This window comes from Echiichthys vipera, assembly GCF_963691815.1.
Source record: "Echiichthys vipera genome assembly, chromosome: 22".
In the NCBI taxonomy this organism is placed as follows: Eukaryota; Metazoa; Chordata; class Actinopteri; order Perciformes; family Trachinidae; genus Echiichthys; species Echiichthys vipera.
In genome coordinates this window covers 21,475,598-21,547,686 of record NC_139847.1, presented here as the reverse complement: position 1 = coordinate 21,547,686, position 72,089 = coordinate 21,475,598, and the positions used below count along the sequence as shown (strand labels likewise).

Here is a 72,089-nt window from a genome sequence, read left to right as displayed (position 1 = left end):
ATTGTGACAAATATGTCACATCAAAATTTCCAAGAATATTTTAAGCATAACACCCGATGTGACGTATATGTCACAGCGATATTTTCGTAACTTGTTCTACATTAATTTGTTCATGAAATATGGTCAAACTAAGTTAAATGTAATACAGGACACCTTATTAACGCATAACAATTGTTCAATTGGTTTTAACTCACCTTTAGTTACAAAAAAAATGATTTTTAAAATGAGCTAGGTCCTTCACTTGCATGCACATGTCAAAATGCAATTTTTGGGAAGTCACTTCCTGTCACAGTCACATGACTGTCACATTACGAGCACACCAGGACGTTGAGAATATGTCACTTAGGGACTTAATGAGTAAAAGTCAACAAAAAAGCTGTATAAGGAAGATTTTAGGACATTCAAAGTGTGTGTTACAAGGGTGTCACCATGGGTCACCATGGGTTATAGTGTCACCACTCTAAACTTTTGTGGGATTGGCCATGGTTCTTATGATAAAGGGTTTATAAAGGGGATAACAGAACCCCCAGACGCTCCGCCCAGTTCTGACACACGGAGGTGAGCATTACCGGGTCGGAGTCATTGAACCCCCGTATCACCAATTTACAAAGCTGCCCTTTCATCCCTTCCCAGAAGATTCAACAATTTGACCTCAAAGAACAGCTGTTCACAAAAACGACTCTGTCGTTATGACCCAATAGAGCACTAACAAAGTCGAAACCAACTTCCCACCAACGACTGTCACTTTAACGGCGGTCGTTGGCACTTGAAGCACAAAGGGTTCCAGTGATATCATCGGCCTAGTGCATGTCCTCACTAGAGGTTAAATACCTGGATCTCCACACCAGACCTTTGGACCAGTCCCAGCCTGGTCAGATGCGTACATGAACTGATGATACCTCTTTGAAGAGAGGTGAAACAATCCAGTATATAGCTTTTGACTTAAATTTCTTTGGGGATCAAAAATAATGTTGATCTGTCCAAATGGCCTCAGCTCAAGAATAAGAAGAATGGTCAGGTCCTTGTGGTTTTATTTGACCTTTAATTATATAAAATATGAAACAGCACTCTGAGTCATACATTAAAATACATAAATAGACAGGGATGACACAATAAAGCCCAATGGCTGATTCCCATTGCGGTCCCTATGGGGCAGGACAAGAGGGCAGAGTAGTGGCCGATCACACATCAGGCATTCAAATAATTTACATATTTACATAAAAGTCACACATAACATCATAAATATAAAATGCCTAAGATTGGCATCTAAGCCATTTTTTTCAAAGTCTGTTCAAAACTTGTTTTCTCCCTGACTTGAGTGAACCAGGTAACCTGTTCCAAAAGCTTGTTCCAGCAGAAAAGAAAAGACTCTTTGCCCAAATTCATCTTAAGTAAACTAAAATCAAGGGAAAGCATCTTTCAGTCATTATGCAACAAATAGCTGGAATAAACTTCCTGAAGATGTGAGACTTTCACCCACTCTGACCACTTTTAAAACTAGACTGAAAACTTTTATGTTCACCTAAGCTTTCTGCTAAATCTTCGCACTTTTTACGTCCGCACTATTTTGATTATTGTCTATGTTTTTATTCTCTTTATCTTTCTGTAATGCATTTTAATTCATGACATGTTGTGCTGTGAAGCACTTTGAGTCTGCCTTGTGTATGAAAAGTGCTATACAAATAAAGCTGCCTTCCCTTGCCTTGCCTTCACATCAACATCTGTTGAGCTACCCCTAGTGGAATACCTGTGAACTTCATTTTCTCTATTGAAATCATTTCTGAGATAATTGGGCACTTCCCCATAAACAATGCTATGTACCATGCACAGCTGCATCAGAGATACACAATCCTCTAACTTTAACCATCCAACCCTCTCAAAGACCCATTTTGCACCAACCCAAACCTAGTTCTAGTGCTGGGCTGGTGCTGGTGCTGGTTAACCATTGGTTCAACTTGCAAACCTTCTCAGAACCTTTATTCCACAGGCTAGAGAGCCCAGAGAACCACATCAGTATGTCACTGTATACGTCTGAGGTTTTCCCAGAAGAAGTGAGATGATTCAGATCGGTTCTCATGGGGAGGTCCAAAATCAGCCTAATTCAATTATTTTGAGAGATCTGAAGTCTGTTTCTAATTCATTGTGACACCATTGTACCATGAGCCACATGTGTAATCAGCAGCAACAACTAGCTTCTTAATCTGCAGTCCAGGGTTCAGTTTCCACCAAGAGTTAATTTATCATGCTTACATAATCTTTATTGTCTATGAATCAGATGTATTCACTTTAAATGCTGCCATATTGGTTGACAACCAACATAGCCTATTTTTCAACTGTTGTTTTTGGTTTGTTATAGAAGCCTAGTACATCTATTGAAACTCAGTAGTATTAAAACTATAGAAATACATTGATTTCTAATATTAAAACTCTGATACCAACGTTTTTATATTTGTATAATTATATGATTAGTAGCTCTGTTAGTTAATTAGACTGGATTTGTTGTTTTGTTTATTTAATAGATATTACATTGTTTTAACTATTTCTACAATCTTTAAAAATGTATTTAAAGGTATGAGACAGAGAGACACTGTATATACAAACACAGGCAACTCTCTCACTAAATCTGCTGACTTTCCAAATCCTCTTTGAGACTTTTTTGTCAAAAGCGACTGGAGACAAATCTAGTGACAGTTACTGTTGTTATTGGAGACTTTGGTGGTGTTTTGGAGACTCCGACGTGAAGCATCGATCACTCTGCAGTTAATGTCACACTTTTCAGACCTTCTTAGCAACTTTATTCATAAAAAACAACTACCGACCAATTTAGGTACCAATCACAGGACAGTAGGCTGTCCAAACTTGAAGGAGGTTTTTCTCAAATATCAGTCAGTTACATGGACCCAGCAGCTGCCAACTGTATCACAACACACAGTGCTAAAGTGAAAAGTCAACATGTCTGAAGCTAATGTTCATTTAAGCTCAAGTTGATGGAATGGTACCATTAGATAGCTAACTGTCTTCAAAGCCAGCTCAAAGGTGATGTTGACACCCACAATTTCCATCATGCCTAAGCCTCCAGATTATTTGCAGTTGGTTTGTTAAGTGTGCTGATTCATCTTTCAAAAGGCTTTTCAAAATTACTTTGGGTTTTAATCAGTGGAAGACTGCAAGGGAAGCTCAGCTCCACCTTAAATGTCACCAAAGAAAAAATAAAGTGGTGAAATATGTACTGCTGTGTGTACATTTCATTGACTAAATACGCGCTAGAAATCCTTCATCTTTTGTTCAGAATCAGCTCCTTATCACAGGTAACCGACCCAACCTCCTTCTCCTTCATCCCCACAGATCCACAGCACTTTACACAGTCGGAGGCTCAGCTTCTACTGACTTCAATGGGGAAGCGTAGAGCGGGTTGCTCCACTGCAGCAAAACTAGACGTTCATTGGATAAATGCTGGGCTTTGTCCCGCCCATTGGACGCTCAGCGTCTCTGGGGGTCTATGGGACAGTGGGCTGGCCCAGACGCTCGGCTTCTGCATGATGATTGGATGAGCTGTCTGAGGTGGAATTCTTTTTTGATTGACAGCTAAATGAGCAAATCAGCAATCTTGCCCAACGAGCAGCGGCATCTGCGGAGCTTCTCCCCCCACCACGATCACTCACAGGCGGCCACACTTCACAGTAGCCTGTGTGATGGATTGATTTTATGTAAAAAAGAAAAAGTTGTTTAAAAAGCAATGAATACAGTCACATGCATGTTAAGAAGTTGAATTAAGAGTTAAAAACTAATGGCATAAGAATACTTACCTGTCAAAAGTTGAATTAACCTGTGATCATCCGTTGATCCTTTTGATTCCCTGTGCTCGATTAGTTATGCCTGCAGAGGTCCAAAGGGGGGGGGGGGGGGGGGGGGCTCTCGGCCACGATGCCTCATTCTGAAAGAAGCTGCCAAAAGAGAAGTATCGTGTCGGAGAGTTTCATTCATTCACTCCCCTTTTCAGGTAGAGGATGTATAGAGTGGTTATGGAGTTGATGTTATTGGAATGGTAAAATAATATGTTTGAGATGTTGTTCTGCTGATGAGCCGACTGAGTTTGGTGTTTTGGGTATTAATGTTCGGGTTCTGGAGTGGCGCTAACCGAGACGCTAACTAGCAGCTAGCTAAACTCCGTCGCGCCGTCCCAGGCACAGAGCGTCACGTGACCGCAGGCACAGCGCATATTGTGTGCATAACTGACTGTTTATGTGTATATTTAGTAATGAATGTTGTTGTTTATAGTGTGAATTAACTGGCTAAAAGACTAAATTGCTTACTATTGAATATTATTTGGTTCATTGCAATTATAGATAATATTAATATTTGAAATGTTGGTTATTGATTATCTGAACGTTTTATGTTTTTCTACCCTGATGCTATTTGTGAATATAATTGTGTAAACAATTCATTCTGAATGAAGCTGCCAGAAGAGAAGTATCGTGTCCGAGAGTTTCATTCATTCACTCCCCTTTTCAGGGCGTAACATCTTGGAGGCACCGCTGGGATGAATGTGACGAGGGCTAGCTGTCCCAGATAGAGGTCCCTGATCATCATTCAACCCTCCACATCTACATCCGAGGTGGACAAAGAGTGTGTGGTGGTTCATCAACTGCGGAGAGAGACTTGCATGCAATCTGAGGTCAACCACGGGTACCAGGAGAGCTGCTTTGTCTAATCTGTAAGGAGAGGATTCTTCATCACACAGAGGTCCACGGGTCAGAGACTGGAAATGGATTCTTCGGAGCTAGAAGACTTAGAACTAGAAATTGGTGGAGCTCTGTATACACTCACAAGAGACACGTTGATTGAACTTTGTGATTTTCTAACGATTGCTGGTCCCACCTTTGAAAGGGTATCAGGTAAAAGTTGCTCCTCTCTCATCTCACATCTCACAAGCCATTTGGAGAGAGAAGAGCTAAAAGAACTTGAGGACCAGGGGATGGCAGAACTACTGCTACTGAGAGATAAAATTGTCGAGTTTCAACAGGTTGCTCAAAATAGTGCAACAGAACATGCAGCCTCAAATGAAAAACCGACGGACCTGGTGGAAGAGCAGGTTGTTCAGCCTTCAGAAACCGAACAGTTAAAAAAAGAGATCGAGACACTACAAATAGCACTAGCATTGTCCCTACAAGAGAAACAAAGTCAAGTCAGTGGGGGAGCTAGCAGTGCTAAACAAGAACATGCCCCTGCCCAACTGACCCCTCCACCTCGTCTCTCACTCCAGTGGAACAAAGAATTCAAAATAGCAGGTCAGATTGGTGAGCCAGGACAAAGAGACAAGCTTTCCTTCTCCAGTTTAGCACATCAAATTGAGCAAGGCATTAGCAAGGGATTTCCTGAAATGGAAATCGTTGATGCAGTGATCAGAGCAATAGCGCCACGCTTACAACTACGCAGCTATCTTGAGGGAAAAAACAATCTTACCTTACCTTACCTACCTTGAGAAGAATTCTCAGATCTCATTACCAAGAAAAGGGGGCAACAGAACTGTACAAGCAACTTACCTCAGAGGTCCAAAGTAATAAGGAAACCCCACAAAACTTTCTGATCCGTGCCCTGGACTTGAGGCAAAAAATCCTGTTTGCTTCACAGGAAGCAGAATCTGGTCTCAGATATGATCCTGTCCTTGTACAGAGCATGTTTCTCCATACCGTTCTGACAGGCCTGCAGAATGACAGCATCAGGAGCGACCTCCAGCCATACCTGCAACAAACAGCAACAAGTGATGAGCGGCTCCTTGAGAAACTCAACATTGCTTGTGCAAATGAAGCAGAGAGACAAAATAAAAAGAAATTACTTATCCAACACCGGCCAACCACTGTGCACTCAGCTCAGTCTAATGACACACCTGAAGATAAAAAAATTTAAAATCCAAATTTGGAACACACCAGCAAACTTCAGCCAGATGTACTAAATGAACTGAAAGAAATGCGTACTGAAATGGCACAACTGAAAAATCTTGGCGCTGAAGTTGCACAAATCAGAGAGTCAATTCAACAGCCTAACCCAGCACAGAAACAGTATCTTGCCACAACTGTAGCACAGGAATACAGCCCGCCCCCACAGTTCCAGCACTCTCCACAAAACTGTTGGCCTCCCCCAGGGCCAGGGCGAAGAGGAGATACAGCTCAATACCAACAGAGATTTGCCCCACAGCGGCAGTACCCTGCCCCAAATCACGCACACCTGAGGAAATGCTTTGGCTGTCAGCGGAGTGGGAGTGAGTATTGCACCCATTGCTACAGATGTGGCAGCAGCGAGCACTTCCTCATAGGTTGCAGGATGAGAGGAGCCAGACAAGACAAAGATGGTCCTTTAAACGAAAGAGGGTTACCCCCACAGGACAGGGAGTAACCAGCAACAGTGCAAAGTCCCAACTGTATTGTTCTCACTATGGTGTCTCCGGAAAGGAACAAAGATTGAAAAGATGTGCATCCTGTAAAAAAGACACTTACTGCTCTAAAACTTGTCAAGCTGAACATTGGCCAAAACGCAGAAAACTGTGCAACCAACACCCTCACTCGCAAGTAAATCAGTGCTTTCACCCAAGTACAAATGCCTCTAACAACAAGAAAGAAGATAGCCATTCCCATCTCGTTGATCTAGTAGGGAAACGATGTATGGTTGAGTGTTATATACAAGGCCACAAAACTCGAGCATTATGGGATACTGGCTCTCAAGTCTGCATTGTTGATCAAAAGTGGAAAAGGAGACATTTACCACATGAGAAGTTAAGAGATGTCTCTGAGTTACTTGATGCACCCAACAATTTGCAAATCACGGCTGCTGATGGACAGAACATGCCGTATGAGGGCTTCATTGAAGTCACTTTTGGATTAGCTGCAGATGGAGCCGACTCCAAAGAACTTGTTGTCCCCATGCTAGTCATGAAAGGTGGAAGCCTTTCACAGCCCATCCTAGGCTTTAATGTCATTGAGCATATAATAAAGACTAACACCATAGGAGAACCAGATGTTATGAGAAGAGAGCAGTTGCATGAGGCATTGAGGACAGCTTTCCCTTGCCTTCAGAAAGAAAATGTTACAGCCTTCATTGATCTGGTGACTGTGGAACAGACATGTGACTATATTGTGAAAACAACTAGAGAGAAAGTCATTGTACCCAAACACACCCCTGTTCGAATAGACTGTAAGGTACAGACACAGCCACTGAAAAAAGACTCTACACTTCTCTTTGAGCCTGACACAAATCCTCAGTGGGCTGAAGGCTTAGAGTTTAGTGAGACATTGTGTTTCGACACGACGTGGTGTTTCACCATACATTGTTGTTGATGTGCAAAATCCCACTGACCATGATATTGAACTGTCAGGAAGAACTTCTGTGGGCACTGTGCAGCAAGTTCAGGCCGTGTATCCAGCTACAGTGTTCGAGAGACCCAATCATCCTCCTCCAGTGTCGGTGAGTCACCTGAATGCAGAACGTGAGCAAAGTACTGACATTCCATGGAATCCACCAATTAACTTGACTCATCTAAGTGAACCTGAAAGAGTAATAGCACAGAACATGCTCCGAGAAGAGTGCTCCTCCTTTTCTAAATCAGAGGATGACATTGGATGTATTGAAAAGCTGAAGTTGAGCATATCATTGAAGGACATGGATCCTGTAGCACGCACTTACCTGCCAGTACCAAAGCCACTATATAAAGAGATGAAGGACTATTTGCACAATCTTATTGCACAAGGATGGGTGAAGAAATCCAACTCACCGTATGCCTCACCCGTCGTTTGTGTAAGAAAAAAAGATGGCAGCCTACGTCTTTGTATAGATTACAGAGAGTTAAACAAAAAGACTCACCCGGACAGACAGCCAATCCCTCGAGTGCAGGACATCCTCGACAGCCTTGGTGGCCACTCATGGTTTTCACTGTTAGACCAAGGAAAGGCCTACCATCAGGGCTTCGTGGATAAAGACAGCAGGCCTTTGACTGCATTCGTGACGCCATGGGATCTGTATGAATGGATAAGGATTCCATTCGGGCTGATGAATGCACCCGCAGCCTTTCAACGCTGCATGGAAGAGTGTCTGGAAGAGGTGCGAGACAACATCTGTATCCCCTACTTGGATGACACCCTTGTGTACAGTCAGTCATTTGAGGACCATGTGAATCATGTCAGAAAGGTGCTCCAGCTGTTGAGAAAACATGGGATCAAGTTAAAACCCACTAAGTGTGAATTATTCAAACATGAAGTTCGATATTTGGGAAGGATTGTTTCAGCAGAAGGTAGCAAAATTGATCCAGCCGACACTATTGCTGTGAGAGCTTTGAAAGACAAGAGACTGAACAATGTAGGAGAGCTACGAGCCATAATGGGCTTGCTAAGCTATTACAGACAATACATACAGAATTTCTCTCGCATCGCAGGACCACTGTATTACTTGCTAAAAGGAACAGAAGACAACAATGTGCCACAACACAGAACTTGCATAAGACAAGTTACAGGCAAAAATAAAGGAGTGCCATCACACAAACCAATAATGTGGACTGAAGAACACCAGCGCATATTGGAGCAACTTATAGACTGTCTGGTCGAGCCACCTGTCCTTGGATTCCCAGATTTCTCAAAGCCATTTGTGCTCCACACAGATGCCTCAAATCAAGGCCTTGGAGCAGTCCTGTATCAGCTGCAGGATGAGAAACTTCGTGTGATAGCCTACGGTTCCCGGACACTAACTGCATCTGAACGAAACTATCATCTCCACTCAGGGAAATTGGAATTCCTTGCATTGAAGTGGGCAGTTACAGAAAAATTTAGAGACTACCTGTACTATGCTCCCACTTTTACTGTGTTTAGTGATAATAATCCACTCACTTATGTCCTGTCAAGTGCAAAGCTCAATGCAACTGGATGCAGATGGGTAGCAGAGCTTGCAGACTTTCACTTCACTATCAGGTACCGTCCAGGTAAAGAAAATGTGGATGCCGACAGTCTGTCAAGAATGCCTGTAAATATTGAAGAAATGATGACACAGTGTACTGAAGAGTTGGCATCAGATTGTGTGGCAGCGACAACTCAAGCTGTTGAGTCGCAAGACACCGGGTCGCCAGGTGTCTGCCCAGTACAGTGTACAGCAGTAAATGAAGCGACACACAAAACATTCACAGCTGCTGAGATTCGACAAGTACAGCAGGATGACAAGAACATTGGTCCAGTGATGCAGTTTAAACTGACAAACAACAAGCCATCAGGACATGAACTTAGTGCCATCAGTATGCAAAGTAAGTGTCTGCTGCGTGAATGGGAAAGACTTCATATTGATGAAGATGGCATTCTTCGAAGGAAGACCGCAAACAAGACACAGCTTGTATTACCTGAGAAGTATAAGACCATTGTACTGAAAGATTTGCATGATGAAATGGGCCATCAAGGCATTGATCGTACGACATCACTGATCAGAGACAGATTCTTCTGGCCGTACATGCAAAAGGAGATTGAACATTATGTGTCCAGAATGTGTACAAAAAACACCATGCAGAGAAACACGGGCTCCTCTCACCAGCATTGTTACCACACAGCCATTTGAACTAGTGTCAATAGATTTTCTCCACTTGGACAAGTGCAAAGATGGATACGAGTATATCTTGATAATAGTTGACCACTTCACTCGTTTTGCACAGGCTTATGCTACGACCTCCAAGTCTGCCAAAACAGTTGCCGATCGCATATTCAACGACTATGCCCTGAAGTTTGGACTGCCAACACGGATTCACCATGATCAAGGTGGCGAATTTGAGAACCAGCTTTTTGCCCAGCTGAAAAAGAACTGTGGTGTGTTGGGGTCGCGGACGACACCATATCACCCACAAGGGAATGGCCAAGTCAAGCGTTTTAATCGAACACTGTTACAAATGCTAAAGACACTCACAGACAAACAGAAGACTAACTGGAAAGAATCCTTGAACAAGTTGATCTATGCATATAACTGCACACGATGTGAGGTAACAGGTTTCTCCCCTTTTTATCTTCTATTTGGAAGGTCCCCGAGGTTACCTATTGATCTCCTGTTCGGACTCACCTCAGAGACAGGAAAAACAGACCATCGAGCATACATGGAGAAATGGAAGCGAGAAATGCAGGAAGCATATGGAATAGTACAACAAAATGCAAATAAGTCAACCGAGAGAAGCAAAAGACATTATGATGTAAAAGTGAGAAGCTCAGTGTTGTGTCCAGGTGACCGCGTCCTTGTTAGAAATCTGACTCCTAGGGGAGACACTGGAAAACTACGTAATCACTGGGAAGAGAACATTCATGTTGTAACACGCCAGGTTGGGGAAAACATCCCAGTCTATGAAGTTAAACCTGAGCAGGGAAGAGGAAGGTCAAGAGTCATACATCGCAATCTGTTGCTACCGTGTGATCACTTACCCTTCGAGATCCAGACAAAAGAGTCATCAAAGCAAAAGAAGAGGTTGACAAAGACAGCCACAGAAAATGCAAATCTGGAAGAGAAAGAAGAAGATGATGAATGTGAGTACTATTACAAGCCAGTAATACAGTCTCAAGGCCCAAGCGCTGAAACAACCATGGAACTTGACGTCACACAAGGGGATTACCAAGAAACACCAGTATTGAGCACTGCTGAGCCAGTGTTTGAAGAAAGACTCCAATCGAACACAAATGAGCCTAATATACAGCAGGAGAATGTGCTGCAAGAAGATGATGATCGGAGTGAGGATCTACAACCAGTGGGACAGGATGAGATTCCAGAATCCCTGTGTCCAGATTTGGGTGAGAATGACAGAGAACAAAGACATGACTTGCAGAGGAGAGAAAGAAGAGCTCCGAAAATCTTCACCTACGACGGACTCGGGACTCCAGCGTGTTACAGTGCAGCACATGCAAATGAGATGCTTTACCAGTATCAGCCTGCATTATATAGAGGAGTTCAGCCAATGTGGACAAATCGATATCACTTTTACCAACCGGTACTGATGCAGAGTTACTAGGCATAAAACAGATGTGGACTGGTCAGTACTGAAAAAGACTGTTTGGCTGAAGAGAAAACATCACCAAATTGAGTAGGGTCATGTATAAGCAGTACATCCATACTTATCCTTTTGTTGAGAACTCTTGGTTCATGAATATTGAGATGTCGGGACGACATCTAATTTAGCAGGGGAGTGTGTGATGGATTGATTTTATGTAAAAAAGAAAAAGTTGTTTAAAAAGCAATGAATACAGTCACATGCATGTTAAGAAGTTGAATTAAGAGTTAAAAACTAATGGCATAAGAATACTTACCTGTCAAAAGTTGAATTAACCTGTGATCATCCGTTGATCCTTTTGATTCCCTGTGCTCGATTAGTTATGCCTGCAGAGGTCCAAAGGGGGGGGGGGCTCTCGGCCACGATGCCTCATTCTGAATGAAGCTGCCAGAAGAGAAGTATCGTGTCCGAGAGTTTCATTCATTCACCCCCCTTTTCAGGGCGTAACACCTGCCACATCATGGCAGCTAATATGAATGTTGTCGATTTTGGCGAAGCCATTTGATAGTCTTCCTTACAAAGAGAAAATTAGAGTTAAATAGTAGGGCAAGTCAATTCCTTAGATTGATTTAGTGCAAAAGGTGTTTTCAGGTGTCCTGGTATGACAAGGTGACCTGGCTGACTGGAAGTGCTGTCACAAATAAAATGTACTGTTGGCCATGCCTCTTGATGAAACCATCTCAGGGATGCGTTGTCTGGTGAAAAGTGGGTTTTGGGGATCTATCTGACTTTGACAGGGCATTCAAAAGGCATGAAAAAAGGGATGAACGTGTGAGTGCATGTGCAAGGTTAAGTTGCCTTGGCAGAGTCAGTGTTGAACATGCAATAAATGAAGGTGCTCGCATTCAAGTAGCAAAACATAACGCCTTATTGATGCAACTTCCTTGCTTGGCCATCAGGAGCTGTCATTTAGGGGGCATGATGAGAGTGGTGAATCATCCAACAAGGGGAATTACAGGGAGTTTACAGAAGCATTAGCAAAATATGATTCTGTCCTGGCCACACAATTCCAGTCATCAACTGTGTTTTCGTGATGTCCCATTCAATCCAAAATGACTTGATCACTGCTCTTTAATCCACTGCTCCCTTTTTTGCATGGCAGGTGGATGAGACAACTGATATAGCTTGCTGTGCCCAACTCATTGTTCGCTATGTGGATATTGAAGGTAAAATTCAGGAGCCCTTTTTTATTGGATTGTTTTTATGTTTCTGGGGTAAGAGATGCTCAGTCTGTTTTTGAAGTCTTGAATGAACATGCAGGGCTATAATTTCAGGGAGAAACTTGTGGCACAAGCCTATGATAGGGCTTCTGTCATGGCTTCAGCTCTCAATGGTTTGCAGGCCAAAGTTAAAGCAATACCCCCCAGTGCAATGTATGTGCATTGCTCTGCACAAAGATTTAATCTGGTGCTGTCTCAGGGGGCTAAATGCTTCTCTGAGTGCAGAATTTTTTTGCATCTCTCTCTGGGTTTGCCACATTTTTCTTAAAATCCACAAAAAAGAAGGTCTTTTCTTAAGTCTGCAGGCTGCCCAAGGTTGCCCAGAACGCTCCCACTACGTGGAACTTTACATCACGGGTAGTGAGCACTGTGGCAAACAATTATAATGCCCTCCTGGAGACTTTTGAGAAGATCATTGCAGATAAGACCATGGATGATGACACATTAGTTTGTGCCAAAGGCTTTCCGATTAAACTGGGGGATTTTGAGTTTGCATTCATGTTGTACACATATGAACAAATCTTCTCTGAGACTGATGTGGTGTTTGACATTGTCCAGCAGAGACCTATGGATGTTCTTTACTGTAAGAAAAGAATTGAGTCTCTTCTTGCTTATGTCAAAGAGAAGAGGTCGGAGGGGGCTTTCCATGCTGTCTATGCCAAAGCAACACATTTCACATCAGACTCGCAAACTGAGCCCCTGAGAAAGCACCATCTGTCACAACTGTAGACAGGTATCTCAGCGTTTTGCAAATTTGGAAAGCATGCGCTTCTTCGAATAACTCGATCAGGTACATTTGATGAGATGAGACAAGTGTTTCCAGAGGAGGCGTTTCAGAGTGTCCTGAAAAGTTATGGCCAGTTCTTTGATTCAGGGAGACTGAGGTCTAAACTTCAGGTCTTTTATTCAAACCAGGACTTGCAGGGCAACAGAGGAAAGCTGTATAATTTCTTGCTGTTTCTAAAAGACATGAAGTTGGACAGTGCAATGCCTCAGCTGTACAAACTGTTGTTATCAGTAGCAACAGTTGGAGCTACATCTGCAGGTGTAGGTGTAGCTTCTCCTGTTTAAAGCGGCTCAAGTCTTACACCATCAAAACAATGGGCCAAGGCCGTTTAAGCAGCCTAGCCCTCCTGCCATTGAGAGGACACTGGTCAAGTCCCTGGAAAAAATGCCTAGTTGGTACATCAAGGTCACAGATCATTTTCTTGAAAAGGAACGAAGGGTAGAATTTACAGAAAAATAAACAAACACATTTACGGCCGGAAAAATGAGCTTCCCCTTCTTGAAAGACCAGCAGCCGCCACTGGTTTTAATGTACCTGTTATGAGCATGGCAGTTTATGTCGGTAATTGTCATGTTTGTTCTTTTTTACAGTTCTACCATCAGTGAGCTGGCCTTTATGGTTCTTGACTCAAGCTCTATTTTACTTCAATGTAATCGGTGTACCCTGTGATGTATAGCATTGTGTCTGGTCCATTTTCAGAGCTAACACATTTATTTTGTTTCTGTGAGAATTCAAACATACTGAGGGTACGTCCGTATGATCAGCCATTAGTTTTTCACATTCAACCTGGAAAACTGTGCAACCAATAATACTTGTTGTAGTATACCGTGCTCCTGGCCCATACTCTGAATTCTCAGAGTTTCTGTCAAATATAGTCCTTTAATCTGATAAAGTAATCATTGTAGGAGATTTTAATATTCACGTGGACATTGATAACAATAACCTTAGTATTGCTTTTATCTCTCTATTAGATTCGTTTGGTTTTAGTGAGAGTGTACATAAATCTACTCACTGTTTTAATCACACCCTCAACCTTGTTTTGGCTTATGGTATCGAAATTAATGACTTAATAGTCTTTCCACAGAATCCTATTTTATCAGACCATTATTTAATAACTTTTGAATTCATATTACAGGACTACTCACCTCTGGGCAAAAGTTTCTACACTAGATATTTATCTGATAGTGCTGTAACAAGATTTAAGGAATCGATTCCATCTGCATTTATTTTAATGCCTTTTCCTAATATTCAAGATTCCTGCACTAACGTTAGTCTCTCTGAAATTGATCACTTTGTTGACAGTGTTGCAGGCTCACTATGAACAACATTTGACTCTGTTGCTCCGTTAAAAAAGAAGATAATGAAACAGAGGAAGTTAGCTCCATGGTATAACTCACAAACCCGTGAATTAAAGCAAATATCGCGAAAATTGGAAAGTAAATGGCGCTCAACTAAACTGGAGGAATCTCGCTTAGTTTGGCATGAAAGTCTAAAAACATATAGGAAGGCCCTCCGTATTGCCAGAGCAGCCTATTACTCATCTTTAATAGAGGAGAATAAGAAAAATCCTAGATTTCTTTTCAGCACTGTAGCCAGGCTGACAGAGAGCCACAGCTCTATTGAGCCATGTATTCCTATATCCCTCAGTAGTAACGACCTTATGACTTTTTTTAATGACAAAATGATAACTATTAGAGACAAAATCAACTCGCTTGGCACCAATATTTCTTCAAACCCCGGAACCTTAGAAACAACTGCACAACCTGATATATTCTTAGATAGATAGATAACTTTATTTATCCCAGAGGGGAAATTAGGTTATACTTATACTTATACTGCTTTTCTACAGTTGACCTTAACAAATTAACCTCTACTATTTCAACATCAAAGCCTTCTACTTGTCTCCTAGACTCTATTTAGGTTATAAAAGAGGTTATTAAAAGAAGTGTTACCTTTAGTTAGCACTCCTGTATTAGATATGATTAACATGTCTTCATCAGCAGGTTATGTACCACAGTCTCTTAAAGTAGCTGTAATTAAACCTCTTCTTGAAAAGCCCAGTCTTGAGCCAGAGGTACTAGCCAACTATAGACCCATATTTAACCTTCTTTTTCTCCCTAATATCCTCGAGAAATTAGTCCCCGATCAGCTGTGTGACGTTTTACATAATAATGAGTTATTTGAGGACTTCCAGTCAGGATTAAGTGTGAATCATAGCACTGACACACCACTTGTAAAAATTAATAATAACGTACTAATAGCTTCAGACAAAGGACTTGTCTTTGTACTTGTTTTACTAGATCTTAGTGGTGCCTTCGACACTATTGACCATCACATCCTGTTACAGAGACTGGAGCATTAAATTGGCATTAAAGGAATTGCATTCAGCTGGCTTAAGTCTTATTTATCAAATAGATCTCAGTTTGTACATGTTAATGACAAATCCTCCATGCACACTAAAGTCAGTCACGGAGTCCCACCGGGTTCTGTCCTTGGACCGATTCTTTTCACCTTATATATGCTTCCCTTAGGAAATCTTATAAGGAAGCACTCCATAAATTTTCGTTGTTATGCTGATGATACACAATTATAATTGTCGATCAAACCAGAGGAGACCGATCAGTTAGCTAAACATCAAAGGTTCATTAAGGAAATTAAAAGCTGGATAACCTGCAATTTTCTGATGTTAAACTCAGAAAAAAAAGAAGTTTTTATACATGGCCCCAAAGGCCTCCGAAACTCAATAGCTAAAGATATTGTTACTCTGGATGATGTTGTGTTGTCCTCCAGCACCACAGTAAGGAATCTGGGTGTTATTTTTTATCAGGATATGTCCTTCGATTTTCACATAAAACTTACGACGAGGATATTTGCATATTTTCACCAACGTAATATTGTGAAAATTAGGGATATTGTGTCTCAGGAAGATGCAGAAAAACTAGTCCATGCATTTGTTACTTCTAGGCTGGACTACTGCAACTCCTTATTATCAGCCTGCTCCAATAAGTCTGTTAAGAGTCTCCAGTTGGTCCAAAATGCTGCAGCTCGTGTACTAACTAAAACAAATTCGAAGAGAACATATTTCTCCTGTATTAGCTTCTTTGCACTTACTACCTGTAAAATCCACAACTTAATCTTTTGTCTTTTGAAAGCATCTTTCCAACCATGGGGAATTCTTGGAGTGGAATCCTCAAGGAAGAGCTGATTTTATTCTGATGTAATCAAAAACCCCACAGTCGATGTCAGTTGGAGGCCAATTAACTTGGTGTGTAACCTGGAAGGTGATTGGTTATACCTGCGAATGTGTGTTTGGAAGCTTTAAAATACAAATCGCACAGTAATATATGTGTAAGGTAGCCTAAATATGAACAATATGTGTTTCGATTCACCTCTCTATGGCATTTGGCCGATTCAAACATGAAATGTCATTTCCAGCCTTAACAAGCTGTAAAACACTTAAAAACGTAATTTTCAGCCTTTGCAAGGTCTGAAACGCCTAAAACCCCGTTTGCATGGAATAGACTGTAACTTCTGTTTGGAGGCTTTAAAATACAAATCTCACAGTAATATATGTGTAAGGTAACCTAAATATGAAGAATATGTGTTCGGAATCACTTCTCTATGGCATTTGGCCGAGCTGTCTTAACCGGTTAGAAAGAAAGGGAGAGAGAAAGAGAGAAAAAACGAACAGATGAATAGAGAGAGACAAGGACTGACACAAAGACTGAGAGTCAGACACACTTCCAGAGATGCAAGCAACCAGAGAGTAACAGTGTCTATAATAATATCTATAGTAATGTTAATACGACTTACATGTTATTGCTGTTAATACAGCAGAATAGTAGAAACAAGCACAACTAAGGTGATAGAATATGACAATGATAATAATTATGGTGGCAAACATGATCAATGATGAGTAGTGGTAATAACAGCTGTGTTTTAGTGAGACATACCACTGATGTTTTTTTTAGGGCTACAAATTTTACAATTTATAAGACTAATGATAGCATATATGAGTAATAGTGATAATAGCAGCAGGAAGCGTCATGCAGGACCACGGCAGCAGGCACCACCATGATCAGCAGAGACCTGCGAGACGACAAAGCACAAACAACTCCGGGGAAGGAGTTGAATTAGTAACATGCATTGATGAGACATGAATGATACAGACAGAGAGGAGAGAAACTCAGAGTATCAGGAAAAGTATTATCCCCCGGCAGAATAGGCCTATAGCAGCATCATTAAGCAGAATAAAATCATTTTAAAAATAACAACATTGCTAAGGGCTTGTAAGCCCTAGCTGTAACATTTATCAAAAAGGAACGTTTTAAGTTTACTCTTAATATGGGGACAGTGTCTGCCTCCCGAATAATACTTAGGAGTCCGTTCCATAGGAGAGGAGCTTGGTAGCTGAAGGCCCTGCCTCCCATTCTACTTTTTTCCCATAGACTCTAGGAACAACAAGTAGCCCTGCATTCTCAGAGCGCAGAGATCTAGTTAGGTGATACGGTACTATGAGCTCTTTAAGATATGATGGAGCCTGACCAATAAGAGCTTTGTAGGTAAGGAGAAGGATTTTAAATTCTATTCTAGATTTTACAGGTAGCCAGTGCAGAGAAGCTAATACAGGAGAAATATGTTCTCTTCGATTTGTTTTAGTTAGTACACGAGCTGCAGCATTTTGGACCAACTGGAGACTCTTAACAGACTTATTGGAGCAACCTGATAAGAGGAGTTGCAATAGTCCAGCCTAGAAGTAACAAATGCATGGACTAGTTTTTCTGCATCTTTCTGAGACACAATATCCCTAAATTTCGCAATATTACGCAAATCACACTGGAAAAATATATATTTTTTTATATATTATCATATCAGGCTGCAAAACAAAAATGTGACTATTTCAAAAGGGTATGATGACTTTCTATAGGCACTGTACATTGATGTTTCTGTTGTTACAGGTGACCCCTGGTCTCCCCTCAGCTCTTGCACTCTCATTGACTCTTAGAGTCTCCAACAACTCCAGATATTTAGTTAGCTAGATAGCAAAAGCTGTTGGTATACGCAAAATCAGGAAATCAGTAGAAACAATCGGACAATCAGAGTTTTCTCGGTGGGATTATAAACGAGCATGTCTTCCTCATAGCTATCCAGCTAGCAATTTAGCTTTATTCATGAAAAATACTGGTAGAAAATTATCGAAAAAGTCAGACTTACAGAAGTAACAACTCTTATATTAGCATATTTCTTTGATTGCCATGAAGCACTTTAACGGCTCAAAAGCAACTGCTACCCCAGCTACCGCCGACGGATGTCACTCGTTACTGGTGTCAGGCCCAGGCAGGAATGAGGACTCAGATGCGGAGGTTCGCGGATCAACACTGAATTTATTAACTTGACAGAAACGTGGCACAGAACAAAGTACAAAATAAAGACGCTCTGTCCAGGAGGAAAATACAAAAAGCAACGTGAACAAAATAATTAATTAAACAAGGACGCTCAAACCAGGAGGGGAAAAACAATGGAAACACGAGAATTCAAAAACGCTACACTTTCTTTGACAAAACAAGAAAGACTATCACCAGAACGTGGAAACAATAAACTCGATGGCATGAACAAGACTGTAGGAAAAACGCTGGATACATTCGACTCAAGGCACGAAATAATCTGGCAACGGGACAGGGGAAAAGACACGGACTTTATACACATGAGGGGAGGGGAACCACAGGTGAAAACAATCAAGACGCAGGGAATGACGTCAAACCGGTGACACAAGAGGACGGGCAAGTGACCTGGAACGAGAGGAGAGTTATCTATCAAAATAAAACAGGAAATTCACAAGACAAAAACCCAAAGACAGGACAGACCTCACCGCAGCGTGACAACTGGTGGTTAGCGGAAAAACACAGAAACGCAACACAACAAACACAAATCATCTTACTACACTTAAAATCTAACATTCTGACATAGATAAAGTTTACACATTACACAGAGGGTGGAGGAGCAGACACTCGCAAGATGACTTTCGTTCCGCCTTGCTTCTGTCTTGACTCGCCTAACTCCACTCAACCATCTGGATTCACTCCATCGGAAAGTGATTTCAGGGTCAGCTAAAAATGGTCGAGCCAATCAGGACCACCAGGCAGGGTTTTATGGATGTGTCTTTGCAGAGAAACGGCTATGTCTGCTCGCATCCAGGAATAAGACCTCAACATGGATGCTGCTGTTTCATCCGTGTTGTCCAATCTAGAGAATCTTTCTTCTTAAAGAGAACACCAGAGAACGGCTCTGAAGGCGGAAACCATGTCGGCTGTTCTGTGTGGTAATGGTAAATGGTATATTGACTTGTACTTATATAGCGCCTTTGTGGTCTTCTGACTACTCAAGGCGCTTTCAAACTACTTGTCACATTCACTCATTCACACAGATGGCAGTGGACATCTACATACCATCTAATCTAACCATTCACACCACATTCACACACCCATGCGCAGCACAGGGAGCAATTCGGGGTTCAATGTCTTGCTCAAGGACACTTCGACATGCGGACCGGGGTAGCTGGAGATCGAACTACCGATCTCTTGAATGGAGGATGACCACGCTCTACCACTGAGCCGCAGCCGCCGCTGCGTCACGGGTTGGTTTCGATGTGAGTGGTTGAAGTAGCGCGTCAATAAAGATGACAAGGACAAGTGGTTTGTCCAATCATATGCAAGGATTTTTGATAAGGTCCAGCCAGTTGAAATCACTCCCCAGTCGAGCGATCCCAGATGGATATGGGAAGCAAGGAGGAACGAAATTCATCTGGAGAGAGGTTAGCTCATTTTTGCCCCACAGAATAATCTTGGAATGAAAAGCTTGACTTGACTGACAGGTTTTATAATATGGGAACTAAACTAAACTATTATGTGAAAGTAGGTCAAATCTAACTGGTGATCAATCAATTCATTTGTCACAGGAATTCATATGAAAATGTAAAATTTTATCCCATCAGGTCTTCCAGTGTGTGCATTAAAATAGTGTAATAATAATAATGCATATATGTGTATGAAGTGTGGTGCTAGCAGCCTGAGGGTGGATGCTCCTCCTGAGCCTCTCATGCTGGCCTGATGTATCCAGTGCCTTCTTCAGGACCTTAGCAGGGAGAAAAGTCTGTTTTGTCCGGGATCTTTAATGATTCCCTCAGCCTTATTCTTGCAGAAGTGTAGAATATGGGATGGATCATCCAAGATTCTCTTCATCTGTTTCATTACACACCTTTCAAACAAAGACTGCTTATGATCTTTGACGCCAATAATTTTCAAAGCTGTTTGAACCAGGTGCAGTAGCTTTGATTAAGCTGAAACAGGGACGTTTTCAAACCAAACAGTCATACCATATCTGATAACACTCTCCACGACAGCCTAATAAAATAAAAACATATTTCTCTGCTGAACTCCATACAATCGGAGTCTGCCCACTTTTCTAGATGGATATACGAAGACAGAGGTGTTTCGTGAAGACTGTGGAGCAGTTCATCTCCTGTGACCAAGCATGATGTCTCCTGTGGCACAATACCCACTGCTGACCAGACGAGATCCGTAACCTCTGAGAACATTAGGACAATGTCGAGACTTTCTGTGAGTCTCAATCCATCTCGTCTGGAGTCCAGTGTGAGGTTTCATTTTTAGTTTCACCTCTCATCTGTGCATGTCTGCAGGGACAGTGAGGTGGTGCTGGTGTGACATCCTCCTCTATCTGAGTCAGAGTGTCTCATAATATCTTAGCCTGGTTTGCTGTCTGCTTATGTATTGTTGTTTTTCTTTTAATGTTTAGATAAATGGCCCAAATGTGAGATTTCTGTAAATCAAACCCTGAAAAAAAAAAACCATCAAAATGAGACATAGTCTAAGCTAGAATTATTAGAAGAGGATACATGCTGGTGAACATTTGTTTGTTTGATTGAACTGGACATACTGAGGCGATCATCCGGATGTCTCTGATGTCATAGTTACATCATCCCAGACCTGTCGGATTCCTTAAACCACACCCACACTCTTCAGTCAGCCAATCACAACATGCTGTCAGAACCAAGCCCCCTTATAAAGCCTTGGCTAGTGTGGCTAGGCTGTGTGTGTGTGTGTGTGCGTGTGCGTGTGCGTGTGCGTGTGCGTGTGCGTGTGCGTGTGTGTGTGTGTGTGTGTGTGCATTGGCAGTGGAAGCTGCCTGGCTGAATGGAAAATATCTCGCAGTCACGGGAACAGACTGAGCTGTCAGTCACTGTGTCACCTTCCTGCCTGGAGTGGCTCTAACATTGACATAAAGGAAAACAGTTTGAAGCATTCCCAAACACCCCCCCCACACACACACACACACACACACACACACGCACAGGGAATGTTGTAATACAATCTCTTTATAGCTTCCACACTACAAGCTGGACTACAAGCTGAATTGGAAACATCGATTAAGCTTTGTTCGGTGAAGAGACAGTTTACAGACACTAAATTAATAATAAGTAATAGTAAAAAGAATCTAGAACTCACTGATGTTTCAGCCCAGCCGAGTCCCAATGGACAAGTTGGCAATTCAGCTTTTAGATGATGATTTTGAAGCTACAAACCCCAACAAGAGTCTGCACTATACGGTTGGGATATACATTATATCTTATATGGTGAAAAATCCAATCAAAATGATGACGTTTTGTTCAATGTTCAGTTGTGTGCCTATATTCCTGAACAGAAATGAAGCCTAATTTACCAACATATATATTTTTTTAACTGAGCAATAAAGTTACACAGACTAGTAAAGTTAACCTATTAATGCATTGGTGCCACGTTGACATTCACTGGGTCAATTTTTAATCAATTTTTTTTTAATCAAATTTTTGGTGTGCAGCTATAACAAGCCAACTGCACTGGACATGCAAACACTTACACACCATATATTTCAATGGAGAGTACATGAAAAGTTGAAATGGTTCGCTAAAAGTGATGGATGAGTACAAACTCAACGGTTTCTTACCCCCAGTATCATTTGTCTTTTGGTCAAGAACAACGCCTTGTAACAACTTTAAATAATAAATAGTGTTTAGTTCTATTCAGTAAATAGCATGTTCAAACAAACACTTTATTCATGCTACCATTGTTCATATGAGTGGATAATCTTGTCTTTCATAGTTGTTTTGGAGTTATCTATTGCTGTCAGTTCAGTCTCTGTGAGCAAGACTACTGTGAAGATGCCTACAGTATACAGTCTAACTATACACTGCTGAACATGAACTGAAATCAGTTAAATCAGATTCAAACAGAAAATATGCATTACATGTGCACTCACTTTTGGCCTCCTCTCAGCAGCACCATCTGGTCAAAAGGTCAAACCTCTGACGCTCTTGGATGACCATCATGGTGGCGGAGCTGACAACAGCTGTGATGGCTTTGGCAGCAGCACCATCACCTGCTGGGCAATATGATGAACTGCACAGCCACATTCAGCATCCAAGGTCCAGCTCTATTCTATGTTAATGAACAATTTCAATAAACTCTCTGACAGAGATGATTCATCTGTAGTTTATGAAACTAAAGGAGGCTTAAAGCTCAAACACATGCTTATTGGTCCTGAAGATACAAAGCTTCATGTTAATCCTCCTTTCATATATTCTGACATTTATTCACACATATAACATGACACATATTCCTGGATTGATTAGACTGAAAAAGAACAACTTAGATTTGGTGGATGGATATGTGTGATATGGGATCTGATGATAATATGGTGACACAGGCAACTCAGAGAGGTCCCACAGTAAATCTAAGAGGTTCCACACGATGTAAAGGACAAGAAAGGCAAGAAAAAAAGATCTCTTCCATTTCTGAGCATTGTTGACCTACGTTACTGTGATCCCAGTGCTTTTCAACCACGGACATCATCAGCAACTCCACAGACAAGATGGGACAAACATCTCAGAGACACAGCAACACTATCACACACCTCAATTTATTGAAGGCTGTTCATGTTCAGGAACCTTTGAAAGTGTTAAATAAAATATAGTCTGTAGGTAGACCTCACAGTGTACGTACATTCTAAACTTGAAATTAGGTAAATCTAGTAAAGTTGATAGCTCCAGAAGGAAAAAAGAAGGGATGAGGCCAAATGTGATGTCCTTGTATTGCTTTGTATTGTTTTATACAAGTCTATTTGAATCGATCAATAACGCTGTGATTCCGGGCATCTGTCCTTCTGAAGGGGACAGTTATAACAGTAAACTGATAGATAGCTAGTTTGTAATAAATACAGCATTATTTTTGTGTGCATTAGTAACAATTTCTGGAGGTTAAAGCTGCAAACTGACAGTTCAAATATCATTTTTTTAAGTCAAATATGTTTGTTTATTGCACTCTATTCTGAGTTTGTAATTAAGATGAAATATGTTAAAAAGGACAGTTCATGATTGTAAATGACAATTCGTTTTCTGTAAAAGGTTAAAAACACACTATTTTGATATGGTTGAATATGCTATTACATAGATGGTATTATATATATATATATATATATATATATTTTTTTTTTTTTTTGTTTTTTTTCATTCCATAACTCTTACGGTGTGTTCAGAGTCTTCCAGGTGTCAAAAGATTTAATGGAGCAACGTTATCAAAAATAAACACTTGTGAAGCATCCGTTAAAGAGTATCCATCCGCCGGGGACACGACAGGCATTTCTTCAGCTCAAGATAGAGAGGGAAATTCAAGAAACACATGGAGCATAGATGAAATATCGCATGATTGTATTTCAGTCATCTATCAAGACTAACTTTTTTAAATGATTGAGTTCTATAAATAGTAGTTCCCAGTAGAAACGTTGCCTTTGATGTCCATAGAATTACATCGAGGCCGCAAAATGGTCATTATTTCCTTTTACAATGTAGATGTGTAGCCTTCTTCAACGTTGTTGTTGTTATTTAAGCCAGTGTTGCTTTTACTTTTATTCTGAAAGAAACTCTAAGCGGAAGTAGGCTTGCTGTTGCTGCTGGCAGCGGAACACAGCTGTGGTTAGCATGAGATTAGCCTGCTGACAGTGACACACGGCCGTGCTCTGCGGGATCCCCTCTGCTGCACACTGAAGTAAGTCACTTTTGTTCAGATCCGACCACATGAACTAACCCTCTTATAATGTTTGAGTTAACAATAGAACAACGCAGTGGAGTCCTGCTTCTACTGCCATGCAGAGTAGAGGAGCCGTAAGCTAAATTATAGCTAACTTGGGCTGTCTCATTCGCCGTTATTCATGTCATACAAATATTACATGTGGTAAAGCTACTAGTAATCGTTTTAAGACTGTCTCTTTCCTTTGTGTTTTCATGGAAACGTTCGTAAATGTTGAAGTGGGACCAGCTACTTTAGCCTCATGCGCACTTACGTCAGAGGGCCATTGGGAGCACGAGAAGGGAAATATGAATTAACTACTTATGCCAGGATTAACGTCAGGTTTCTCAACCGAAGTGACGTTAAACACCACATTTTATAGTAGTATTGATTCGATTAAGAATATTCACAGATTAAAAATAAATAAATATGTGCCCTGCGATAGACTGGCGTCCTGTCCAGGGTGTTCCTCGCCTCTCACCCGATGTCAGCTGGGATCGGCTCCAGCCCCCGATAAGGGACAAGCTGAAGATGAATGAAAAAATAAAGTGTTTTTATTTTCAATTCACAGGCTGGAAAGTTTGATACTTTTTGATACCTTAATGAAATAAATGTTAATGAACCTTAATGAAATAAATGTAAACATGTCTGGCATGTTAACAAAATACGTCGAAGTTCTCCCATGTTAAGTTATCTATCCATACAAGAACAGCTGCTGACAAAAGTCTGATTTAAGATCAGGAAGGATGTCAGAGAATATGTCAACGAGACTACAAGTGTGAACAGACATTCAGTCCCAGCTTTAGCTCAGCTCCAGTTCATCTCAGTTGTCTGTGTCCTGCACACAAAGTGCCCAACCCTCATGGCTTTCACATCATACATTACATTCCAAACACAGATTATTGTACAGCTCCATCTTTGAACAAAAAATTAATTCTTTTCCAGCCTTTACCATGAAATTTTGCTACAAAAAAGCTCCCCTTTTTAAAGCACAACTTCATTTTTTTTATATTCATCTAACCAAAATAAATTAGCATTACGGAAGACATTTTTAGTAAAAAAAAATACATTCCTCAAATCATCATAAACTGTACAGTAAAACATAAAATCAATACCAGCACAGTCATTATCAATTCAATTACAAATGCAATCACTCTTGCTATTTCGTATTGTCGTATCAGACACGTGTTTTCAAAGTCCAGCACTGGTGCTGGTTGCTCTGGATGTGTTACATCACTCAGTCATGTCAGTATCATAAACTGTCTTTGCACTTTGCAGCAGACCTTTAGCCTGCTATTCAACAAAGCAGCCAAATATGTGCACATTCAGGATGTGAAGGCCCAGTCAAGTGCTCTTTTTATCAGTTCACCTTTCACACGCATATCGGCTCTCAAGGAAACCAGTCGCAGTAGAACTGGTTTTCTTAAATCTTATTCAGTTTGTGTTCAAGCAAAACTTGCTGAACATTTACTTTGCACATTGCCATTAAAAGTTTGAGTTGTTTAAAGGTGTATCAGATTGCTAAATAGATTTAGTTATGTAAGAGTTGTAAAACATGGGCCAAGAGTTCACTAACCCCCAAGCTAATCTGTTTCCATACTGAATAGAAAGACCTCACATTTTGGAATTATAATTAGCCCTCTAATTACACTTCATCACTGTTTGATCAATTCAGTCTTCATGTGCAGTTAGCATGTTAGCATGTATAGTATGACTAATGCAAATATTTGTTTCATTCATCTTTGCTTCTGTTATTTATTGCACAATGTTAAAAGCCGGCTTATGTTCTTCATATTTCTGCTTTAGATTTGTTCTGACTACAGAGGAGGATGTCTGCGACTGTGAATAATCCTTTTCAACATATAGTTGAGCCTCTGGACCCCAAGGACCCAAAGCAGCAGTTTTTCAATCTTTCCAAACTTGGAGATCCAAGATATGGTAACAGCAATTCTTTACTGAATGCACATATGAAGCCTCTTTTCAGGCTAATAGTTTCAGTGATATACTGTTTATTCCACTTATTTATTCCATTTCACTGTTCATCTGTTTCTCAGACTGTCTGCCGTTCTCCATTCGAGTCCTCCTGGAGTCTGCTGTCAGAAACTGTGACGAGTTTCTAGTGAAGCGCTCAGATGTGGAGAGCATCCTCAACTGGAAGAAGACCCAGACCCAAACTGTGGAGGTACCATTCAGACCAGCTCGAGTCATCCTTCAGGACTTCACGTATGTGGACACTATTCATTTTCATTAGCATGTCAGTGAGTAGCTCCAATGGCTGGAACCCTTTTTCAAAGTACGACAACTTTATTTTCAGAGGGGAGTGAAATCAATTTTACACATATGGGTCACAGTCACGGGGAGTGGGCCTACTACTTATTCTGCAAAAACAGTTGGGTAATTCCTATGTGTCTTTTAAGGAACTTCAAGTCTGGGAAAATAACTCTCATGATCTAGGATCAGGATAATTTCGGTTTGGCCGTGGATTAGGGCTGAACAGCTAATTGTAATTTTATCAAAACGTCAGTATTGACAAGTGCAACATCCAACTTGGTGGTGCAATAGTTGTTCAAGACAAAATGTGTCAAACTGAAGTATATTATAGAGAACAAATTAAAGTCTATATATTTAAGAACACAGATCCTTGCAAAAAAAATAAATAAATCATACCATTACCATTTTAATATATTTTTCAATGAAAATGAGAATAATGATGAGAAAATGATCATTCCCTCCAATATTGTGAATCAGCAGTATCATTCAAATGAATCAGGTATTTTTTCCCCAAAATTCTTCAGGTGTTGGATATCACAAATTCATAACAAAAAGCCTTTAATTACTAACTACCAACTTAGAGTCACCTTGAGAACATGGTCATTTATTAGGCAGAGACTGTCTAATGAATAAATAATAATAATAAATCTGATATTGATAGGTGTATTATGGGAAATGTACTGTAGGATCCAATTTTTTTGCAGGTTGACCCATCTAAAAGGCAGCATATCTTGGCTTCTGCTGTTTCGATTTTGACTATTTTGTATGAAACGATACACAACTTACATTTGAAAGCTGGAAACTTTTCATGGAAATTTATGGGAATTTACAGGAATTGATGGTGTTAAACGGGTATGAACCTGGAGTTTACTAAATTGAATGTTGGCCTTTAACAGGGATTTTAAATACAGTTGGGGAAATATATTGAAGCATAGTTTGGACTAAAACCCACCAGATTTCTGCTTGAAAAGATCTATGCTATTCCTCAATCACATGCACATAGCACACTGCTTACCTTGGGGGGGATTGAGGCCACTCCCCCTGCACCGTGCATTCCTCCATTACTCCATCACATACATAGATGATTTCTACTGAATTTTTGGAAGGGTGGGGTTGGGGGGATGAGTAACATTTTACTCACCATTCATGTTTTATGTTCAATGAAATAATTGATTGTTCAATTAAATGATTCAAACTTGATAAAGTTCTACTTATAAATAAATCTGTTGAAATGTTTTTTTTTTAAATTGTATTATTTTGCATGGATGTCTGCCTATGAGAAAAACAAAATGTTTCTATTTATGTTTTGGATATGGTACAGTTTGTTTAAATTACAGTTAGTTACAATTATCATTCATTCATTCATTCATCTTCAGCCGCTTATCCCGGGGTCGGGGTCGCGGGGGGTGCTGGAGCCGATCCCAGCTGACATCGGGCGTGAGGCGGGGTACACCCTGGACAGGACGCCAGTCTATCGCAGGGCACATAGAGACGAACATAGACAGACAACCATTCACACCTATGGGCAATTTTAGAGTCATCAATTAACCTAACACAATTATTTCTAGTTAATTCCCATGAATTCCCATAATTCCCATGAACAGTTTCCAGTTTGGAATATTTCCCAAATTCCCCAGCTTAAATTACCATGGAATGTTTCCTGAAAATTTCCGGAAATTCCCCTCCCCCCCCCAAGATTTACATTTTTAGTGGTAACCAATGGGTTTGAATCTGAGAGGGTAGGGAAACAGAAAGTATTAAGAGATGACAAACTTTTTTTGTTTGTTTCATGAGCATTAGAAAAATAAAAAATATTTTCAGCCCACAATATCAAAAGTATTTGCATTAAATGACTAGATTTAGTGTAGTCATGCAAACATGGTGTCAAATGGACGCCTCAAAGGCTTATGAACAAACGCTTGTGTATGTAAACACGGTTTTATGAATGTAACCTGTAACCCCTTGTTGTCATTTGGTGGTGAAGGTTGGCACTGCCTTTCTTCCCACTGGGTAGAAAAGAGGGTGAGTGTGTGGGTGCGCAGCATACATATAGGGGTTGGGCTGCGCACGCACAGGTGCGATTCATTTGGTATAATGCTCCTGATCCGAGGGTAAATGTCACGTGGTTACAGGTTCACTGAAAGGAAATAAAACTACTGGATATATGACAAATGTAGTAATGAGTGTCCACTGTATTTTGACTATTTGAAATGGCATTGTTAATTGTGATACTGAATTTAGGTGATATCACCCAAACCTGATTTCCTAGATACATTAAGTGATGATCAACTAGCTCTAAAGATGATGATTTGAGTGACATGTTGTGTCTCTGAACTCTCCTTGCAGTGGTGTTCCTGCTGTGGTGGACTTTGCTGCCATGCGTGATGCAGTGATGAAACTAGGCGGTGATCCAGAGAAGATTAATCCTGTGTGCCCTGCTGACCTTGTCATCGATCATTCCATCCAAGTGGACTTTAACAGAAAGTAAGGCTCATCTTTCCACCATGGCACCATCACGTCATAGGCCCTGTTCCTGCCTAGTAAAAACATCTGCTCTGGTTGGTCTGATCACAAGTGTTCAGCTCTCAGTCTGTGTGTTCAGTGACCACTTGTGATCTGATTCCACCTTCCCGCTCTTTAATTTAAATCACCACTTACATCATTTCCATTGAGGATATCAATAACCTACATCATTGTTGCACCTAGGTATACAGCTTTGGGGAATCAGTCTAATTACTGAAATGGTTGTCCCTACAGCAACACAATGAACAGACCTAACCCACTGCATCCACTTAAGGAAAACAACATAACATCATAAAATAGTCACGTTATTGTGCTTCATGAATCCTGTCACGGTAACCTGCACTGCGATCATTGGCAGGAGAGTGTCAGCAAGATGCGCGTGTTGACAGGAAACGGAAATATGGCGCAATTTCACAACAAACTATTTGAGTAAAAGTCTCTGAACCCGAAGAAATCCCAACAGGCCTTCAAGAGGGGCGGGGGATATCGTTGGGAGGTTATATTTTACATAACCCCCCCCCCCCCATTGAATTCCAGTTGTTACTCTTATCTCACATAAATCATTATTGCAGAAACGATAGAGGACTCATGAAAGCGATTTCATACTTCCAACTTTTCTCTGTCATAAACAGTAGTGTAATATATTCAGCATTTTTTATGTATTTTATGAACATATAAATAGCAATGATAACCTGTGATTTGTGCAGGAGAGCAGAAAGAAAGGCATTTTTAAATCTCCATCTTCAGCTCACTGCTTTAGTTTACGTCAGGTTAAATTACTGCAGATGAAATCCCATCATTTCCTGATTTCACTGCTTCACAATAAAAGCATTTGAATTACAAAATAACCGGAGTCTTTTATTGTGAAGAGTTTATAGGAAATAAATCCATATCCATTTTATAGCTGCTCTGACTTGTCAATATCAATGGCAGACGAAAGTACAGGACTATTTGTAGCAATGTATCCACATACTTTGGGTACATTTTATTAACCGTAAAGCAAGGTTATGATCCACTAACGGGTTCTGGGACTGCCTTTTAAAGGCAACCGCAGACTGGTTTTTGACATCCGATCTCAATGCATCCTCAGTGCGTCCTGAGAGTGTTCTCACCTGTATTTAGAGCTGTCCACTTTTGTTTGGATCACTCAGACCACATCTTGATACCAGGTGGGAACAAGGTCATAGATACTATATCATACTCTACTGTATATGTAGATGCAGTGTGATCATCAGCTTACTTTGCTCAGGCTTTAACTACTGTGTAATACTATTTCTCTCTTTCTCTCCAATATGAACACACTATTTTTCCTTTAGGTCTGATAGCCTTCAGAAAAACCAGGACCTGGAGTTTGACCGCAACAGAGAGAGATTTCAGTTCTTAAAGGTATGAAAAGTGTCAGGTCTACATGTCCTTTATATAGGTAAGTATGAGGAGATGTTTTAACCTTTCAATATGTTTCCTGTCCTCCCCAGTGGGGCTCAAAAGCCTTCAGAAACATGCGAATCATTCCTCCTGGTTCAGGGATTGTTCACCAGGTCAACTTAGAGTACCTGGCTAGAGTGGTGTTTAACCAGGATGGGTACTTCTACCCTGATAGCCTGGTGGGCACCGACTCCCACACCACAATGATTGATGGACTGGGAGTCCTGGGCTGGGGTAAGACAATCTCTTCTTTATATTTGCATTTTATATTCAGTCGTGTGTTAGTGTGATCGTATAGGAAGAGGTTTCAAGGAAAAGTAGAATTCATGCAATCTTAAACGCAGCATATCCTGTGTTTCCATCCCATTGAGGCTATTTAGCAAGCAGACATTGGTATGTACTGTATAAAGAATATATAAGTAGATATAAGCCACTGTTTTCAATGGAAGACCCTTGTAACACCCAACGTCTGCTCTCATTTATTCATGCAGTGCTTTGGGTAAACTTCTAGCTAATGATTAGATACCAATGACCAAAACAACCTCACTTTGATTGATTATTGATGACGAAGTGCTAAATAAGATTTGTCATAAAACCCTAAGGTGTGGGTGGAATAGAGGCGGAGGCTGTTATGCTGGGTCAGCCAATCAGCATGGTGCTGCCTGAGGTGGTGGGATACAAGCTGTCCGGGATCCCAGACAAGTTCATTACCTCCACGGACATTGTTCTCACAGTGACTAAGGTAATTAGATCCAGTTCACACTTTTTCAATTCATCAATGTCTCGTTCAAAGACAAATAATAAATCATAGGTATGCAGAGACTGATCTGTTCTTTTGGGGTAATTTCTGTTGTGTGTATCATCACAATCTGACATATCCCCCCTCCTTCTGCTCTCAGCACCTCCGTCAGGTGGGTGTCGTGGGGAAGTTTGTGGAGTTTTTTGGCCCGGGTGTTGCTCAGCTGTCCATTGCTGACAGAGCCACCATCGCCAACATGTGTCCAGAGTACGGAGCCACGGCAGCTTTCTTTCCCGTGGACAACGTCAGCATTCAATACCTCGAGCAGACCGGTCAGTGTAGACTATAGAGATAATGTTGCATGGTGGCTCTAATGGCTCCTATGCTACATGTGTGACTTGATATGAGAAGTGATGGTTGTATTTACCTCTACATGTTTACTTTAGCAACATCACTGTAAACACAATTTGATTTTTGAGTTTGGTTCTTGCCATTCTTCTTCTTCTTCTTCTTCTTCTTCTTCTTCTTCTTCACAAACTTTGCACGTACTGCATTGGCAAAGCTGTATTAAACTTCATCAGATTTTCCAAAACTTCCCACGTTTTTTTTTCAATTGAAAACAAACTCACAAAACTTCATCTCCACAAACAATCCATCCAGACAGAATTTATCAAAAATTGAGCCCATGCATTTAAATGTTTTACTCTATACAGTAGAGTAAACCAATACTGCAAATTCTAAATGTCTGATGTTCATGGAAAAAAATCCCAACATATGAAGTCACTGTAGATTTAATGTGAACAAGTTTATCTCTGTGAATTAAAACCTTTTTGAATTGTGAATAAATAAAGGGCATCTCTTTGTTGTCTCGTACACACATTGTCAGAATTTTCTGTGGATAAATTAATTTTTGACAGTAGTTTAGTGCTGAAAGGGGTCAGTTCAGGTGGTTCATTCCTCTGATCAGGATTTTAGACATTTTGCCATTCTTTTTTTTCAAGGTTTCTTTTCATTTTTTTGTATTCAGGGCGAGATGCAGAAAAGCTGGCCTACATTACAAAGTACCTGAAGGCAGTGGCCATGTTCAGAGACTACAACGAGGTCTCTCAGGATCCAGATTTCACTCAGGTCAGTCTCTACAATCTAATGTTTTAGCTGCTTTTGTTATAGATTGTTCAGCCCAAGAAAGAAAGGTTGAATAATTCATCCTGATTATAACAGTAAAAAGCATACCAGGGGAATCAAGATAAACTTTTTTTCAGCAGCAGGTTGTAACATGATACCAGACACAAAAACATTATAAGAATAAGATATGTGTTATCATGAATGATCGCCAAATTCTGATTATTATTATTATTAAAGTCAGGTAAAGAAATGTGAAATGAGCCACCACTATAGTACATCCTGATCTCCCCCTCTGTCTCAGGTTGTAGAGCTGGATCTGACTACAGTGGTTCCATGCTGCAGTGGTCCCAAAAGACCTCAGGATAGAATTGCTGTTTCTGGCATGAAAGAAGACTTTGAAACCTGCCTGGGAGCAAAGGTAGGTACTAGTGCCAGAGTCAAGGATTCAGGGATTTAATGTGTGTTTTGTCACAGAAAAAGTAAAGTTCTGGTATTGTTGGAAGTATTGTATTGGCTTAAAAAGATACTGCAGAATTCTAAACCAGCTTTGTATCATGGCAGTGTGAACAGTGTTTAGCTTCTCTCTGTAGTCAATATCTCTGCGGAGCGTAGCAGCCGATGATGTGAAACACATCATTCATAGTCAGGGAGCCAAAGTCTCAAAAATAAGTCGAACCTGACATAGACTGCCAAAGTTTTTATTTGTTTTTTTCTGTTAACTTTGACCCTAAGAACCAATAATTGGAGGGTTTGCTCTGCCAGAAATATCGCAAATTTTATTTTTGGCCATTTTAGTGGATGCATCCTTTATTTTTTATCAGAAAAATGTTTTTTTTCTTCAAATCGTCAGTGGGTTGGGAAGGCTGTCAGTAATTGCATTTGAGAAACAAGGAACACGTGCAGACAACATCCACTGAAAAAATATCTCTTAAAACCCATTTCTACTGACCTGACTCTCGGCAGATAACTTTTGTTCCGCCTTGCTTCTGTCTTTGCCTCGCCTAACTCCACTCAATTATTATTGGATTCACTCCATAGGAAAGTGATTTCAGGGTCAGCATAAAATGGTCCGACCATTCAGGACCGCCGGGTGGGGTTTTATAGATGTGACGTAGCAGAGAAACGACTGTTGCGGCTCACATGGAGGAAACAGACATCACCATGGATGCTGCTGTTTTGTCCGTGTTGTCCAATCTAGAGAATCTTTCTTCTTTTAAAAGAACACCAGAGAATGGCTCAGAGGCTATTGTTGGTGGAAACCATGTTGGCTGTTCTGCGTCGCTCTCATCAGCGTCATAGGTTGGTTTCCATGTGAGTGGTTGAAGTAGCACGTCAATAAAGATGACGGACAAGTGGTTTATCAATCACATGCAGGGATTTTTGATAATGCCCAGCCTCCTGAAATAACTTTCCTATGGAGCGATCCCAGATGGATGAGGGAAGCAAGGCAGAACCAAACTCATCTGGCGAGAGTCGGGTTACATTTTTACATGATTTTGCATAAACTTAATGCCGTTTCTCACTGTTTTCCAATATTTTTTTCTTTACTTCACTGGTAATCAACTATTGCCACAAGTTATGACTTCAATCAATATGCCATTCGTTTCACCAAACAGTATACTCATTCCATAGAAGAAATTATAAAAATCCAACCAAATTCAATGGATCTGTGAGGATTTCACTACTAGTTGGCGATCAACACGGTCAGAACCTCGAAAGAATTTTAGGCTACTTACCCAGGGGGCAAACCCCCCTTTTTTGAAAAACTGACACGGAGTGCTGTAAAAATGTTGTTCACCTAATATGATATCAAGGACCTTCCAGGATCACAACCTGGGTGGACAACCTGGTCAACTAGCTGCTGGAAAGCTACAGGGGGCGGGTATAGCAAAGCAAATTGGAACCTCAGTTTAAGCGAGGCCTTGCAGATCAATTATCAAAATCAGCAGTTTTTCGGCTGACCTCCGCTGCTCCTAGCTCAGTGCGCTGTGACCACAGAGGGAAACCAAACACCGTTCATCTGCACACACATTGCTACGACACACAACTGGATTTAAAGGGATATTTCTGGTATTTTGAAGTGTGATTGGTACACCTGTCTGCTTCTCCAAACTGGTGGGTGTTGACTGTCATCTACTGTAGGTAAAACACTGATGATCAGTAACTACCTCATTCAACCTCTCTCCAAAATGCCCCAAATATCACTTTAAATAAGCAAAATATCTCTGTACATGTAAAAAAAAAGAAAATAAAATAAAACAACAGCCTTTTTATCAATAATACCTTGAACTTGCTCTGCTGTTACTCTCAGGGCATTGTTTGACTCCCCAGAGTAACTATGATGTGATTTTGTGACATATCAGCAAGGTTTCAAGGGTTTCCAGGTGACTCCTGAGCATCACAGCACGTTGGTCCCCATCCAGTTCAATGGAAAAGAGTACATGTTAAGCCACGGCTCTGTGGTCATCGCTGCTATCACCAGCTGCACCAACACAAGCAACCCATCTGTCATGCTTGGAGCAGGTGGGTGCACAGTACTTCTCTTAATGGGATTTCTGGCATATCATAGGATTTTTTTATAGGTGCATTCTAGTCAGGTAGGAGACTGAGGAAAATATTTACTCCTGACAGTTATGTGACACATGTATTAAAGATAAATGCTCTTTTTTCAGGGCTCCTTGCAAAAAAAGCAATTGAGTGTGGCTTGAGCGTGAAGCCGTACATAAAGACCAGCCTGTCACCTGGCAGTGGAGTGGTCACCTACTATCTGAAGGAGAGTGGTGTTATGGACTACCTCTCTCAGCTGGGGTAAGCTGCTGAACAACATACTGAACATGTCCAATGTGAGGAAGACAGAGACACATTATCTGTTGAACATGATGATTTGATTTGTTTGACAAATCAAAATGAAATATATAAAAGGTCATACACAGCTACAAATGCATACATATATTCATTCTTTGACACACACACAAACACACACACACAAAATCATGCTGTGTTTTAAAAGCGGTGTGCCACCAGTCAATTTTTCCCTCAGTACATATCCTGGTTTATCCAAATGTAAATGATCACAAATGTCAATATCCACATTGGGCTCAGCCTCAATCATGTATTGGTCAGGTTCAATGAAACAGTATTTTTTACATAACTGCATAGTAAAGATATTTGCACATTGAGTCTGTATTTTTCATGGTTTCTTTTAATCCATTATCCCCAAAAAATTGTTTATGCATAGAAAGCTTGCACACTGAGCCCATTACGTTTTATTATTATATTCATTGCTAAAACTCTTAATACAAGGGAAAACGTTGTCTCTCGCTCCTTCTTTCTCATTTTCTCTCTCCATTCTCTGCCCACCTGAAGAGGCTGAGCTTTCAAGCCTCTCTGTCTCCATCCATACATCGTCTATGTGCTGCCCTCCTCCTCTATTTCATCCCCTCCTCGTCACCTCGTCATCCTCATCCACCTGATTATTAATATCTGACCTGTTGAAAGTAGGCTACAATCTGAGTTGTGAAATTATACTTTAAAATTCTGCTTTTAATGAATCTAAAAAACGCAGAGAATCAAGCCCTTTCTTAAAGCTTTATGAGGTTGTATTTATTTTTAAACATGCTACAATTTCAGAAGAAAATACAGACTTGATGTGCAAAGGCCTGAAGCTAAAGGGTGGAAAATATTAATCACTGTATAAGTAATGTAACGTCACAATTGCATTTTACATTGTATCATGATATATGAAATATTCTGCAAATTCAGTTAAGGCCCAGTATATAGAGACAAAAAGATGTTGATGAATGTCTGTATGTCTCATTCAGTTATAGTTGTATACATAAATATGACAAATGTAGGTACTTCATCACACTGATGCAAAACTCTAAATCCAGTATTGCCATAAAGCAGTCCTGCTCACTGTGGTGAAAATAGTTCATCATTCTGAAACTTTTGATCCAGTGAAGGTAGTGACATCTGCTGGGCTATCCTTGGTGTTACATTTCTATGCACATATTCAATCAAAGACCATGAGGAGACCAGAGTTGAATGGTTTCGCTGTCGTTCTTAATAATTTTATCAGAAAAGGTTCCCACTTTACAACTGATCTCAGAGTTTACAGCTCTGCTTTAAAACACTGGCTGAATGTTAAACACAACCCAGTGATACCAGTGTGACAAAACCAGGCCTCCCTCATGGTTCTCTTGTGATGTTTGGCACATGGCACAGTCAGCTGAAGTCAGTATGGAGCTCTTTGAAGATAATATGCTTACCTTGTAAACAATCATTTTGTCTTTCCTGTTAGCTTTGAGGTTGTTGGCTATGGTTGCATGACCTGTATAGGCAACAGCGGGCCACTCCCAGAGCCAGTGGTGGAGGCCATAACCCAGGTACCAAGAGCCTGTTTCCACATCCCTGCTGTATCATTTCACACCTTGAAGCACTCATTGGCTCTTCTTCCTCCTCATTGATTTTTTCTGTCTTCCCAGCATTCCTCATACTTACATGTCCTGTGCTAACAGGAATATTGTAGGCACTAAACAAAGCTGTGCTCTCTTTGCTTAATTTTGCTTGTTACTTTTTCCTGATCTGAATTATTTCTCTCTCATTTTCAAGCTCTGTAGATGAACAATAATACATGTAAATATATAAACCTATAGATTATTTTCTATCATGCAGCACTCCTATCATTTATGTATTTTCTAAGAACAACACACAGTCAGCATTAGCACTGACTCAGTGCGTTTACATGCACATCAGTAACCCAAAAATGGCCTTACCCCGGTTTAGGGAATGATCGAATTATTTAAGTTCCCCACATATACATGATAGGGGATTGAATGAAAAAATGACGGAGTAACTCTTCCTCCGGTACAGTAGGTGGAGCTCCACCAACATACATCTGGACAGAATACGGCTTTTTTCCTGTTCCCCTTTGTCAAAATCAAAAATGGTCGGGTTTTGGACAGAATTACGACAGAAACAGGTGTTCTTGGTAGTTATGTTACTTGCCGTTGCAAAGTCCTCCTTCTGTTTAATGGTAACGCTTATTTGTTGTTTTTTCCCCGTTGTTCCCTGCGACGCTGCTTCCTGGTTTATTCTATTTCTGGGTCAAAAGCAACGGCCACCGAATGGGAAGAGGGAGTTATAACCTACGGAGCATGTGCAGACGTGAAACCCGATAATAACCCGAGAACGCTGTTTACATGCGCGATTATTCGGGGAACTTAAGGAGTTCTCTAGGTTTGTTAACCGGGGTATGAGAAACCCGATTTCTCCTGGGGTATGGTGTTTACATGGTGTTTAAGAAACCGGGGTGCGCCCTTAACCTGAATATAATCAGATTTTTAAACTGCATGGAAACACACTGACTGTAAATGTGCCAGTGCAGCTGACTCAAGTTAAACTGTAGTGCTTTAGCGAGATGTTTTGAAACCATTTGAGGTGTTTGTGTTTTAGGGAGATCTGGTTGCTGCAGGTGTCCTATCAGGAAACAGAAACTTTGAAGGGAGAGTCCACCCCAACACCAGAGCAAACTACCTGGCATCCCCACCACTCGTCATCGCCTACGCAATAGCGGGCACTGTGAGGATAGACTTTGAGAAAGAACCCATTGGTGAGTACTTATATTTTCAGAGTAACTTCACTGAGAAAAAAAACTTCCCTTTATTAGTTGTCACACTGAATAAAACTAGTTATTATATCTAGGGCTGCAGCTATCGAATCGTTTTGTAATCACTATTCTACTGATTATTCCATCGATTAATCAAGTAGTCGCATAAAAAAACACCATTTTGCGTTATTACTCACCATTACTAACAAAAAATATATTATGTCTGGGTGTGACGAGGTGTGTGTGTGTGTGTGTGTGTGTGTGTGTGTGTTGAAGGTTATGCAATTTACCATTAAGTTTACTATTTAAACAATTCAAAGTGGTGCATTCAATTCTACGTAACACGTGTTTACTCAAGCAGGTTTCAAAGACAAATAGATTCATTTAGAAAATTAATTAGAGATAGATATTATCAGGAAGAGTGAGTCACTCTCTTCCTGTTTACTGTAACAACAAACAACACTGTCTGTGTATTGACAGTAAATGTGTATATACAGTATATATATATATATATATATATATATATATATACGTGTGTGTATATATATATATATATATGTGTGTGTGTATATATATGTATATAGATATATGTATATATATGTAAATATATATATATATATGTGTGTATATATATGTATATAGATATATGTATATATATGTAAATATATATATATATATGTATATGTGTGTGTGTATATATATATATGTGTGTATATATATGTATATATATATATATATATATATATATATGTGTATATATATATATGTATGTGTGTATATATATATGTGTGTATATATATATATGTGTATATATATATATAAGGGTACATTTACTCTTTAAACAATAAAGGCCAATATTGGTCTTGCTGTTAAGAACCAGTTCCACCAAGGAACCAATCTGGGTCATTTATATCACTGTATCACTCATCTGGGGCCTGTTTACAGAATGTCACTACAAATGCAAGTTGGAGCCAACTGTAGAATCTAAAGGTTTCTCTACACAAGAACTGGACCCCAATTTTCCACTATTTGGATATTCGTTCAATGGGTTGGTATTGGTTTTCAGTTTTGGTATTCGTATATAAGTTTTTTGTTTGTTTTTTTAATATATATATATATGACACAATCCTTATACTTTACTGCCATGAGTAGCCTACGGTAGACTAACACAAGCACTATGCAAAGACACCTGCAGCACCAAGTCTGCTGTAATGTAATATGAAACCCTAACTGCTGTTGCAAATAGAAGTGAAGTGACTAGATCACTGTAACTGTATTGCTGTTTATGATATTAATAAAAAAAGAAATGACTGGATTGGATCGGACTCATTCATCCGATATCTGATCCAGCTAAACTGTCAATATATTAGAGCCGATATCCGTTCCAGGTATCAAATTTGTGCATCTCTAGATGAGATGAGCGCAGCTATGGAGCAAGCCGCTCACTAACTCTTTTTTTCTCTGGATCCTTCTGTTGAATATGGACCGGGCTCCTGAAATTGGGCCTTTGATCCGTAAATTCACGTTACACAAATGGAAAATATCCTTTACTGTTTAGTACATCTTACGCTTCAGTGATCTGATTGGCTGATTTGGCCCGTATGTTGGTGATAGACAGATGGTTTATCCAATCAGCAACCATCATGAGAATTAATCCATCTGGTGGAGTCTGGTTAATCATGTAATGCTCACCATTGTGCCTGGCCTTGGACTCGCAGCCCTTTCAGCAAATTTCACTGTCCACCCAAACTGTTTCATCTGTCACCATCTGTGGCCAGCTGTGTTATTTTGGCTCTTTCTGCTTATATTCACAAACAGCATCTACCCGGGGCACAGTAAGTTCTGTAATGGATGAGTTCTTCGGACCGCTGGAGTTTAGGACTGAGAGATGTTGCTTTTCAGGTGGGAATATTGGCCTTTTGTCAATGTCCCGACCAATTCTCCAATCTCAAACTGAACCTAGTGTGCCTGACCATTACTGTATTGCTGAGGGTGTTGCTGTCTGGCCCTCCTTTACAAAGGTAATGATAGTTCTTCAGTTGAGAGAGGAGCAGAGTTGTTTCAGCCTCTCCGTCTTCACAATGGACGCCAAACATGTTGGCATTTGGACGTGCCTTCATGTGTATCTTCCCTGACTCATGCTTATTTTTGCAGGATGAGAGGATGTGTTGGAGGTTTGTGTCTGTTCTGCAAAGTTGACCAACTCGGTCTTCAGCAAGCCTCGGATTCAGGTTGTTGGAACTTAGAGAGCATATCCTAGACAGCTCTCGCAGGAAAATGAATGTTATTTCCATGGTTAATTCCATGGTTATTTCCTTTATTTTCACAGAGTTCTTTCCAGCTGAATTCCTCTTCTCAACCTTGTCCACTGTCCCTGTTTTGACCGCTGCTGCCGCAGCAGTTGAGAGAGTTGTCACTTGGTTGGTCACCACTTCATTCCTTGTGCTTCAGTAGTTGTTGCAGTTGCCTTGATAACATTGTCCCTTGATTCTGAAAGAGTCATCTGAAGCCTCCCCTTAACCCATTTGAATTCCTCAGACATCCCTAAAAGAGGAAGTTCCAAGGCTCCTTTGCTGGATGCTTGTCAGTCCCATGATTTAATGAGGGAACTGACATCCCTTTCCTGGTTTTCTGCCTGAATGATGGGGACTTCATGTTCTGGAGAGTGGAGCAAACTGAACTGTAGAAACCAGAGTTGGAGGTTTCCTGGCAGAAAGGTGTTGTCATAAGGCCCTCATTGGTTTCTTCTCTCAGCTGCTTGATTTTGTTTGCATTAGTGAGATTTGCACCCTACCAGCTTTCCAAGTAGGGATGGTAATCGAGTACCGGTTCCAAACCAGAGATTAAGATTAACATTGTCCCGGGGACATTATTAATTGTCATCACAAATCATCGATATATTTGTGAGCTTCACAGCCAAAGTCTTGTCTTTAAGTGTGATGTAACACCCTTTCAAAATACTATTTCCATACACTCCATAAAACAAAGCAGACAGCAGCTGAACTGAGTGTTTTGAATTTTGAATTCTGCCCTTGTATCCTCTGTAGGCATTAACTCTGAAGGAAAAGAGATTTTCCTGAGGAATATCTGGCCCACACGGGATGAGATCCAGGCTGTGGAGAGAACGTTCGTCATCCCATCAATGTTCAAAGAAGTCTATGAGAAGATTGAGGTAGAGCAACTTTGATAGGTTGCCGAGAAAATTGGCATGCAAGCATTCTGTTGGTGTAGTGTAATGTAGCTGTGTGATTGACCTGACTCTTTTGGATCTTACTGTGTTGTGTTGTTGCAGAAAGTGAATGAACGCTGGAACTCTCTGGTTGCTCCCACTGACAAGCTGTATACCTGGGACCCCAAATCAACCTACATCAAATCACCACCGTTCTTCGATGGTTTGGTAAATATAGATTTCATATACATACAATTCAATACATCTTAAATCTTACCAAACTCACTCTTTTTCAGTTTAAGCTATGATCCATGGTTCTGTTGTGTTTACATAAGTCATTAAGCATTCAATGGAGGTACGATAACTGTGGCACAAACAGATTACTGCACACTACAAAAAAAGATATATCAAACTGGCCTTTTAACATGGAGTCAGATAATATCCTGCTTTTTTACCTGATTTCTCATTCAAATTAAATGGTATGGGCTGTTTTCATGATCACTTTTACAATAACGGGATTCTCCCAGGCCTCTTTTGTAAATCTGTCAAAGTCATCAATCAAAACCTCAAAACATTCAGTTTGATTGAACCACATCATCACTGGTTTGTTGTCTGGGTTGCAAAAGGTAGACATTTTTCTACTGAGTGGCTTAAAAAGTACAGGTATAGATGCGCAAAAAGTTCATTTCACATTGTTTAATTATCATCATGGCAGTGGAAAGCCTTATTCTCCCAATCAGACTCGTACAGGACAGCTGTGGGCACCACAGCGCATATCAGTAGCACATGGGGAGCTGCGTGGTCACTTTTGTTGGGCTGCACACAGACTGTTAACTTAGACCCAAAAAAGTGTTTGCCACTGATGACAACCAGAGGCCAGGAATTGGTTGCCAATTTCTTAAAATGGATGCCAATGGCAACCTGGCAACTTTTATGCTGGGCCCTGCCATGTGATTATTCAGGCAATACCGGTTATGAGAGCCAATCCACAAAAGTCTGTTAATCAACCAATCCGATCCAAACCTGCAAACCACCAACCTTATGCCTTTTATAGTAGCACAAATGTCAGGACTAAGGACTGAGAAGAAGACTCTCCAAGGTGAGAAAGGGGAAGAGAAGGTGGACCATAGCACGCAATATTTCAAAGTTATTAGAAACTCACTTGGAATGCTGCTTTGTCACTTTTTGACCTGCCCGACAAACCCGTGATATTTTCTCCTAAGCTTCACTAGTAGCCATATTTTGATATGACACTGATGCTATGGTTGTCTTTATTCAGACCATGAAGCTGCGGCCACCAAAGTCCATACATGACGCCTACGTGCTGCTGAACTTCGGAGACTCTGTCACCACTGACCACATTTCTCCTGCAGGGAACATCGCCAGGAACAGCGCGGCAGCACGCTACCTGACCGACAGAGGGTGAGTCACCTCACTGCTTTCAACACTTTTTAGGAGCAGTTTCTTCACTAGGTTTTTTTATCATTCCATTTTGAATGAGTCATGAGCTTTGAATAGAGTCTAACTGAAAGGTAACAAGCAATCATTGTTTAAAGTATGAAAAAGATAGAAACACAACAAGGGACAAATCTGCACATTACACTATTGTCAGACTGTTCACCTCAGTCATGATTTATCTGCTTCAGTAGCTTTAAAGATGTGCTCCGAAAGATTTTCATCTGTTTAATTGTCTGTTAAGATCCTCTCTATCACAGATTGAGTTAAAAGAAACAACAAACATTCACTCTCTAGATGTAAATACACCACAATGTTAGTGACGCTGCTGACAGAGGTTGGTCTGCCGGCCCAGATCGTCACTAACAGTTATGCTGCGTTCACTTGTAATCTGAAATCGTGTATTTGCAACTTCTGAGTTAGGCTTGTAGTAAAGGCAGAAGTGTAACATGAACATGTGTATGTGTTGGATTTAATAGGGCAACATATAGGGGACGGACTGGAAGTAGATGAATGTTGAATGTGTATCAATAAAGTTTACAAAAGAGAGAAAAAAGTCAACACACATGGTCTTACTACCACATCTTACTACCAAAGAGGCCGCTAGAAACAAGGATGTCAATTCTTATGGATCATGACTTTAATTCTAATCCACAAGACAGGAAATGGTGCTTTGTAGTTTGTAATTGTCCTTTATCTCCTGCCTGACATCACAGTTATGTGTCCATCACACTTTGTGTTTTGATAGCTTGAGTCCTCGTGACTACAACTCGTATGGCTCACGGCGAGGTAACGACGCCGTCATGGCCAGAGGGACGTTTGCCAACATCCGCCTCTTCAACAAGTTCCTCAACAAGCAGGCGCCACTAACCATTCACCTGCCAACTGGAGAAACGGTCAGCCATAACTTTGTAAAAATGATCACGCACACAGAAGCCATTTTTGTATATAAGTGAATCTCTAAGCGGGAAAAATAAACTCTGTATGCGTTTAAACTTGAAACAAAGACATGTGTCGCCTCAAATCATGTAGATATGGACTAACGTTTGCATATTTGTCCCTGTTTGTCCAGCTGGATGTGTTTGATGCTGCAGAGAGATACCAGCAGTCCGGAGTACCTCTGCTGGTTCTAGCAGGGAAGGAGTACGGCTCGGGCAGCTCCAGAGACTGGGCAGCAAAGGGCCCCTTTCTACTGGTGAGCAGCACTTCTTTGTAACCAGTAAAAGAAAATATATATTCATATTCAAGGTGTATACATTGATCTGGATCGATATATTGACTGAATGGGCAATGATATAATGTCATCGATGCAAAGTGAAAATATAATTTGTGCTTTTGCAAATATTTAAATATTGATGGCCGTCCCCTGAATTGAATTGAACCAAACTGAAACGATATTGTGGCAGACTGTCCTATCAACAAATATTGTATCGTTTCGTCAAAAGAATCAATATAATTCAATTCAGCTTTATTTATAGTGTCAAATAACAAAAGTGATCTCAGAAGTATGATAAAAGTTTTCATTTACAACCCTAGTTCATATTCTATAAATTATTTAAACTAGACCTCTCTTATTATGACAAAGAAAAAATCCAACTATAAACATAAGGTCACTTTCTGCTTTTCCCAGAGTTTTAAAATGCATCTCACTGGATGCAGTTTGCTCTCCATGTTAGAAATCCCGTTACCAAGGAGGTAAGATGAATACTGAGAAATAGTGGGGAGGCTTTCTGCTAAAATTGTTATTAAAAAGTCTTTAGTTTAATTCCCTAGTCTTGAATATTTTTTTTGGTTTGAAGTTGTTTCTGTATGTGATGCAGGCTCTCAGGAAGCTTTACAGACCTCTACAGGAAAAATGGGATTGTTGTGATGGTGGAATTTAATTCAATTCTATTTATAGTGTAAAATCATAACAAAAGTTACCTAAAGACACTTTACATATAGAGGAGTATGCTGCAGGAAGCTCTTTCACTCAGCACTATCTGACCTGGAGTAAGCCCTGCTGTCTGCAGGAAGCCCATCAACTCGTAACTCCTGTCAAATTGCCAATAAGTGAATAGTTTTTATTGGTTAATCCATACATCCATTTAAAAACCACTTACCCAATACAGGTAACATTAATTTGATTATTTATATCATCTGAAATGGTTACATACTGCAGGAAGTACTGACAAAAATGGGATCTAATAATACAGCATTCTAGTGGCCTTACCTTAGGGTAAGGCCAAACAGAACAGCCGGCATGGTTTCCACCAACAAAAGCCTTCAGAGCCGTTCACTGGTGTTCTTTTAAAGAAGAAAGATTCTCTAGATTGGACAACACGAATGAAACAGCAGCATCCATGTTGACGTCTGTTTCCTCCATGTGAGCCGCTACAGTCGTTTCTCTGCTACGTCACATCAATAAAATCCCACCTGGTGGTCCTGATTGGCCGGACCATTTTTTGTGGACCCTGAAATCCCTCTGCAATGGATCAATACCAGATGGTTGAGTGGAGCTAGGCTGAGTCAAGGCGAAAGCAAGGTGGAACGAAAGTCATCTGGCCAGAGTCAGGTTAGGGACAAAGTGCAAGTCAAGTAAATGAAACTGGAGTCCTTATCACATGACAATAATCATCAAATCATCATCAAATAAGCCATGGAGACATGGAGGTATGGAGGTTTTTTTCATGTATGATTAGTGGTTAAAAAAGACATTTCAATGCCTTCACCGTACTGCCCCGAGCTAATCACTGTTAGCGACTGTTAGTGACTCTCCGGGATTTCTCCGTTAATAGTTTATACACATAAAAACTGTCTCGATGAGTTATTTGATGTATGTAAGTGCTGAAAATGACCATGGGATGATTTTAGGGCAGAATTACACTTTAGGTATGGATCTTTGTTCATGTGATGAGTTGTTAGCTGAAGAAATCGGTGGAATAAGTGTTTTAGTGGGTCAGCAATGAATGTCTTGCTGTTGAACTTTTTTTTTAGGGTATTAAGGCAGTTTTGGCAGAGAGCTACGAGCGGATCCACCGTAGTAACCTGGTTGGGATGGGAGTGATTCCTCTGGAGTATCTAGCAGGAGACACTGCTGACAGCCTGGGGCTGACTGGCCACGAACGCTACTCCGTCATCATCCCCCAGCAGCTCACACCCAGGATGACAGTCGATGTGAAGGTTTGTTAAACTCTTTGTTGTAGAACAGGGACATGATTGCACTGTTGAGGTAATGTGATACTTGATGTTGCCTGTCTCTAACCTCGCAGCTCGACACGGGTAAATCATTCCAAGTGCGAATGAGATTCGACACCGACGTGGAGCTGGCATATTTCCATCACGGAGGCATCCTCAACTACATGATCCGCAAGATGTCCGAAAACTAACATGACAAGTGCAGCACAGATAGCGACGTGTCTTTTTTTTCTATTCTAAGCTACAGTCCAACATGGCGTCATTGTACTGACTTCATGTAACGGTTGTCAGAAGAATAGCGGCCAAAATAATCCAATCATTGTCCATGTTTAGTGCAAAAAGCCATTTTCCGAGAGCTGATTTACAGCAAACATTTCTCACAATGTGAATGCTGCGATGAGATATGTATATTTAGTTAAGAAATGCAAGGTGAGATGATGTTCATTTAAAGAGTTAGCTCACCTAGATGATGCACCTGCTCTCTGAGGGCTGTACGGTTGTCAGAGTTTCAAAGACAGTTGCACTTCACTTCTGAGTTGAGCCACAGCAAAGGATTAATCTGGGTTATTACAGTGTGGGTTTTCTTTTAATCAGTTAACATTTAACTGCTGCTCATTATATCCCCCACTGCAATCTCAGAACCTGTCGTCTATCTGTGTGACGACACTTTAGCCTCTGGGGGCAACAGCTATTATATGAGCTCTCAGGTGTAGTCAGCAGATATCTGGGCAAAGACTTCCTCTACCGAGCAGTCATTGTTTATGGTCCGATTAGCAACTAAAGTGAAATTCCGGCATAAAATCCCATGGTCTTTTTCGGCAAATACACTCAATAGTTGTTACACGGAAAAAGATTGTCTTGATGGTTTATTTGACGAGCGTATTTGCCGAAAAAGACCTTGGGATGATTTTGCGCCAAAATTACAATTTAAGAGAATGAAGTAGAGAGATGGTGCCTCTATAAACAGAAATCTGCATATGAGTGATAAATAATAATAACAAACCACTAATGAAAATGGTTCCAATTGCATGACAGCCAATGTGTTCCGCCTCTTTTGCTTTCCACACCGACTGTTTACCTGCATGCAACCAAAGCATGCTCAAAAGTGATTGGTCAACACTACCTGGACTACAAACGGAATATTCCATTCGGTTGCTAGATCTACCTGGTTTGATTCACTGTAAGCATGCATGGGGATGCCTGTGAGAACAGTGGAGATGTTTTTGTTGGATGTGTGTTTTTAGAAAAGGAGAAGGTAGCTGAGCCTTTTCAGTGTGCTTCTAATTGTCTTCAGTCAGCTATCTCTACCAATCACAGTAGCCGGAGATGAAGGGACTAGTTGCATAAAAGCATAACTTCCCCTACATGTAGCCAGCACAGGTATGAACCCCTTAAGAGCAGAATTATCAGTGATTTCAACAGGTGGTAGTGTGTGCAAATATATGCAACAAGGCAGAGGAGAAGGAGCTAGTAAACATGAACGTAGAGTGTGAAGTTTTGGTGAGTTATGCTGAATATAAAGTGAAACTCCACAGAGCGCTTTAACAGCTGGTCACCTTTCTGTTCATCCTGTTCTGATTTAGTTTTAAAATAAGCTCTGATAAGAGAAGAAGTGTCAGTAAAGTCCTAGCATGTTGTAATAATCCAGATTCCATACTATATTCATATAAATATATCTCATATCTCAGTGTTCAGGGAAAAATGGAAATGTGAATATCTTGGCTCTGATGAGGAAGATCTTGTGATGACTGAAAGCTCCAGTGAAGCTATAGCATGCTTTCATGGTACAATAACAGCCTCAGTGAACGTAAAACTATTATTAATTAATTAGTTATAATGGCCCTAAAGACAATGTATTACAGTTAAAAGTTGAAAACATTTTTGAAATGATGAAGGCTTACGTGTGAAAGTCTCCCTTTTGAAAATATATACTCATAACCAGTGATTAGCATATATATGTAAAATGATAACTGGATTTTCATATCATGCTATATCACATCAGCCTTAGCATGGACCATATGTTGAGGTTATTTTGTCAGGGATTACATCAGTGATAATATATTATCGGTGGTGCTGGATCTATAAATCAAAGGAAGACATTGTAAGATGTGACTGTAGAATATTGTTGTGCTAATCCTCAAACTAAACCTGCTGTGGTGAAATACTGTAGTGCAGTAATGGTTACCTTTACACATGCACATGGTTCAGCTGCTCCCCTCATCAGTGTCCCTTATATTCACAAACATTTTCTTCTTTGATTACGTTTTTTCTTTCTGTCTTTGTTCTTCACACATTCCAAACCTCATTGTAAATGTGCTGTTGCCAGCGTGTCTTGACTGCCTTAATAACTGAACATGTGATTCAAAGATGTTTGTGTCACCCTTTTATCCTAATACACTGATCATTTCTGATTATGAAGACTGACAAAACCATGTTCCGTGTTCATTACACTGTCTGAATGCATTAAGCAGCTCATTACTGAAAGACAGATTAAAATGTGATTTTTTTTGTGGTAGTTTTCCTGTCCTTACTTTGCGTCAGCATTTTTTAATTTTAGTTTCTATGTGTGTAGACAGACCCATTATATATGTGGATTGCACCAGTCAGTCAGCTCGAAGCCCATAGTCCTCTGCAGTCCCTTAGCACTGCTATAACAACAAATACTAATCCTATTACCAGACTTTTTTTTAACACACTGGAGAATATGAGCTTTAAATAGAACTCAAAACACTGATATTCCATGAATGTATGCAGGCTGTTTGTACTCTGCTGTCACTGATCCTGGATTCCTTTCAAAGTGAGTTTCCAAGACTCTTCAGACATGACTTGTCTCTGATGATACCGTCACACTGTGTGTGTGTGTATGTAGATCTGTACTAAAAATGCAGATAATATAACCAGAGGGTTTACTGTACATCTACAGCTTGAATGTAAAGAACCAGAACTTTCAAAGCCCTCAAACTAAATGTTAAGTGTGGAGTATAGTATAGTTCAATGTAATAATAATAATCAGAATAACTATAATAAACTTTATTTGTATAGTACCTTTCATACATGAAATGCAGCCCAAACTGCTTTACAAAAGAAGACATTACAAAATAAGTAAAACAAGTTAAAAATAAAATACATCTTCACGTGAATAAGACTCACTTGATAATCCAAAAAAAAGACTGAATTAAAAATAGATAATAGAATTAAAGTTCAGCCCTATTATGAAAAAGTGAAGAGAGGTTTTAAGCTTACTTCTAAAAATATTGAGCCAGCGGTCCTCCCTGAACGGTAGTTTGTTCCATAGCTTTGAAAGGACAAAAGCTGCACCCCTGATTTTCTTCCGTCTGTTTTTAGAAACCTCTAACAAACCAGCTGCAGGTGATCGCAGTGTTCTTGAGGGTCAGCAGGGAACAAGGGAGTTAGCCATGTAAGGTGCATTTACAAGTCAGAAATTGGAGCCCTTGAATTCTGGTTTTACACTTAGATTTCCTGTTTCCCCTTCCCTTTGTTTTAAACAAAAATAATCATGTTTTGTTTTATTCATTATCAAAGTAATCCAGTTATAGTTATCCACAATATATATCTATGTCTACACTGCAAACGGGAACTGCTAAGAAGATAATATACCTTTTGTAATCCGGGGGAATGTGGTAAGCATAATTTACAGATGCCAGTTTGCCAAAATAATAACTTTTTTGTAAAGCACTTTTCTAAAAACCATGTCAAATTGTTTTGCATACAATTAAGTCCAAAATCAGTTATAAACAGGATACAATTAAGAGCAAATCAACAATGTACAAGTTTGTTCCAAAAAATGTGACTCGTAAAATTCTCCTTACCCCCTCACTTTCCTCAGGCAGTTTGTTCCAAAGTGCAGGCACTCTACCAAAAGTCACATTTGGTTAAGAGCCTGGGCCGAGGAACAAGCAAAAGTGCCAGAAGATCCGAGCTCATAGAGTTCAAAGGTCAGCACTTTTCTATGCTTTAAAAGTCCAGTCGTACAGATAAGCAGTGCAGATAACACTGGGGTAATGTGCTGTCTGTCTTCAGTGCTAGTTTAAAGTCTAGCTGCAGCATTCTGAACAAGCTGGAGACATGATCTAGATCTCTGCAGGCTCACACAGAGTGGACATGAAAGCAGAAATGAGCTTATCTAAACCTCGTGAGAGAAACAGTACTTTGTTCTTAATGCACTGTTGAGCTGAAGGAAGCAGGACTGCACCACTCTCTTTGTAATACATGTAAATAAATATAGGCTAAATAAATGGGGCTGACCCCATGGCAACAGTATACTTCCTGATTACATCCCTCAACAGGGGCATAAAGGAAAAGGGCACTTACAGCACGTCCTCACCACTGAAAAGGGCACTTTACCACAGTGTCCCTCAAAGCCTCCAAATTTAAAACTTCAGAGCTATGGAGGCCCTGAAGTCCCGAAAGAGAATATGTTTTTATCTTGTGTGGACAAGTTATTCTAATAAAGAGTTATTATCTTGTGTGAACAAGTTATTATCATAAGTTCTTATCTTGTGTGAACAAGTTATTAAAATAGTTATTATATTGTGTGATCACATTATTATAATATCAAGTTATTATCTTGTGTGAACAAGTTATTCTAATAAAGAGTTTTTATCTTGTGTGCTAGTGATGCTTGGACTGCAGTCATAGTATTTCCGCAGGCTCCGCAATTGATCGTGTCAATAGTGTGGGTGGATCATGAAACAAGTCTGACTACAGTGTGCGGCAGCTGCCAGAGTGAAAACAGACGACACCTGACACCATCCTCATCCTCATCCTCATCCTCCTGTCCTTCTCATTCAATCTGAACCAGCGGCCACTCTGGACTCACTTACATTAACTCTTGGTATTGGATTAGCCTACTACCAGATTTTGTGGACTGTTGTTTTTTTGTGAGTTCATTTGCAGCCTCTTGTATGTGAGAGAGGAGCAGCAGCTCTACTCGAGCAGGATCTTCTCTGAGTGGCTCATGTTTCACGGCCGTTTGTTTGGGGCTCAGTCTCGACTCCTCCCTCAGTGTGGGGGAGGAGTGGAGACATAAAAGGCCAGCTGCACACACACAGCATATGCACACAAGACACAACTCATTTGAAAACATTTGAATTATTCAAACCGTTGTTAACCAGACTTGAGTTCACTTAACCCTTTAAGTCTGAGAGGCTGCTGCTCAGTCCCACTGAAGAACAGCAGTGCTGTTTTAGGACATCTGATACTCGTCCTTGGATCAACTTTTTGAGCGATACCCTCACATGCTTTCTTTCCAAAATGAGAATTTGTCAGGGATCAGGATGTGGTTAGCCCATGTACACACATAGTAGGCTAGACAGATCAGTCATAATCTGTGTTCTTGTCCCGCTGGAATCAATCCACTAAGGACCTGCAGCTAGTCTCCTAAAGAGACCGGGCGGTGGAGAAACACAGACACAGGAAGCTCTAAATCTGAGCTGCACGATCACTCACAACTGTCTCTGATAGGGAGCACGAGTTCTCTTACAATTTATTTGTATTTTTTTGTTATGTTATCAAGTTATCAGCATCTTAACCCTGGAACATGTTGACCAGACTTAAAGAATATAGACTCAAAAATGTTTTTAATTATTTGCAATTTTACATTTAGTTTACATTTTCTGTGAATTTTGTTTCCGAACATGAAATATTTTTAAAGTGTTCTTTTAAGCTTTGCTTCTTTTAAGTGTCCTTTTTTTTAGCTGATTTTGTCAAGACAGATGTCCGTCCTCCACAGAGCTGGGTCTGTCCGTCGTTCCTGCCTGTTATAGGGAAGGTTTTCGTTGCCACCGTACTCTATGGAGGAATTGTTGGGTCTATGTAACTCATAAATAAGTCATAGAGTGTGGTCTATACCTACTCTGTAAAGTGTCCTGAGATAACTTTTGTTATGATTTGACACTATAAATACAATTGAATTGAAATTGAATTTTTAAAAATATAGTATAGAGTATATAACATATATAATATAGAGTCAAATCTGGGAATATGATTGTGTTTTTTTGTTAACCTAAATGTGGGTAAATATGGTCTCTAAAATATCCACCAAAAGTTGCTTTTTAATTGTATATCATAAATTCTCCCAGGCTTCTTAACACCTAAAATGCCTACATATTTGCCTTCATGCTTAGTGTAACAATTAGCATGTTAGCATGTTAACAGGGTCAGGGTGAGGGGGTAGTGTTACGGTCCACATCAGCATATGTGCCGGTGAATTTCGGCACTGACTGTGGAGAAAATACCAGTTCGGGGAACATCTGGTCACATACAAAATGGGGAACATAGGACCCGGGGAACACAGGTACGCTCCCATGACAACCGTAGTTTACATGCGGATGCTCAGTGGTGGAAGTACTCAGACCCTTTACTGAAGTAGAAGTACTAATACCACACTGTAGAAATACTCAGTTACAAGTATAAGTCCTGCATATCAAATGTTACTTAGTAAAAGTACAAAAGTACCAGCATCAAAATGTACAAAAAGTAAAAGTAGCTATTATGCAGAATGGCCCATTTCAGAATAATATATCATTAGATTATAATTATTGATAGATTGATGTAAATATCACTTTAATGTTGCAGCTGATAAAGGTGGAGATGATTTTATTTACTTTATATTCTGCTGTGTACCTTATTCTCTAACATAAATGTTATTTCATTTGTTGATAATATTTTGTATTAATAATCTGAATCTGTGAAATAACTAGTAACTGAAGTTATCAAATGAATGTAGTGAAATAAAAAGTATGTAAGAGTAGAAGTATAAAGTAGCATCAAATGGAATAACCCAAGTGCCTGAAAACTGCACTTAAGTACAGTAATTGAGTAAATGTACTTAGTTAGTTTCCACCACTGCTAATGCTTTATTGTTGTTATCATTTTAGAGGTATGCTGTCTGTACTAGTCAAACTTTTGACCTGTTGGTGGTGCTATGTGAAAAGTCCAAATAAGATCATTGAAGTCTTTAGAATATTCATCTTCCAGGGATCATGAATGTCAGAACCAAACTTCATGTTAACCCAGAAGGTATTCACTCTGGTACAAATAGCATCAATGCTGCTAGTAAGGCTGAAAAACACTAACAGATCCAGTGTTGGCTAAACTCCAGAGCCACATCAAGCCTCATGGTAAACTTCTACACAGTCAAATAAATACGCTGCCACAATGCTAACAATTATCTGCATCATTTATTCACTTAAACTCAGATCATTCATATTACTGCTATTCCATAAATCAATTAACATAATGTTGGGTTGTCACGTTTTCAGCATTAACAGATATTATGCTCTACCTCTAGTGATTCGTTGTGTAAATAATGTGAGTGTCGCTCCTCAGTCACCCCTGAGCACCTGACTGGGTTAGATACAGTCGTGTGTAAGTCTAACAGTCACATACTGTACTTTAACAGATTCAAGTGGACCATCCACAGCGATGGTTCTTCTCATTGACACATGCTCTAGAGGTAGAAACATCGCTGAGGTATCATTTCCTTATCTTGCACGTTTCATTAAAAAACACAACTTCAACCTGATATGTGCTGAAATAATACAGTACGGCAGGGTTGACTCTTAAAGGAACAGTTAAGGAGCTTTAAAGAACACTAGAACAGCCTGATTATCGCAACCACTCAATATACATGTAAAAGATATAAGATATCATACTTACGTATTCATTCCAGTGACGTACATAATGAACAACTCCCATCTCTAATCATTTGCTCTTGTGCAAGTGAACACATCGAAACACAAGTAAATGTGCAGGTATGAGTAGAACTCATACAGAGGTTATCACAATATTTTAACATTGAAATGTTACAATTTAAAATGCAACTTCCAAAGACTGTTGGAGAAGACAGGTCAAAATCACTCAGGACATGACATGAACACACATTAGTCTTCATCCAATGATAGGCATGGTCCATTTTGAGTGTGCAAACCAAAGGAATTGTTTTAATAGTTCTCTTCTATTCCTCTGTCCTCATCAGGGAGGTGTCAGCAGTGTCTTCTTCAACGACCACATTGACTTTTGTTGAATACAGAAAACGTCGTATACAGAATCAAACTAAACCTGTCACTAGGTGACCCAGCAGAAATGAAAATGTCATTTTCTATGACCTATTTCCTTTTTGGCTGGGACATTAGAAAAAGTTCTGCACAGGCCTAAAATGCTATACTTTTAATTGATTTGATTCGTTGCTGAGACTTCTCTCGGGACACTGTGCATCTTACATGAAACACGTGATGACATGGACACAGACACTAGGCACATTCATAGACAGAAAAATAATAAATTAATAACGTGGATTTAAAACAACAAAAGCCCAGAGATTTAAGCAACAGAACACGGCCTGTTGGGTAGCAGAATTCTATAAAAAAAAACAAGAGAGAGGGAAAGCAGATTCCCAAGGGTGACCTGATCCTACAGCACAGAAATAGCTGCTAGCAATAAGGCTAAACACTGCTTCATGCAGTTAAAAGGTGAATAAATAGATGGCAGTTACTCCTGTAATGTTAGCATATAATCTACACGATGAGCCCAGTTGGTGCCTCTCACAGACCTACTGTCAGCATCCGCTCTGCTCAAATGATACGCCATCATCTCTGAAATCCCAGAGGGGCCTTAAAGGGAAATTCCGGCATCAAATCATCCCAGGGTCTTTTTCTGCAAATACACTCATAAAATAAACTATCGAGACCAAATGTGGCTATCTCTGATTGGCTCAGGGCAGCACGGTGAAGGTAGTCTTTTTTAACCACTAATACTGCTGAAAATAACAGCACACCTCTGCAGCAGCATGAATGAGTCCCTACACAGAAAACAAAGCACCAATGCCTTCACCGTACAGCCCTGAGCTAATCACTGATAGCCGCATTCCGCTGTCAGTGACTCTCCGGGATTTCTCCGTTAATAGTTGTTAGACCAAAAAAAAAACCCTGGGATGATTTTATGCCGGAATTTGAATTTAACAAGACATTTTTATGAAGACATTCTCAGATTCTTCGATTACTTTTCTGTCCATCGGAATGAAAAAAATATCCCATCCCTTGAACAATAAAACTATTTTTAACCCTTTCCAAAGTTGCATCTCTGTTTCATGTACAGAGGGCCAAAAATGACTTATATCTTTGCTAGTTTTGTACAATACAGGAAAAAGATTTTTTTTTCAAACTATGAAATAATAAAAAGTAACATTGATTATAGGCTAATAATTGACAATAAACACATTTACATTTTGGTTCACACTGTACAAATTGAGCGAGGACCTTTTCAATTATCATCTTAATTTGGATTAGGAAATAATAGTGCAGAGAAGTGGTTTGAAGTCTTTTTCATGAACAAATCCTTGTTTTTCCAGATGGTTGGAAGACTACATAGCCCCCGAAGTGCTCAAAGACGATATATTCTTAAACCTGTGTGCAATATTAAAATAAATTCTTTATGGGAAGTCTTCAGCGGCTCTGTACAAGAGTCACTGAGGATTATGGAGGTATTACATGACCCTTTGGGTTTTAAAAGATTGCCGGTTATATATTTTTCAAAAAAACTGATGCTTAGCTATGCAATGATAATACATAAAAAGGGGCAAACTGCTAGGTAACTAATAACCTGATCTATCTGTCAAGTGCAAATCTATCCAGGAAGTTCCTGATGATGTGCTAAAACAATACAATATAGCTATTAATTCAACTATCACTCTTCCAAAGTATGGCTTTTGCTCATAGAAGTTGCTGTTCATCACATGACATAAAAAACAGCCACTGGTTTCATCTGTTCACAAAGCAGGCTTTTAAGCTGGAATTGTGCTGTGATATTTTATGAATGAAATGCATTGATTCTTAAGTAGAGATGCACCGATCCAATATCCAGATCGGTTATCAGCTCTGATATTGACTAATTAGCCGATCCAGGATTCTGATCCAGTCATTTTTTATTAATATTATACACAGAATTGAAGTGACCAGATCACTGTAACTGTATTGTAACAGCAGGGTTTTATATTACATTTATAAATATTTGTTTGCAGTGCACTTTACATGGAAGTGTTATTTATTTCTTTTTGCTGCTAATTTACACTTTGTTATTTGTTAATAAATAATATAAAGTACATTTATATCTGTGTTAATGTGTTGCTTTTTCTAACAAGGCTAAATGTCAAGCCTGATGCCTTCACTCACATGGTATAAGCTTAATTCCTTCAACAGTAGGATCGGATCCGTATCGGACGATACGCTCAGCCCAGGTATCGGTATCTGATTGGATCGGAAAAAAACTGGATGGATGCATCTCTAATCATAATTAATTGTTTTGTATATGTAATGCCAGAAAATGTCCATCCTAGTTCCTCAAAGTCCAAGGTGATGGATTTGAAGGTCTTGTTTTGTCAGTCCAAATCCTGATAAAGATATTCAGTTTAATATAAGATAGTAATGAAGAGGCTGAAAATCAGCATTTTCTGTCATTTCTGCATGAAAAACCTCTCAAAATAGTTGCTGAATATTTTTCTGTTAATTGACTAATCGATTAGTCGGCTGATCGTTGCAGCTCTACTTTCCATACTGATGAGAAAGCATCAGATTCACATGATATTTAATCTGAACTAGAGGACTTGAGCAATGTGAACACAATCTGTTGTGAACTAGTCATTAGTGTAAAGAAAACCATGCACAGTGCAGCTGTTTTCACTGCACTATGTATACAACTCACATCTAAATAACCCACATATTCCAACAGAACATGTTAGCAGGACATCATTATATACTTCAGCAAAGAAACGCATCTTTTCAGGTTGAAAAGCCTGCATGGCTTCTTAAGGACGGGGGGAGTTTGACCACCTCTAAAAGTGCTTCATTGTACAACTGATACATGCTCTAAGCTATTTCTGTTGCATTGTCAAGGCCAACGCATTTCCTGCTGCAAGGGTTACTTGGCAAGAGAGGAAATGAAACTGCGTGTGAGCGTTCATAAGTCAGAGGAAGAGAAGGTGTGGTTAACAGAGGCCAGGAAATGATTCATTCAGTGTGAAACAATAGGTTCAACTGCAACCATACAGTAGCAGAGACTTTTCAAGAGATGCTGTTTAAGAGGAAGGGGAAGGGGAAGTGCAACAGGAGGAAGTACAACAGACTACACATCAGCAACTTCTGTGAGTGGTCACAGTAACATTTCAGCAACATTACCCAAATGTTGTATGGAACATGTTCTCCTGGGTACCAACACCTTTCCTTTGTCCTCAAGTGTACAGTCCCTAGAGGTAGTTATTATCACCAATGCTAAGACATCCTGTTGGAACATGCTGGAGCAGCTCAGGGGAGAAACTGGCAAAGTCTTTCAATATCCACTCAACCAGACAGCCACCCTGTGGTGAGCTTAGAATATAATCCCTTCATCTCCTGTTGTCTCCTATTTCCCATATGAAAGCTTGAAAAATGCTCTCACAGGGGTTGGAACATACGAGGTATTTGAAATCAGGAGGGAAATGTTTCATCGTTTCACTGATTTGTGCGCTTCTCTTTGTGGCATGGCTCTGTACCATGTGCAAATCTTCCTTCACAGTTGGGATGATAATAAAAAAAAAGAATGTCTGTGTGATCAGTGGCATTTCAGGCGGTTCTTGGGGTGTTCTTTTGCGAGTTGGTCTCTCTGGGGCCCGTGGATGCAGTTGGCATGCCAGGAGAACCATGTGATGATGGAGACAATGGTGGTCTGAAGGAGGAGCATCACACCGTAGGTGGAAGCTATGGTAGGTCCGGGTAGGCGGGAGATGGTGGCAGGGGGTAGCCCCAGGGTCGGACTGAGCAGAATTGCCCTCACCTCAGTCTTGATCATGTGGAGTTCGTCGAGGATTGACAAAAACGTGCAACAGTGGAACCACTGGTGGCTGTGCCCCCAGATGTCGAAGCGACCCGGGGCTAACCGCTCTGGGAACTTGCTGATGTTGAAGACAGCTGACACCAGCAGCCAGAGGCAGTGGCGATAGAAGTAGCTGGCCGAAGAGCTGGAAGCAGCGAAAGAGGAGGAGGAGGTGGAATAAGGCGATCTGGTGAGGAGGCGGTAGAAAACTGGTGTGGAAGAGATGAGGAACGGGAGGAGGAAAACAAGGGTTCGGATGAGGTATCGATGCCGCCTCCACCTCTGGCGAGTATTGCAGCATGATAAGACGCAAATGATTGCTACAACACATGCGGACGGGATGTAGAAGGTCTCAAAGAACACACTGAAATCTGGGATTGCATAGGATGATGTCAGAGATCCTTGAGGTTCCGGTTTCAAGTCCATATGGGAGCCATTGTGGCCTCCTGTCTCCACTATCCCTGCCCGAGGGTGGATGTAGTAGTAGTATGCCAACGATGAGCCAACCGTATAGGAACTGATAGTGCCGTAATCCACAAAGAAGCAGACTTCTCTTACCACCAGAGACATTGAGTTGAGCAGGTGGGCCATGCTGCTAGCCATTAATAGACAGAACACCCCGATAAAATAGTTCCACAAAGGATAGAAGAATGGGGCGTCACCTTGCGGCGCACCTTCCCAACCAAACACCTCCACAAAATAGAATGAAAAAATAAAAACTGGGAGGAAGTGTGTCCAGAAGTTGCCTGTTTCATTAGTCGGTCTGAACGCTGACATTAAGCATTCCCTCAGGCTGTAGTTTGGGAAGCGGTAGCCCGTCAGGATGAAGTTTTCTATAACCCGAGGCGGCACGTCCGTATGCCTCAGAAGAGGTAACGGCTGACCACAGTTCAGAAGCATAATGGCAAAAGTTTATGTTGCTGGCAGCCACAAATGTATATTTGAATCTGACTTTTCCTGCACAGCACTTACAGTTTTTATCTCTTAGTTGACGACTTTATTGCTGATCACCAGACAATCTCTCGCTCACCAGTGGATAAGGCATCTGCAGGCTGTTCCAGCTTGAAAAGACCTTTGATACGGACTCCACTGTGGGCCTCCTGAGCTGTGGGCTGACCCAGAGCAGAGCTGCTGGATAGCCCAGCAGTGTACCAAGAGAAAATAGCAGGGGAGAGTGTAGTATTCAGAGTCCTCCAGCCACTTGGTTTGCTTGGTTCGTTTTTCCTTTTGGTTGCCTCTTGACCCCTGAGCGTTACAAAAGGTCAGCAACACCTCCAGCATGCAGCTCCATGCTGTTCACCCTATTGCCTTATTTTGCGGAACATGCTCTGCACGGATGATTCTCTTTGTTCAGTCGTATTCACATTCACGTGTCTTATCATGTCCGCTTCTGTAGCAGCAAATAAAACGCGAAGGTCACGTATTACTGTGTAACAAGGTTGAACGGGACTTCAGTGTCTCATGTATCCATTCAGTGATGTCCTGAAGACCGTCCATTAAGCTCTGCGGTATGTAGGTCACGCTGCCGTTCAGCACCGTATCAGGCTACTGCAGGCTTCTCCCGTTGTTCCTGCTCCATCAGCCTGTGTCCACATTCGACTGCCCGCTCGTTTCGCTCCCATTCCGTTGCAACACAGGGCGCTGCAGAGAAGAAGAAAGCCCCGGGACTGAAATGCAGAACGTTATGTGTGTTATGTGTGCCTGGGTTCAGTCCTTTACCGGAAGTCCACGCTAAATCTTTTTAGAGAGAGACTCTTTAGTCCTGTGAGCCGGCCGGCATATCGGCGAAACACCGATAGAACCGGACTATTTGACAGGTACCAGCATCAAGCTACAAACGCGATAATACCGGGGTTCCGGTTGTGAGTTTCAAAATAAAGCGCTGTAGTTTTAACATTAACTCAGATGCTAGCTTGAAGTTACCTATGAGCAGTGACGTGCGGTCAGGGGAGGCAGGTGAGGCTGTGCCTCCCCTGTCATCATGAGAGGAAAAAGAAACGAAATAATAAAATAACACAAGTATTAATATTTGTCCTCTGGACTATGATTTTGGTGTGGTTCTTAATGTATTTTGACCGTTTTTATAGTAAAAATGGCAGAAAATTCTGTATTTCCTATTTAAATAAACGGAGTCTCTTCGGAGACGAGAGGTGAGGCACGGACAGCCGTGCCTCCCTCCAGATTGCGCAATCACTCACAAACTGTATTGAGCGCGTGCCCTCTGCGCGTGCTTGTTCCCATTTCTGTGTATGTTTCCAATATGATGGTTGAGGACACTTTTATGTAATAAAAGCATACGTCTTCTTTTCCATGGTGTTCAGTAATGTATTTTACGTATGTGTGTAATATTTACATCTTATTGTTGTGACATAAATCCACAGGGGAAATGCCTGGCTTGAGGCAGGCAGTACCTCTGCCTCAAGGCAGGCGGCGATAGTGAGCAGCCTGATAGCCTGCAGCCAGATCACGGTGAACTCTGACCTGTGTGCAAAAAGTAAACACAGAAGTGTGCTGTGCGACGCTGTAGAGCTTAGCGACAAGCTGTCATTTCTCGCCCTGAAAATGGAGGATTTGATTTCTAAACTAAGACATTTTTCAAAGCTGGACTTTCAGTCAGTAAAGGAAAGATATACTGCAATATACAGTCATTTACAGTAAAGGAAAGATATACTGCAATATACAGTCATTTACAGTAAAGGTAAGATATACTGCAATATACAGTCATTTACAGTAAAGGTAAGATATACTGCAATATATAGTCATTTACAGTAAAGGTCAGATATACTGCAATATACAGTTGCACTGGTGTTTTAAAATGGTTTTCAGCATCCTATTCTCTCCTCCTATCCTATTGGCATCCCCCTAGTGCCTCCCCAACCCCAACCCTCACTGCACGTCACTGCCTATGAGGTCTCTGTCGTTTTCACTAGAGCTTTACTTCAAATTCTAATGTGCTTTACTAGCACGTAAATATAATTCCGTACAGTAGGGCTAATGCTAAAGCAGTAGGCCTTTGTGAGTTTAGGCTAAAATGTAGCCTAGATATAATTATTCAGGATGTAACCAAACAGACACTATATGTGCTCTACATAGGCTAAGATAAGTTACAATAAGATTCCATCACCAGTCCCAGCCTGGTCAGATGCGTACATGAACTGATGAAGCCTCTTGGATGAGAGGTGAAACGTCTTCCTAGACAAACAACCAGTCCAGTTGTTTTTGACTGAAATTGCTTTGAGGATAACGATGACCTGGACGAATGAGAACATTCACAGGCTTATTACAATAAGATGTTCCTTTATTAGTCCCCAAAGGGGAAATGTCCTTATTACAGCAGCAAAGTGGATAGCAAACATAGAAGAAGCAGCAATAAGAAACAATAAATGGTTAAGAAAAATATAGAAAATATGAACAATATAAACACAGGTACATATAAAATATTAGAATAAATGGAACTATATGTAAATAAATAAATATGTATTTCACAGTGTGAAGTGAACCCAGTTATAGCACTCAACACATGAAACAGGAAAAACTAATGTTGGAACTGACATGATAAGATACAGTAAGATATAATATGAAAAGATTAGTTGAACAATGAAATGTCATGGTATTGGTGAGGACACCGCCATTACAACTGAGGGTAATACATGGAGCAGCTAGTGAGTTGAGCTCAAATGACTGCTCCTCAGAAATAAGAAGCTACAATTGCTATTTCTGATATTCAAAACATTTTAACTTAAATTTTCTTTTATGACAGATGGAGCTAATACAAAAAATAAAAAAAAATAATACACGGTGGTGTAGTGGTTAGCACTGTCACCTCACAGCAATAAGGTTACAGGTTCGCATCCCGGCCTGGGTCTTTCTGTGTGGAGTTTGCATGTCCTCCCCGTGTCTGCGTTGGTTTTCTCCGGATACTCCGGTTTCCTCCCACAATCCAAAGACATGCACGTGTTAGGTTAATTGAAGACTCTAAAATTGCCCGTAAGTGTGAATGGTTGTCTGTCTCTGTATGTCTCTATGTGCCCTGTGATAGACTGTCGTCCTGTCCAGGGTGTACCCCGCCTCACGCCCAATGTCAGCTGGGTTCGGCTCCAGCACCCCCGCGACCCCGACCCCGGGATAAGCGGTTGAAGATGAATGAATTGAAGATGAAGACAGAATTCCTTATTCACAACATCCAACTACTGCGAGCATACAACTTAGTTGTTAGGGGCTGGCCTCCGTGCGCTCATGACAGAACAACAAACAACCAGAAAAACAGTCAAGACATATAATTAGCAATAATAACACCTATTACATAACCCCCATCCCATAAAAGATTATCCGTGGATGGAAGACATTAACAGTGCAAGAGTGAAGTCTAGTGCAGTGTAAGGACAAAGTTAGTAGTAATGCAGTTATAGTAAGTCTTTTGCTTTCATTAAGTGCTGGTCCAGAAATTAGTCTTTTTCCTGAGGGAGATTTGGTTTCATCGTCACCATTACATCTCATTGTATGATATTCTTTTTATCTTTAAAATGTTGTATTTGCGACTGTTTATTTTAATGTCACTATAATGTACTATGTTGTAGTTTGATAGTTGTATATTGTAATAGAATGTGTGTGGTATGTTGTTGTATGACCTGCATTAACGTATGCAGCATACATAAATGCAGTATATAATATAGCACATAGTATATACAATTTTTTGTGCTTCTGTAATTATATTGTGAAGTGGGGACAGGACTACATAAGCACTACATGCTTCTGCCTGCTCGTTCTTGAACGCATTCTTTTTTGTTCTGTGATGGAATCAATCAGACTTGATTTTGTTTGTGTTTTATCTTTGTGTTTTTATCAGATTTTTTCTGAACAGTATGTCGATTGTTCGAGACAAATAAAAATCAAATCAAACACTTACTGTCTTTTTTAATTGTCAGTGATTACACTTGCATTGTGGAAATAGGAGTGTTTAATTAGTTTCAGGCCAATAAAGCACATTTGAATTTAGACATAGACAATAAAACCTTAACCTTTTATTTTGAAGGCAAGTTGACTTAGATCCGGTCTCGTTCTGACTAACTGCTTAAGGCAGTTCAACGGAGAGTCCCGAACTACTTCTAAGCTTTAAATTGTCTCCATTTCTCCTATTCAACGTATTCATATTTCATATTATTTGGTGTTGTAAAAAACGGAATATTCAAGAACGACAGCAGTGAGACCGTGCCGTGTCGTGTCAACGGTGTTCCCGTTATCTGCTATAAATGCAGTCCATCCCTGTTGGGTAATCCTGTTAGAGCACCACTGTGTGTGTGTGTGTGTGTTTGTGTGCGTGTGACTGTGTGTGTGTGTGTGTGTGTGTGTGTGTTTCTTCCGTCGTTTTCATTGTAAAGAGCTTCACTGGACAGACAGTACAGTATAATGCTACAACAATGAGTCTCCAACTACAGGTTTATACATGAAATCGTATTATTTCATAGCATATAGCTGTTGTTGTTATTCTTCTTCTTCTTCTTCTTCTTTTTCTTCTTCTTCTTCTTATTATATTATTATTATTATAACAACGACCCATTTCTTAGTAGCCTTTCATCTCTGTATGTTGTGTTACATCTTCCCTGTATTATCAACAGTGTTGGGCACGTTACTTTAAAGAAATAATTAGTTACAGTTACTACATACTTCCCCCAAAAAGTAACTGAATTAGTTCCTGAGTTACAAATTATAAACATAACTAGTAAGTATGGAAAGCAACTATTGCGTTACTTTCAAGTACATTTTTAAATGCTCAAATGTGTCAAATAATCTGAACCCCACCTCCACCTTCTTTAACGCAACTTAAAACACATGTGCATGTTGAATTCTATATGATAAATCTGAATATTATATTGAAATGGACACTTAATACAATACATTATTAACAGAAACAGTGTACACAAATCAATCACAACTATTTCATTGTTCTGTGGTACAAAGTGAAACTAGTTTCCTATCAAAATTGTGTATGTATTATTGTAGATATTATAATGACTATGTTTATATTGTGCATCAATAAAAATAACACAATAGATGTTTTGGAACTATTTGATATTTATTATATTATATTGAGAGATGTCACACTTGAATTGCATGGAAAACCAATGTGCAGAAGCTCGTTCCGTCCACACAGACTCGGCTCAAGAAATATCTGTATTCACCGAAACCATTGAAACTGACTCCAAACGCTGTAGAACACATGCCAGGCCTGTATGTGGTGCTGTAACTCTAAAGTATGGACAACATATAGAAAAATGGCGTTCATTCATTCCTATGAAAGCTGCTAACAGCTATTAACAGCATAACAGTAAAACCAAAAGATGCAGGCTAAATGGAAATGTGATGCCCATATGCTCATTTCACTTGTAGTTTAATGAGACCATTATGTTATTATTTTTTTAATTGTATTTCAATTAAAGCTAATTCTAGTCAAATGTATTTATGCATCCCATTGCATGCATGGCTTTTCCATACCATATCACATTATACTGTATGTATTAATACTGTCTATATAGTGTTATTTACAGCATGTTGGCTCCACAGACAAAATAACTTATTTGGAAGACTCAGTATGGCTATTCCTTTACATTACATACTGAAGAAACTAAATGTTGCTCCTCTATCATGTCCTTTATATCAGTCAACCAGTAACCCTGCCCATCCATCTTCCCATTCACCGCCAGCAATGTCTGTTGTGGCCAGTTGTCAGGAAGTCTTTGAACCAGCAATTTTGGGCAGGATGGGGTGGAGGTGGTGGTGGTGGTGGTGTAGTGACCACTTTCTAAAAATCCCCTGAAGAATAAAAAGCAGGCCACACTTCAGTGCTTGGCAGACATGCCCTCTGAATTAGCCATGAACAGGCACAGAGAACTGAATGGATGTGGAGTCACGTTATACATAGTTATAATGACATGAGGGACATAAATGGCTGGTACATTTGAACTGAAAGACTATTCTCATTCATATACAGTGTATACTCATTATTAAGGCTTTACATTCTGGTCCAACTGGAATCATTTATTTATTATTATTCTATTTTTCATTGCTAGTGACTTCCTAAATCACTTAATTACCATCTGATTGGCTCAGGAAAATATGCCATTCTCTCCAGGAAAAGCTCTCTAGGAGCTTCTCTGAGTCCCTCCCCTAAAACCCCCGGTTGTCTCTGTACACTGTTTAGTACCGCCTCTGTCTTCAGCACAAAACCTGGTTCTTTGAAGTGCGGGTGCCATGAGTTATTTTGCATGTGTAAACAAGACAAAGATGTCCCAACTGCAACAAATATGCAGCAAGTCACTCACTTGACTGGTGTGTTCAGCAGGTGGGAAAATACTGCCTCCACATATTTATGTCCCTGAGCCATAAAATGATGAACGTTCACTTTACATAATGATAGTAGCAAATGTACTTTCTCTCCATTGTTGCTTTTTGGCACTGGCAAGCACTGACGCCTCTGTGGCAGCTTGTGGCACCTGAGCGACTACTGTGATGCACACTGTCGGCTGTTGAAAGACTTAGGACGGGGTTACATTTTCTGGATTTAACAACAGGTCAACGTCATTGACTATAAAAAATTTAACATAGCCTTACGGTCAAGGTCCGTTCTCTCAACTTGATCCAATTGTCTTCGCCTCTGGGAGCCACCATCTTGTTAGACTTTGACTCCTCTTCATTTCCTCTTACCAAAAAAGGGCATGGATGTGATGTTGGGGGGGATTGAGAGACAGCCATCTGGTTTATGTATACTGGATTAGCAACATTAGCTCCACCGCCCGGGAGCTAACGTAACAGCACACGCTACTAGATAAACGGAAGTGGGAGTCAGTGTTGAGATTATTTTTCAAGACCGGGAGGCAACGGGAGTCATTTTTTAAATTTTGTAACAGGACCAGGATTTTTTAGAGGGGAGAGACTTAAATGTTTCATAGATAGCAGGCTGTATTCAAGTCATGGTGCAAGTGCGGCTATTTAATTTGCACAACAGAGCTAATATTAACACTGAGTGTTCCTAAACCATCTGTTGGTTCAGTTGATGGAAGAGCGAACCATCTTGTCACTTATGGAAAGACTAACACACGAATGACCGCAGTCCAGGTAAAGTTTGTAGGTAAAGATGCTAATCCTGACAACTAGCCTCCGAGGAGAAGTGAGGGCCAGAGGCTAGCTGTCGCTCAAGAGGCCACGCCCCTAATTATTGATAAACTATAACCTGCAATAAAATAAAAACTAGCCTGCTACAAAAAAATTCACCCCCTCAGTGTTGTCATGGAGATATGACCTACACAAGCAGAATAGAATGTTTTTTTGTACCAGGCCTTAAACAGGTTTAATGATGCTGTAAACTGCCTGTTTAACATGGGGGTCAATGAGAAACTGCTTTATTATGAAACCTGCCCCTAGTGGCCACTCAGAGAACGGCAGTTTTTGGCACTTCTGTATTGGATCAACCAGGATGTGGCTGTTGTGAGGGCTTGGTCAACATCTATACAGCAATTTTAGGATGCTTGTTGAGCAGATAGATATTTTGTGTAATTATTTCAATCAAGGAGGTTCTTTTTTTGCCCATTTAAAATGAAAGAGAACTAAAATCTACTACTGATTATTCCTCTGTTTTATCATTGTAAGAGTTGTGTTATTGTGTAGAAACAGTTTTCAACAGAATTAATCAAACAATTTTAGTCACTTAAAGAAAAAAATTCAATTGTGAAAAAAATCTGTTATGTGTTGTCTTTACAATATTTTGTATCTAAATATTGACATATCCCCCTTACTACAGTAATGTGATCATAGTGGTTAAGACAAATGTTTAGTTACGTGAGTCGCAGGGTTTGAATCCAGCTTGTCATTTTTATTCCAGGTGTCTACATGACTGTTTAAAACAAGCCACCAGTTGTCATTGAATTGCCAGTAGTTGCCCCTGACGAACACTTGGGAGAAGAAGAGAGAATTACACAATTCAAATGTTACAGAGGAGAAAGTAACACGGATGATGAACAGAGATCAATCCAAACTTTTTTATAAGCCAGAGCATTCATAGACTGGATAATGCAGTGCTGCAATAACACACAGCACAGTCAGAACATGTCCAGGTTAACAGGAACTGTTCCAGCTGGTGAGTCATGCACTTTTATAGCACTGCATCAGTCTTATTGTCTACTCTTAGTTTGTCTACTCAGATTCAACTTTGAGCATTTAGCCAAGAACACAAAATTGCACATACACTTCTCATTACCAGTGCCTGAACTGGAATGAAAAGATGTGATGGTACATTAAACCAGCAGCTGCATGCTTTTATAGGTAAAAATATTAATAATAATAATACATTTTACTTGTATTTCACTTTACATTCAACAATCTCAAAGTGCTACAGAGCAGAATAGAAACAATATTGTTTGTTAAAGAACATCTATCAGGCGGTGATGTGGTGGTTAGCACTGTCGCCTCACAGTAAGAGGGTTTCTGATTCGCTGGGGCCCTTCTGTGTGGGGTTTGCATGTTTTCTGCATGGGTTCTCTCCGGCTTCCTCCCACAGTCCAAAGACATGCAGGTTAATTGATGACTCTAAAGGTGTGAGTGAGGTGTGAGTGTGAATGGTTGTCTGTCTCTATGTACCCTGCGATAGACTGGCATCATGTCCAGGGTGTACCCCGCCTCACACCTGATGTAAGCTGGGATTGGCTCCAGCCCCCCTGCGACCCCATTAGGGACAAGTGGTTGAAGATGAATGAATGAGAACATCTAAAAGACATTTAGCAAAATGCTTTGGTGAACAGGAAGGTTTTAAAGTCTTTTTTAAAAAACAACTGTAGTCTGCAGGACCTCAGGTGGTCAAGGAGTTAGAGGAAAGACAGCGCATGTGGGAATGACAGAACCACCCTAACTTACCTTTAAACTGGAATCAGTTCCTGTCATGGAGCAGACAGGGGCTGCAGAGAAGCAACCTCCTCAAAGAAACGCAAGATTCAGAAGTGTACCATTTCAGAACACTCTAAAAGAAGCCACCTTTTCAAGCTTCCTTCTGGATTGGTAGGTACCAGAAGTACAGCTGAAGTGACTATTACGGTTAGCAATTTAACTGTCTACTTGATACGGGCTTACAGGTCACCACCGTTCCCCATTCTTTTTATGAACAAGAAATCAAACCCTTGCACAATCTCCTTGAGGTAGAGGGAACGAACGTACAATCTGTGCCCTACCTAGGTTACATTGAAATGACTTGTCTTTCCACCGCCACCTAGAGGTCTGTATTGGTCTGTATTGGTATTGGTCTGTATCGCTCTGTATTGTATCGCATTGTATTGCATCGCATTGTACTGTCTACGTCATTTACGCAGACACATACGCATGCGCAGTGTTGCTTGATTTCACCGGGTTTCCCGCCACTTCGGCTCCAGAAAATATTGTTTTTAACTTAGTTTATCGATTCCATATTTGGAATCACTCGTGCCCAGCATTTATTGTATTTATTTCTTCAAACGGAGAAATCACACCGGAGAAGTACAACACGGAAGTCATGAAGCCAAATCGCACTAGTGAGGCGCCAATTTTAAAACATTTCTTCAACTCAGCAGGATCTAAAAACAACTGGTGAAGTGGGCTGCCTGCCCAGGAGTGAAGAAGGATCTCTCCCTGGACATTCGGCTCCAGGGCCGGAATTTAACTCACCTCCCTGTGACGGTTCTGTGTCCCGAGGTGACGGATCCCCAGCACAGGCTGCGACATGATGGCTGTGTGCGAGTCCTGTCTTCCTACACTCTCAAAACTGAGGGAGAACGTCTCTGGCCTGAAAGCTGACCTCAAAGAGAAGAACAAAAGCCTCCTGGAATTTTCCACCGTCGCCTCAACTCAGGGGAAGTTCCTCACCCATCTTAAGGCTTTCGGCGCTGGTGACCGTACCATGACAGCCGCCGACAACACCACCCTGCCATGGACTGGCTCCATCACTACCAGATCTCCGGCACCAGCACTCACCGAGTCCTCCTGGCACCACCAGGATGCCAAGCCCAAGTCATCGGCACCCTCCACCTCCTGCTTCTCCCCGTGGAGTGGCAGTGCTCCACCAGGGAGAATGGAGCGGTGGCTCCTGGTCTGGTGAGCTCAACTCCACTCAAGCCGAGTGAACCCTGGTCAGTGGTGAACAGGGGCACTTGGGCTCGCCCATCTCTCCCTCCTCCGCCTACGGATCTACCACTGGATAACAGGTTTGACGTCCTAAGCCTGCAGGATTTCCCCCCGCTCGGTGCGCGCTCCAGCTCCTCCCCGGGATCTGTCCATACAGCTGGTAGTGGCTCTCGCCGACCCAGGAGCCTAGTTCCGTTGCCTTAACCAACCCCCCCCGCGTGTGCGCGCGCCGGTGTGGAGCCGGCGCATTCCCTCTGTGCTGGTTGTCGGAACCTCGATGGTCAGGCACGTGAGGGTGCGCTTTCTGCCACCCTAGAGCCCGCGTCAAGGATGTTGAGTGCTCCGCCCTCCAGCTGTGTTCACAACACAGGTCGGCCTCCACGCTGGTCCTGCAAGCCGGCACCAACGATTTAAAGAAACACCAGTCCGAGGTCCTCAAGCAGGACTTCAGGTCCATGGTGGACCGCCTGCTAAACACAGAGAAGCGTCTGATTATCTCCGGCCCGCTTCCCCCGTCGCGGATACTGCCTGGGGAAGAATATTCCATTCGTGGACAACTGTTAGGACCCGGCTCATGGGGAAAAGGGAAGCAACATAAACCCGAATGTTTTTGGTAAAATAGCAACTTGTTTATTTGCAGAATAAAAAAAAAACAGGGAAAAGGGCATGTTGGATGCTGCTCAAATCAAAGAAATGAATATAACTTGAAAAGGTCTCTCCAAACTGAGAGATAACTATTAGCCACTTCCAAAAATAATTACCCAATGTCAAGAATAATCAGAAAATACAAAATAAGCAGCACCCTCTCAAACCTAGTGTCTCTAACATCAAAAAGCTACAGGTGTCAGGTTGGTATCTGTAAACCCCACTAAAGCCTTGCCCAATTTCCTTACCGCAATTTTAGAGCTAACACAAAGAAACTCAAAGAGCACTACACACACACAAACACACACCAGGCCAGTTGGTCAAAGACAAAAGGCCAAAATCATAGTGAGGGCAACTATTTAAGCAGAGGGACGGTCTGGAAGGTGATAGGTGGTTGGAGGAGATTGCCAGATGCCGCACCAATCAAATCACTAGCAGAACCAGGAAGTATGAGGGTAGGTGGTTGGAGGAGATTGCCAGATGCTGCACCAATCAAATCACCGGCAGAACCAGGAAGTAGGCAGGTCTCGTGCAAGCCAATCCTCGGCAAGGGATCCTACATCCTGCTTAACATAGATGCACAACACAGATACACAGATACTGGAGGAGGCCGTAACAACAACTTCATGGCCTTTTATAACAGACCCAGGTTTTTTAACCAGGAGGGGTCAAGACTTTTATCTGCAAACATTGACCTGACTGTCGAGTCCTACACCACCACCACCTCCTGACAAAAACCCAGTGTTGGGATCAGGATGCAGTCACAGTTTAACACACCTCTCTGCGCTGCCCTTACCACAGACGCACAGCAAGCATAGCTAGAGTCTTACACACGTCTCTGCGCATTCTGTTGATCCACAGCTCTGTGTGCCTCATGATCATCTACATTAATTAAATAAAAAATGAACAGAAGAGGAGCTAAACAGAAAAAAATCAACACCAAATCTGCGATAATGCAACAAAATCAGAAGATAAAATGTGGACTTTTAAACATCAGATCTCTGTCATCTAAAGCTGTATTAATAAATGATTTGATATAAGATAACCATATTGATGTTCTCTGTCTGACTGAAACCGGGTTGTGTCCTGAAGAATATGTTAGCCTAGATGGCTGTCCTCCACAGGGCTGGGTCTGTCCGTCGTTCCTGCCTGTTATAGGGAAGGTTTTCGTTGCCATCGTACTCTACTGGGAAATTATTGGGTCAATGTAAATCATAAATAAGTCATAGAGTGTGGTCTATAACTACTCTGTAAAGTGTCCTGAGATAACTTTTGTTATGATTTGGCCCTATAAATAAAGGTGAATAGAATTGAAATTTCCAAAGACTTTACTTGGTGGTTTGATCGAGGTACCTACACTTGCTTTGTTGATGCCTGATGTCAAGGCCACCTTGCAGTCTCTTGTGCTTATAGGTACAAACACCATGGATGTCTTGTAAGACACATTTTCTGAAGGTGAGCTAACCGACTATCAGCCAGCCCACTAAGATTACCAAGCTGTGATCAAGGTCCTTGAACTCAGACACAGACAGGCTAGCGATAGCCCTGGCATGGTGAAGCTACGACTTCCGACTAACGACTTCCAGAATGACAAGACTGTTGTTGTTGAGCATTCATCTTCATCTCCTTTGCCTGGTGGGTTAATAGTGAAGTCTTGCTTGGTTGATCTTCCTAACCAGCCACCCTTTAAGCTACCAGTCATTGTTAGTAATTTATCTGAACATGATATTGTCATCTCTGCAGGGTGTAAACTTTCAGACATCAGTAATTACCAGAGCGTCTTGTTCCAACAGCAAGCAAGCCAACCAGCTGATACTGAGTCGTCTCAGAAGTCGAACTTGCACTTCAACTTTGAAGATTCTCCAATCACACCTGATTGGAGAGAGAGCATCGTCCAGAAGCTCCACAGCATGCCGTAAGTGTTTGCGCAACACGACTTGGATTTTGGGCGAACAGATAAAGTGGCGCATCATATCAAGCTACCTTTCAAGCAGCGGCCTCGGCCAATACATCCGGCTGATGTCGAAGCCGTTCACAAGCATATCCAAGACCATTTGCACACTGGAGTAATAAGGGAGTCTGAGTCACCTCCTTCATCCACAATTGTGGTGGTGAAAAAAAGAACGGTACAGTCCGACTCTGCATTGACTACCACAAGTTGAATCTGCCGACGATAAAGAATGCATATGCACTTCCCCAAATTGAAGACACTTTCTCTGCGTTTTCAGGTCCTCAGTGTTTTTCAGTCCTTCAGTCTGTGTTGTGATTGGTTCTGGACAGTCTCTCCCTCTCCTTTTTAATCGTTGTTTTTGTCTCCCCCTGTAGGTGTTTTTCTGTATGTGCTTTCTTTCTGTTTTCTGGTTTGAGTTTGTTTTCTTGGCAGAATCAGAATCAGAATCAGAATCAGGTTTATTGCCAGACAATTTTCATTGCTAGGAATTTGACTTGATTTGACAGTGCCTACATAAATATAAACATGAACACAAGCAAGACTAAACATATGGCATTGAATTATATACATAAATATAAGTGACTGTATTTGTATGACCAGTGCAGGTGGTAGTGTGCAAGTTAAAGTGTCCAGTGAAAAAAAAAAGGGGGGGGGGGGGGTAATATTACACCTGTGATTTGGGTACGTTAATATAACGTATGAGTTCCAGATGCCGTTAATATAACGAATGACAGTTAAGTGTCTTTAACTGAATTCCAAACCTGATGGCAGAGGGGAAGAAACTGTTCTTGTGGCGGGAGGTTTTGGTCCTGATGGACCGCAGCCT

General features: G+C 40.7%; 2 protein-coding genes across 2 annotated transcripts; one reads left to right on the top strand and one right to left on the bottom strand.

Moving 5' to 3' along the window:
- Positions 1-24,064: 24,064 nt before the first annotated feature.
- On the top strand, positions 24,065-48,129 carry aco1 (aconitase 1, soluble). The gene is made up of 21 exons (XM_083937317.1): positions 24,065-24,150; positions 25,978-26,109; positions 26,226-26,394; positions 28,789-28,926; positions 30,282-30,351; positions 30,441-30,624; positions 30,993-31,132; positions 31,290-31,461; positions 32,157-32,257; positions 32,556-32,672; positions 34,618-34,777; positions 34,927-35,062; positions 36,555-36,639; positions 37,709-37,865; positions 40,910-41,034; positions 41,155-41,259; positions 42,311-42,453; positions 43,235-43,382; positions 43,559-43,681; positions 45,463-45,648; positions 45,738-48,129. Exons 2-21 carry the CDS (start codon positions 26,001-26,003, stop codon positions 45,852-45,854), a joined length of 2,685 nt encoding a protein of 894 aa, XP_083793443.1. The 5' UTR covers positions 24,065-24,150; positions 25,978-26,000; the 3' UTR covers positions 45,855-48,129.
- Positions 48,130-57,267: 9,138 nt separating this feature from the next.
- Positions 57,268-58,495, bottom strand: paqr9 (progestin and adipoQ receptor family member 9; the record flags this gene model as incomplete). The annotated part of the gene is made up of 1 exon (XM_083936745.1): positions 57,268-58,495. Exon 1 carries the CDS (start codon positions 58,426-58,428, stop codon positions 57,268-57,270), a length of 1,161 nt encoding a protein of 386 aa, XP_083792871.1. The 5' UTR covers positions 58,429-58,495.
- Positions 58,496-72,089: the final 13,594 nt, after the last annotated feature.

Bases quoted from the DNA above. Each gene is read 5' to 3' on its own strand.
- aco1 (XM_083937317.1), top strand. From the start codon at position 26,001: ATGTCTGCGACTGTGAATAATCCTTTTCAACATATAGTTGAGCCTCTG. The intron at 31,462-32,156 runs GTCAGTGTAGAC...TTTTGTATTCAG, and splicing joins TCAATACCTCGAGCAGACCG to GGCGAGATGCAGAAAAGCTG. The intron at 41,035-41,154 runs GTAGAGCAACTT...GTGTTGTTGCAG, and splicing joins AAGTCTATGAGAAGATTGAG to AAAGTGAATGAACGCTGGAA.